The following is a 72,089-nucleotide window of genomic DNA, read 5'->3' on the forward strand; positions in this document are numbered from 1 at the left end:
CCCGGACACTATGGCCATCATCTCTGTCCCATACACACCTGTCTTCATACGGCTGCCATGTAACGCCTACCTTCCAGTAGAACACCATGAGAGGGCTACAGGGATGGAGGAGGAACATGGGATGAGGGAATGGGAGGAAGGTAGTTGTAAGAGCGCATTTGGGACTAGGTTCTGCTTAGTGGTTGTTGTGGTATTTGTCCTACTCTTACTCGTGTACATTATACTGCACAGCATGACCTGCAACTCAGAACGGTTCACCATGATATCCTGTGGCTGAAAGACTTGATGATGATGATGATAATAATAAGGTATTTGGGATCTTTATATCTCACTCCCCAAAATTACAGGACGTTGTCACAATGCCAGCATTCAGGCTTTTTCTTAACCAGGAATAGTACTGCCATACTGAGTAAGGAAATGGTTGTTATACTTTGTATTTCGAATGTGTTCAGATATATTGAAGAATTTGTTGGGTTTTTTTTTCAAATGATTTCTCTTTGTGCAATAGACAGTTAAAAAATTAAACCAATCACCATTATGCTTCTCTGTTGTGATTCACCCAGAAAAGCACAAATCAAATCAAATGTTATTGTCACATACACATTTAGCAGATGTTATTGCGGGTGTGGCGAAAGGCTTACTTGTGTTAATTCATATGAAAAACATAAAACGGACCCATTTTTAGAGGTCTGTGATTTGTATTTGATCAAGTCTTCCTTTTCACCTACAGATGATGCTATTTGATTTTTTAGAGACATTTTAATCTTTAGGTCCCACACAATCAAGGCTCTAAATTAATATTTTTAAGATGGAAGAACTGTCAGAAAAGCTAAAACCTTTTGCCCATCAAGACCTGAATCCAGACAGCTGTCAATACAGGGTTTGCTCTAATCTTTTCATCACTGGTAAGTCAAGTCTGATCGATTTTCAAGTTTAGTTTCACTGTTTTGCTAACCATGTGTTAGCCAAAATGAGCTAGCTGGATAGCTTGTAGTCTAGTCATTAGCATGTGTCGCTTGACGTTCAAGTTTTGGGGAAGCACTTTTTTTTTTTACCATAAAAATGCCCCTTTTATAACATGCCTCTAGCATTGCATTTGCCGACTAATGTAAGCCTACTATTCCTAATGTGATGAATAGATTGGATAGTGATGATTTATGCTATTAATAAGTACGTAGTGGCATAGGCTATATCAGAGACGTTTCTTTTCTTTGCACTGGAAAATTTGGCTTTTGACAAACATTTAATGCAATTATACTACACTTTATAGGACTGGAGAGTGGAGACATTAGCAGAATCTTTTTTAATAATACTCTACTGACACTGATAACAGATCAATAAAAACGACCTCGTCTTGAAAGAAACCATGTAATCTAGGCTGAAAAGGGGTCCTGGCTTAAAGGGATCCAGCTTTTGTCAAATTAATGTAGAAGGATTAGCTAAAATACAACTTAACTTTTTTTCCGAACCTTATTAACCTAATTCTCCTAACCTGCTGTGTAAATTCTCCTAATCTCCCATGAAATGTCAAATATTACGTTCATTTGACAAAAGATGGATCCCTTAAAAAGGGGAGACAAATTGTACAATATGACATCCATATCAAAAATCACATTTTATTTGTCACGTGCCGAATACAACAGGTTGCCTTACAGTGAAATGCTTACTTACAAGCCCTTAACCAACAATGCAGTATTTAAGAAAAATAAGTGTTCAGTTTATTTTAGTAAATACTTTAAGTATTTTTTTTTTTTTATATATATATGAAAGAGCAACAATAAAATAACAGCGAGGCTATATACAGGGGCTACCGGTACAGAGTCAATGTGCGGGGGCACAGGTTAGTCGAAGTAATATGTAGGTAGAGATAAAGTGACTATGCATAGATAAATAGAGAGTAGCAGCAGTGTAAAAATGGGGGGGGGGGGAATGCAAATAGTCCGGGTAGCCATTTGATTATCTGTTCAGGAGTCTTATGGCTTGGGTGTAGAAGCTGTTAAGAAGTCTTTCGGACCTCAATTTGGCACTCCGGTACCGCTTGCCATAACTTGGGTGGCTGGAGTCTTTGGCAATTTTTAGTGCCTTCCTCTGACACCACCTGGTATAGAGGTCCTGGATGGCAGGAAGCTTGGCCCCAGTGATCTACTGGGCCGTATGCACTACCCTCTGTAGTGCCTTGGGGTCGATTTCCTGAAAAAATTGTGACAATCAAAGAAAACTAATTGGAGAGCTTTTGACTGAACAAAAAAGTAATGTTAATTTGAAAATACAACACAGAAACAGACAAATTAGAGAGATTCCCTTCCCCTCTTTATTGCAGGATTGTGATCTGTGATTAATCAACATCAACACTAGTTCATCTTGAATAATAGTTAAGGTTAAACACAACTTCAAAGAATCAACACTATTTCATATAATTTCAAAGTGTACGAGTATGCTAACTAATATGTAGAGGTTAGACATTTTAGTAACAAGTAGGCTATTACTACTAAAGTATAATTTTAGGTGAACAAAAAAAGGTCAATACCAGAGGTGGCCAACCTCACTCCACTGATCCCTGATCTACTGGGTGAGTAGACTTCCATTCCAGCCAAGCAATAGCACACTTGATTATTAACTAATTAGGTTTGATACATTGAATCAGGTGTGTTAATGCTGGGCTGGAACAGAATTGTGCACACCTAGCAGGGTTGGCCTGCTCCAGTTGTAATAGGTTTATACATTTGTGTGAGACTTTTAAACTGTATTTTTTTTGTTTACATATAATCTCTTGGGAAATTCATTGGGACCTCTTCATCTGCAGACAGAGGACAGAAAACATAACAAAGAACAGGCTGCATTATAATAAAATTAGACAGCCCTGAATATTATGTTGCTATAGCTCTCTGTCCTTAGTTTTTCTCGCTAGGGCCTGGAACTGGAGAGTATTTTCATAATGTCCTCCCACAAAGGTACATGCTCTATCCTGAGTAGCCTACCCTCCCTTCTCTGACAGCTGGAACTGCTAGCTAATCCTTTCACCCTCTTCCATGGTTTTTAGCTAGCTAAATACCTAGCTTCAAATGCATTTAGTTAAACGATAAATACATCAAGATGGCTAGCTAATATGAAGTCAGTAAACTGGTGATATTTAATTCACTTAGCTAACTTTACATACTGTATAGCTAGCTAACTACGGTGGCGAATATTACGTGAGCAGCTAATTTGAGTTAGCCTGCAAGCTAGCTGATAATACATTGTTTTTGATCATTTTCAAAATATGTTTACTTACTAGCAAGATGGTGCCAACAGAGATGGTCGCCTCGCTTCACGTCCATAGGAAATTATGCAGTAATTTGTTTGAGATTGTTTCCGTGAATCGTTCTCTGTTTCACGGAAACATGGCTCACTCGGGATATGTTGTCAGAGCCATCGGGTTTCTTAATGCATCGCGCCGACAGAAACAAACATCTCTCTGGTAAGAAGGGCGAGAGTGTATGCCTCATGATTAATGACTCATGGTGTAAGCATTCTAACTCAAGTACTTTTGTTCACCTGACCTAGAAATCCTTACAATCAAATGCCGACCGCATTATCTTCCAAGAAGATTCTCTTCGATTATAGTCACAGCCGTGTATATCCCTCCCCAAGCATATACCTCGACGGCCCTGAAAGAACTTCACTGGACTCTATGTAAACTAGAATCCATATATCCTGAGGGTGCATTTATTGTAGATGGGGATTTTAACAAAGCTAATTTAAGAACAAGGTTACCTAAATTCAACCAGCACATTGATTGTTTTACCCGCTCGAGCAAAACATTGGACCACTGCTACTCTAACTTCTGCGATGCATACAAGGCCCTCCCCCGCCCTCCCTTCGGTAAATCTGACCATGACTCCATCTTGTTGCTCCCCTCCTATAGGCAGAAACTAAAACAGGTTGCGCCCGTGCTTAGGTCTATCCAACGCTGGTCTGACCAATCGGATTCCACGCTTCAAGATTGCTTCGATCACGTGGACTGGGATATGTTCCGGGTAGCCTTAGACAATAACATCGAAGTATACGCTGACTCAGTGAGTGAGTTTATTAGGAAGTGCATTGGAGATGTTGTACCCACTGTGACTACTAAAACCTTTCCTAACCAGAAACTGTGGATTAATGGCAGCATTCGCGCAAAACTAAAAGCACGAACCACTGCATTTAATCATGACAAGGTGACTGGAAACCTGACTGAATACAAACCGTGTAGCTATTCCCTCCACAAGGCAATCAAACAAGTAAAGTGTCAGTATAGAGACAAAGTAGAGTCGCAATTCAACGGCTCAAATGCGAGACGTATGTGGCAGGTTCTACAGACAGTCATGGATTACAAAAAGAAATCAGCCCTGTCGCGGACATCGACGTCTCGCTCCCAGACAAATTAAACAACTTCTTTGCGTGCTTTGAGGACAATACAGTGCCACCGACACGGCCCGCTACCAAAGACTGTGGGTTCTCCTTCAGTGTGCCCGACGTGAGTAAAACATTTAAGCGTGTTAAACCTCGCAAGGTTCCTGGCCCAGACGGCATCCCTAGCCTCAGAGCAGATTAGCTGGCTGGTGTGTTTACGGACATATTCAATCAATCCCTATCCCAGTCTGCTGTCCCCACATGCTTCAAGATGGCCACCATTGTTCCTGTTCCCAAGAAAGCTAAGGTAACGGAACTAAATGACTATCGCCCCATAGCACTCACTTCTGTCATCATGAAGTGCTTTGATAGACTAGTCAAGGATCATATCACTTCCACCCTACCTGATACCCTAGACTCACTCCAATTTGCTTACTGCCCCAATAGGTCCACAGACGATGCAATCGCCATTACACTGCACACTGCCCTATCCCATCTGGACAAGAGGAATATCTATATAAGAATGCTGTTCATTGACTACAGCTCAGTATTCAACACCATAGTACCCTCCAAACTCATCATTAAGCTTGAGACTGGGTCCCGCCCTGTGCAACTGGGTCTTAGACTTTCTGACAGGCCGCCCCCAGGTGGTGAGGGTAGGAAACAACATCTCCACCCCGCTGATCCTCAACACTGGGGCCCCACAAGGGTGCGTTCTCAGCCCTCTCCTGTGCTCCCTGTTAACCCATGATTGCGTGGCCATGCACGCCTCCAACTCAGTCATCAAGTTTGTAGACCAACAATGATGAGACAACCTACAGGGGGGAGGTGAGGGCCCTCAGAGCGTGGTGTCAGGAAAATATCCTCTCACTCAACGTCAAGAAAACATAGGAGATGATCGTGGACTTCAGGAAACAGCAGAGGGAGCACCCTCCTATCCACATCGACGGGACAGTAGTGGAGAAGGTGGAAAGTTTTGGCAGCAACATAGAGAGGTTGCTGCCAACATACAAACTCGAATCACTGGCCACTTTAATAACTAGATTTAATAATGGTATCACTAGTCACTTTGAATAATGCCACTTTAATAATGTTTACATATCCTACATTACTCATCTCATATGTATATACTGTATTTTATGCCATCTATTGCATTTTGACTATGCCACACGGCCATCACGCATCCATATATTTATATGTACATATTCTTATTCCATCTCCTTACATTGTGTGTAATAGGTAGTCGTTGTGAATTTGTTAGATTACTTGTTGGGTATTACTGGACTGTCGGAACTAGAATCACAAGCATTTCGCTGTACTCACATTAACATCTGCTAACCATGTGTATGTGACCAATACAATTTGATTTGATTTGATTTCTCCCACTGCCTCAGTTTTCTGGCTCCTTAGAAAAATAAATAATGAGCAATCTTCCCAAAGTTTCCAGTGGTAGCAGAATGCAGCCAGCCATGTGGATGTTTGGAGGCATCCTACAAACTGACTCTGGTCTTCCAACATGGCGCATGGTGTGGTTGCTAGGTCATTTGTGACGCAACAGCAAGCCCTTTATAGAGAATATTTCCAGATTCTTGATATCGTTTGGTCTGTGTTTATGGACTGTGTTTATGGACCACAGGTTTTCAATGGGGTTCAAGTCCGGAGACAAAATGTCGATTTTTGGGGTAAATTAATTATTTTGATGTGTGTTTGAGGTCATTGTCTTGTTGGAACATCCAGTTTCAGACTCCAGGCAGAGGCAACCAGGTTTTTGGCAAAAATGTCCTTGTACTTGGTAGAGTTCATGGTACCGTTGACCTTAACAAGACCCAAGGACTATTGGAAGCATAACAGCCCCGTAACATCAAAGATCCACCATATTTTACAGTAGGTATGAGGTTATTTCTGCATATCCATCCTCTGACCATAGCACCTGTTTCCAATCCAAGTGCCAATGCCGTTTAGCAAACTCCAGGCGTTTACATTTGTTGGATGCTCTCATCAATGGCTATTTTCTGGAAACCCTTCCAAAGAGCCTAATGGCATGGAGGTGGCGTCTAATTGTAGATTTGGAGACTTGGTGACTCCAAGATGCGATCAAGTTCTGTAATCCTCCACCTGTGGCCCTTCGATTTTCCTTTGCCTCCCGAACTGTCTTTTTCAGTGTGTGTGGGGACAAGGTACACTTGCGTCCTTTACCAGCAAGTGAACCACTGTTTCAGTGGTTTTAAACGTTTTAATTATTGCCCTAATAGTGGTAAATCATATTTATTTAGGTATTATTTTGTGCCCATTGCCTGATTTATGAAGGTCAACAACCATTTTTCTCATTTCGTTTGTGAGTTATTTGCTTTTCCCCATGGTGATAGATGACAAATTAATTTTACATCTGTGATACCCAGTGAAACAAAAAGCCATGGAAGGCCACAATACAGTTCCTTAAGCTGAGATGAACTTAACAAAAAAAAGTACAATGTTAATGCAGATACAATAACTGTTATTTATAAGAATCATTAGTGGGGCCAGTTATTTTGACACCTATTTATATATATATTTTTTAATTATCATACCATATAGCTCAGTATTTGTATTACTTATTTACTTTTTTAATTTTTTAATTTACTTTTTTGCTCATCGTTATGGAAAGATGTAGGCAATGGGGATTGTCTATTTGTTAGATTTTTTTTACAATATTGCGGACATACAGAGAATTAAGTTGGATTACTTCAACGTAACTTTAGGTTACTCCCAAATCATCCTCTTCAACATTGTGACCTTACATTATAGAGCTTTCCTTTGGTGTAGATTTAGGCCTATACATTCATATCAGTTGTGTTCTTCCATTGTATTCACTTTTCCTTATTTCTATTGTGGATTGTGTTTCTGTGCCCCAATGGAAAGTCTACAAAACTATGAGCTATACCAACCTTTGTATTGAATGCTTGGAATTGGATTGTGATGATACAGATGAATTAATCCTGCACACAATGTGCTTATTTTTCATTACATTTTTTCTCAGGAAAAGTTTTTTCTTTGTGAATGAAATTGTTTGGTGAAATATGCATAAATGGAGAGGACTTTCCCATAATTCTGCACCTTTGCATAGTTGTACTTACAATTTTGATCATCATGATTTAGTGACTGGAATAAAAATGTATTGATCGACAGGGATTTTTTTTTTTTACACAGACTAAAATTCAGTTTTGTCTGCATGGACTCAAGATATAAGTATGGTTGCATTAATATTTTTGCAGGCAGTCATGTTCTTTTGATGAATGTATTTTCAATTTTAATGGTACAATGTAGTTTTGATGAATGTATTTAAAGTTTTGAGAAAGCAACTACACTGCTCAACAAAAATAAAGGGAACACTTAAACAACACAATGTAACTCTAAGTCAATCACACTTCTGTGAAATCAAACTGTCCACTTAGGAAGCAACACTGATTGACAATACATTTCACATGCTGTTGTGCAAATGGAATAGACAACAGGTGGAAATTATAGGCAATTAGCAAGACACCCCCAATAAAGGAATGGTTCTGCAGGTGGTGACCACAGACCACAGGTTCAAGAAACCTGTGACTCAGAGTTTTGTTAGGTTGGATATTCTTCCAACTTCATTCATCTCTTTCCTAATTTCTAACAGCCAGTGAACACTTGACAGATTCCATGTAGTTACTCACGGCAGTCGCTGTAGGGACAGTAATTAAAGGAGGCTAAAGTAATTGCATGTAATTGGACTATGGCGCAAATGATGGAGTTTGAGGTATGCGTCATGGGCAGTGTCAGTAGTAGCAGGGGTTACTTTAGTAGCATTGTTGGGATATCAGTTTATGAGGATTCATGCCACATGGCTTGGTAGCTGGTAACTGGGAGACCGATTACCGGAGGCTGTTATTCAAATGTCACAAATGAGTGATTTGGCTATAAAGGGGGAGTCTGTGTTGTCAGGAAATGACCCATGCGTTGCAGTGTGTATATCCTCAAGTTAAAGCAGCACATGAGGAGCAGGAGATAACCGAGGGCATAGGCTGAATTCTGGAGATTGAGTGTACATCAAGATACACTAGGCAGGGATGTTGGGACAGCATTGGTCTGGTCCACACACAGTACTCCTTACAGCACCTGCAGCGGTAAAGATCTTCATGTCTCTCCTCGGTGGGTTCACAGTTCTCACATGAAGTGAGGTCCAGCTGCATAATGAGTGAGTGTAAATTACGTTGACACCATCTGAAATACACTGCTCAAAAAAATAAAGGGAACACTTAAACAACACAATGTAACTCCAAGTCAATCACACTTCTGTGAAATCAAACTGTCCACTTAGGAAGCAACACTGATTGACAATACATTTCACATGCTGTTGTGCAAATGGAATAGACAGGAGGTGGAAATTATAGGCTATTAGCAAGACACCCCCAATAAAGGAGTGGTTCTGCAGGTGGGGACCACAGACCACTTCTCAGTTCCTATGCTTCCTGGCTGATGTTTTGGTCACTTTTGAATGCTGGCGGTGCTTTCACTCTAGTGGTAGCATGAGACGGAGTCTACAACCCACACAAGTGGCTCAGGTAGTGCAGCTCATCCAGGATGGCACATCAATGCGAGCTGTGGCAAGAAGGTTTGCTGTGTCTGTCAGCGTAGTGTCCAGAGCATGGAGGCGCTACCAGGAGACAAGCCAGTACATCAGGAGACGTGGAGAAGGCCGTAGGAGGGAAACAACCCAGCAGCAGGACCTCTACCTCCACCTTTGTGATAGGAGGAGCAGGAGAAGCACTGCCAGAGCCCTGCAAAATGACCTCCAGCAGGTCACAAATGTGCATGTGTCTGCTCAAACGGTCAGAAACAGACTCCATGATGGTGGTATGAGGGCCCGACGTCCACAGGTGTGGGTTGTGCTTACAGCCCAACACCATGCAGGACGTTTGGCTTTTGCCAGAGAACACCAAGATTGGCAAATTCGCCACTGGCGCCCTGTGCTCTTCACAGATGAAAGCAGGTTCACACTGAGCACGTGACAGACGTGACAGAGTCTGGAGATGCCGTGGAGAATGTTATGCTGCCTGCAACATCCTCCAGCATGACCAGTTTGGTGGTGGGTCAGTCATGGTGTAGGGTGGCATTTCTTTGGGGGGCCGCACAGCCCTCCATGTGCTCGCCAGAGGTAGCCTGACTGCCATTAGGTACCGAGATGAGATCTTCAGACCCCTTGTGAGACCATATGCTAGTGCGGTTGGCCCTGGGTTCCTCCTAATGCAAGACAATGCTAGACCTCATGTGGCTGGAGTGTGTCAGCAGTTCCTGCAAGAGGAAGGCATTGATGCTAAGGACTGGCCCGCCGGTTCCCCAGACCTGAATCCAATTGAGCACATCTGGGAAATCATGTCTCGCTCCATCCACCAACGCCACGTTGCACCACAGACTGTCCAGGAGTTGGCGGATGCTTTAGTCCAGGTCTGGGAGGAGATCCCTCAGGAGACCATCCGCCACCTCATCAGGAGCATGCCCAGGAGTTGTAGGGAGGTCATACAGGCATGTGGATGCCACACACACTACTGAGCCTCATTTTGACTTGTTTTAAGGACATTACATCAAAGTTGGATCAGCCTGTAGTGTGGTTTTCCACTTTAATTTTGAGTGTGACTTCAAATCCAGACCTCCATGGGTTGATAAAATGGATTTCCATTGATTATTTTTGTGTGATTTTGTTGTCAGCACATTCAACTATGTAAAGAAAAAAGTATTTAATAAGATTATTTCATTCATTCAGATGTAGGATGTGTTATTTTAGTGTTTCTTCTCTCTCTCCCATTAAATCTTTAATTGTTAGAATGAATACTTCAGAGTCCCATTCAGAAATGTTCTTATAGAATAGATGTTTCGGCGGTTGTCGGTCTTCGCATTCAGTCAACATAAATTCTAGCTGCAGACTAGTAATTAGTATTGAAGATTTGCTCTTATTCTGTCGGTATCGATAGTCTCAGAGTTTAACAACCATTACAACCTTAGCTTATACTGAAGGTACGCATGGTCTCTACTCAAACCTTAGCCCTCTCGGTAATCGAGGTACCCTTGGTATGAAGATGATTTCTCCAGGTGGGGGTTTTATTCGGAACTGTGGAAAAGCTGACCCATGACGACGTCTGTGCTCATGGGGGCGGGCCAATTCTCTCACATTAACGGTTTAAAATCACATTACACAATTTCACAAATAGTTTCATCTTTACTCATTCATTTTATACAATAATTAGATGCATGCCTCAGAACGGAGGCTCATGTATAAACAGAGTTATGGTAATGTGGCTGTATTGTCTTTCCTGAGGTCACAATCATAAAACAAAATGGACCGGTCGTAGCTGGATTCTCCACCTACCGTTTTACACATTCTCCAAAACATGGATATTGTTCAGTTCTCAAGTTCTGTGATGTAGAATAAGTTCCTTTGTTCTACTGTGAACCTCTCTCTCTCTCTATACTGCATGAGGGAGAGAGTCTCCTCCAGGAATTTACGACCTGAGATAACAGAGCCTGTGTGTAGGGGGAAGAGAGAGGTGGTGAGAGAGAGAGAGTTGGTGCTTCCTATATCCAAAGAGGGCCACGTCATGACACTCCTCTGGAACAATGATCACTCTTATGTTCCACGAAACCTAAAAACATAGACTTGAAAAGGAAAGAAAAAAACTACATGTTTAATCATTTCACACCACCCTTGATGTGACTAAAACTGGGGAAAGAACCGTCCATCCGTTACGTTCTATACCCATGAGATGCTGGTCTCCATGCCCTCTCTTTTATTTTCATCCTTGGGTGTTATTGCAAAACACATACTATGAGCTTTGTATGCAATTAATTGTACCGTATCATCCAGCAATCTCTATGTATCAATGCAATTTAACATGAAAATTCTGATGACATGGTAAAACAAAAGAAAATGAAAAAATCTTCGTGGTTGACCCAAGCTATCATCTAGTGAGTTCTCTAACAACCTCCCTGTCGGAGGCCACTTAAGGAAAAGGTTTCTAGAGCCTCCCTAGGCCTAATAAATTTGAGCAATGCCCCCACCGTTTGAAAGCAACTCTCTCTCTCGCTGTATCCAAATCATAACAAAAACATTTGATAAATTATCCAACCCAAATTTAGAATGACAGTCTTTAGTGCTTTACTTTGAGTATGACTCGAATTCAAGTTTCTCAACCTAGCACACATCATCCCGGTTAGAATGTACATTTATAAACAGAACCTTTTATTGCCCGTAATAACTATTTTTTCAGCCCCCCCCCCGTCCCTGTTTTCCTGTCGTGAGTGGCCTGGTAAGATCGGCATACTTAGCCTAAATTGTTCGCAGTGTCCCGGCACTTATCATTCTAGCGTGTCTTCTTCAGATAGTGTTACAATTCATCTTTCCAACGGCACATGTAACTCTTGCCTGTCACATTTGATGGCCCTTGATCATGTCCCGATTTCAATATCCAAATAGATACATCTGTTTTTCCCACGTACACATGTCTCTCACCTGAGCCGCTATCACCCTTCTTTCTGGTCCATTTCTCCCACCAGCACCTCAGGAACATGAGAGAAATTTGTATGTTATCTCTCTCCACGCTCACCCCACATGCGCATTAAGACACCATCTGACGTCACCTTCTATGATAACCTCGAGAGGACAGATCAGAACAACAGTTTAGTTCAAGTCATTTCTGTTTCAGGAAATCCAGACAAGCATTGACTACATGACACATTTTTACATTCCTAATATCTTAATAACCTTATCTCTATGGCAAACGTCAAAGAGCATAACAACATACTGTTACTGTTGAAACTATTTTCAAAATTAGTTCATACTCCCGTATTTTACTGGCAATCTCTCGGAAGAGTTACCTGATCAGGAAGTTAGCACCCTAGCCCATTGAAGAATCCCACACTCCAGTAGGCCCCATCTGGTGAAGTTTGTATCGAAACGAAGACAAAAATTAAATCAGCAATACACATATCACAATCCATTTGGAGTAACTGTCATCCCTTATTAACCTGTTGGGGCTAGGGTTCTGAGTTTGGTGAGGGCCAAACTTGGTGGGTGTCAAATTAGCTAGCCGTGATGGCCGGGCTATCTACTCAGAATATTGCAAAATGTGCTTTCGCCGAAAAGCTATTTTAAAATCTGACACCGCGATTGCATAAAGGAGTTCTGTATCTATAATTCTTAAAATAATTATGTATTTTGTGAACGTTAATCGTGAGTAATTAAGTAAATTCACTGGAAGTTTGCGGTGGGTATGCTAGTTCTGAACATCACATGCCAATGTAAAAAGCTGTTTTTTTTAATATAAATATGAACTTGATTGAACAAAACATGCATGTATTGTATAACATAATGTCCTAGGAGTGTCATCTGATGAAGATCTTCAAAGGTTAGTGCTGCATTTAGCTGTGGTTTTGGTTTTTGTGACATATATGCATGCTTTGAAAATGGCTGTGTGATTATTTTTGGCAGGGTACTCTCCTGACATGATCTAATGTTTTGCTTTCGCTGTAAAGCCTTTTTGAAATCGGACAGTGTGGTTAGATTAACGAGAGTCTTATCTTTAAAATGGTGTAAAATAGTAATATGTTTGAGAAATTAAAGTTATAGCATTTATGAGGTATTTGTATTTCGCGCCACACGATTCCACTGGCTGTTGACTAGGTGGGACGCAAACGTCCCACCTTGCCCAGGGAGGTTAACATATATTTTTCCTTCTATATGCAGACTGACCAAAATACATTTGTATATTTACCCAAAGACAAGGACCCCAGGGAACTGATGATTTTCCCTTCGAACACATGATTCACATCGTGATTTAAAAACAACATGTTAAATAAAAAATAAACATTCGAATAACCAATCAATTTGGAATTGCATCTCTTGATAACCCCATAAGGAAATAATAGTATCTCATAAAGTAATGGTAAAATAGAATAGAAACTGGTGTTTCTCATTCATTTTATAATTAAATCCCACCTGTTTCGATCGTTTCTAGTGAGATTGATCAGGCTTCACCAGAAAGTCAGGATACAGGGCATTCGACACCATTAAATATTTCCTCTCCCTTTTCTTTCCCTGTCTTTCCGAAACCATTTAAAAACATTTGAAACCTTTCCATCATTCTGCATACCCAATTAAAAACTGAATTGAAAAGACCACAGTATCAACACCACTAATGCATATTCATAACCGGTAAGTTGTGTGTGCGTGCTGGTGTGTCCGTGGTAAACCGTAGTTCAAAAACATACATGAACAGGCTTTACTTATCTGGGAACTCCATTTATGGCCTAATCCAGATACTTTTATACTTAAAACTGCCGAATGTCACTAACTGCTCTCCCCAATACCACTGTCTCCGGGAGCATTCCAACGAGAGATAATGACCCCCCCTCCTCTTGGAAAAGAGTGCAATCCAGAAGTATTAATTATAAACCAAACATGATCATGGTAAATCCACTGTCCTTACTCCAATCATTAAACATTTGTTTTAATCCACCACATAATTTATTTATCCTTTATTTAGTATGTACTACCCTTAGACACTGCGGTTTTATCTCGCCACCGAGTCCAACGTTTCACTGGTCTCTTTTCCTCATGACTCTCCATAACCACCGCACCACAATGTTCATGAACTAAAAAAATGAAAAGTTAATTTTAGGTTTAGTAACCCCTTTGCTAATTCCTCGTTACCCCTCCACCCTTTCGTCCATTCTAGAAATCTATTTCAGAATAAGACAACATAAAATGTAAATCTATTTCATAATAAAACCACATAAAATGTCTCATGAGATAAAAAAACAAGGTTTTCTGAGTTTGCAAGGAGTGTTTTGCCAGATAATTTACATTTGTTACCTCTTTAGAATCCATTCCCCTGGCATTTCGCCTAGATTCTTCAGCCCAAAATACCTTTTCCTGTGGCAAATTTAGCCAATTTCTCATCATAAGGAATCCACAATATTTGATCCCTGGCCTCTATTAAAAAGTTGTGCAAGACATGTTCTCATACGTCTTCCTTCACATAGAAACTGTAATCTCTATGAACCACTATTGATCGAACTGAGGCCATACACCGCTATGTCTAAGTTTCCTGTCCCGCTAACGCTTGCATGGCAGCATTTCCTCCGAATGCAGTAGGCTCCATTCCTACTCTACACTCATTCTTCCAATGTCCGACAGTCCCACATCTAAAACAGAGAGCTATCTCCCTGCACTTTGATGTTTTTCTGCTATGTTTCTTTGTCTTACCTTGGCCATTGAAACCACTGTTAGTGACTTTCACATCTGCGAAGTGAGTGGAGTCGTATTCCACTCTCAAAACATCTTGCTCAATTTCATCCACAACTCCGCACAATTGCCGTTTTGATCACAGGTTTCAAACCTGCCATCAAAGCCGAAGTGCAAATTCTATCAATGCACTCCCGTACCGAGTCTTTCTGTGGCTGAGTACTTCAACTAATTCCGAGTTTATCAGTTTGTATTTTTTGTTGATAGAATGCTGACATCAAAACGCTGGTATATTGAGCTTTTGATTCTGTTTTTATGTAATTGTGCCATGTCATAATTGCCTCCCTGAATTCTTTATTTGATTTCAATTCTCCATCAGCGGGGAAATGTTGCCCAATTCTATCCAGTTTGCTAAGTTTTTCCGATATTCAAGCCGAATTGGTAGAATGCTCATGCACTTCTTTCAGCTCATCCATGGCTTTATTAAACTCCTCTACCTCCCCTTTACAGAGAGAACCCGGGACCGTCTGTCGCCATATCAATAGTTATTATTTCTCTCCCGACGGTGTCCAAGGTGTTTAGATTTCCTCACTCCTGTCTCTAATACACACCTTCTATTAACTTCTATAGGCTAGGTGGGACATTAGCACCCCACTCTATTCAACAGCCAGTGGAATCACGTGGCGCGAAATACAAATACCTCAAAAATGCAATAGTTTCAATATTTCAAACATAGGACTATTTTACACTATTTAAAAGATAACACTCTCGTTAATCTAACCACATTGTCCGAATTCAAAAAGGCTTTACAGCAAAAGCAAAACATTAGATTATGTCAGGAGTGTACCCAGCCAAAAATAATCACACAGCCATTTTTCAAGCAAGCATATATGTCACAAAAACCCAAACCACAGCTAAATGCAGCACTAACCTTTTGATGATCTTCATCAGATGACACTCCTAGGACATTATGTTATACAATACATGCATGTTTTGCTCAATCAAGTTCATATTTATATCAAAAAACAGCTTTTTACATTAGCATGTGATGTTCAGAACTAGCATTCCCACCCAAAACTTCCGGTGAATTTACTAAATTACTCATGATAAACGTTGACAAAATACATAACAATTATTTTAAGAATTATAGATACAGAACTCCTTTATGCAATCGCTATGTCAGATTTTAAAATAGCTTTTCGGCGAAAGCACATTTTGCAATATTCTGAGTACATAGCTCGGCCATCACGGCTAGCTAATTTGACACCCGCCAACGTCGGGGCAACCTAAACTCAGAATTACTATTAGAAAAATTGGATTACCTTTGCTGTGTTTCATCAGAATGCACTCCCAGGACTGCTACTTCCACAACAAATGTTGTTTTTGTTCCAAATAATCCCGTTTTGTTCGTGCGTTCAGGTCACTATCCAAAGGGTAACACGTGAGCGCATTTCGAGACAAAAAAATTCAAAATGTTCCATTACCGTACTTAGAAGCATGTCAAACGCTGTTTAAAATCAATTTTTATGGTATTTTTCTCGGAAAATAGCGATAATATTCCAACCGGACAATGCTGTATTCATTCAAAAAGGAAGAGAAAAAATGGCGAGGTCTTGTGAACGCGCATTTCCCATCTCTTAGCCACCAGTCAGTCCACTGGCAAACTGTGCTCCTGTTATCTGCCCGGAGACAGGAAATGCGTCAATACGCTTTCTGAATGCTTTAGAGAGCCAATGGAAGCCTTAGAAAGTGCTACATAACCCCACGGGCACTGTAGTTTCGATAGAGAAGCAAAGGGAGAACTACAAAATCGCAGACAGGCCACTTCCTGCTTGTAATTTTCTCAGGTTTTTGCCTGCCATATAAGTTCTGTTATACTCACAGACACCATTCAAATAGTTTTACAAACTTCAGAGTGTTTTCTATCCAAATCAACTAATAATATGCATATTCTCGTTTCTGGGAAAGAGTAGTAACCAGTTTAAATCGGGTACGTTTTTTATCCGGCCGTGAAAATACTGCCCCCTAGCCCAGACAGGTTAACTATTTCCAAGGTAGAGCTACCCACTTCCCCGGATAATAGTTATGGTATTTGTGCCTATTAATTGGTCACAGCACTTAATACCTTGTATTAGAACCTATAATATAGCGTCTGCACATTTATTACCGGAGAATACGGATGACCTAATGTCTTATTCCACTATTGTGCCTCAAATATCACTGTTGTTGATAACACACATTACCAAAATTATTCACACTTGTCTTCCTTCCTATTTCCGCATAATCTGTCACGGTTCACCACCCCAACAGGGCATACAACCAACCTCTCTTTATTGCTACTGCTAATATACCTAAATCCAACAGCGTTAAAATATCTTATTGCTTTTCTTTTATCCCCGAATGGCAATTGAAAACTTTCATAAATTAGGTGCATTACCGCCACTGACCTTGTTCGTCTTTCAGTCACCCACGTGGGTATAACCAATGAGGAGATGGCACTTGGGTACCTGCTTCAATAAATCAATGAGGAGATGGGAGTGGCAGGTCTTGAAGTGTGATCTGCGTCAGAAATAGAACTGACTTCTATTTTAGCCCTTGGCAACGCAGATGCTCGTTGGTGCAATAATTGAATAACATAGATTTCTGAATCTATTTTGCAACACACGCGACGCAAGTGGTGTAGTCAGCCTGTTACCCTCTACAGGTATCAGCCTGTTCGGGTTTACCTTCCTGGGCTTACACTACCTTCCGGGGCTTACCATAAATCTATGACTGGTCATAACACAATGAGCCTACTGAATAAACTCAGGCTTTTTAGGTCCGTATCCTATAATTATTCAGCCTACAAATCTCCAGTACACTTTAGTCCAGTACTAGACACAAATTATGTCTAGTACTAGACTAAAAAGGATGCCTAATTGAAATATATTTTTAGTCCAGGATAAGGCTGTGTCCAGTAAACAATGATTTATAGATAGATGCTGTAAAGTAAATACAACAACATGCAGCCAGAGTCCATGGCTCTTACAGATGCCTACGATGGCATTGAAAGGATCAAAGTCTCAGTATGTACACAGTGGTGCCTGCTGTGGCATTGAAGTAGAATTGGACACAACCCTGAAGAGAGAGAGAGAGATGACAGGAATTATGATGAGTGTGTTGACCTTTTCCTGTCAAATAGTCCCTGCCAATGCACTGGAGCTCTAGTATCTCATTTTATGCACCGAACAATGTTACTGACTTGAAAACAGAAATTTTGATTTGAGCGTATTTTTAGGGGGTATCTGTTTCTTCCTTATTTGACTAAATCCTTCCCTGGCTGAAAATATATGCTAATTTCATTCACAAAGCCCTCTATCCCTCAGTTTGGCAAGAGCAGACTCATTCAACCATTACCTGATTTTGGCAGTTATGATACTGGACTCCAATTCTGCAGGGATCATCTTTTCCATTGAATAAAAAGAAAACGACATCACTCTTCTAGCTCTGATATAGTCAACATTCACGATCAACAAATGCAAATCACTCTGCCCTTTTTGCTCACCAGTCTTCACATTTCACCACCGCCACAACATTTTCATTCCCTAGCCCAAAGACAGCTGCAGATTTCTTGACTGAATAATGACTCTAGGGAGGGGGGAATAGTATTTGTCAGTACATGTTTATAGATAATATGAATAAGCATGGTCTAAAGTGAATACTAGTAATGCGTACATGTGCTGAGGTGAAGAGGATTAGCCTGGGCAAAGCAGTCATGCCTTTGACCTTCACTTCAGGGAAGAAGTGGTATCTGGCCAGAAGTACACCGTACACATTGGACATGGTCCCTTCTGAGAAAATACATACATATTACAGATGGATATCTCAGAGATTATCTTGATTTTAGAATTGCATTTAACTTCATAACAACAAATCAATATAGTCAATATTAGGACGACAATATGACCAAATTCAATGGAATTAACAAGGATAAATATATCACAGTATACTGTACTGTATGTTTGCCATTGGCTAAATTGTTTGTATTGATAGTAAGGTCAGAATGTAGCTAGCACTGTACCGGCACAGAAAACACAATAACACTTTACTTGACACCCAGTGTCATAACACGGTATGACACGGTCATAAACATGTCATAATGTCATAGCAGCTGACATGACTTGTCATAATATGTTCATAACACTGTCATGACCCATATATTTACACCTATTGTGACATATATTGCATTTTTTTATGGCTGGTTATGAGACCTACATAAGAGTCAACCCACATTTATTCAAATGAGTTTCTTCCCTGCCAAGAAGTTTCCTTTTGTTTGTTTCTTAAATCCTTTGTTGTTGTAATGGATTCTTTATAGTCATGTTTTTTTCATCATGTTTTAAATAACTTATAGAAATAGTAGTGCACTATATAGGGAAAAGGGTGCCTTATGGGACATAGACCTGAGTGCATTTTAACCAATGAATAGGCTATTAGCAATGGCCTTCATCAGCCTCATAATGCAACTTTTGTTGGGCTGGCTTTACCTTTGCTGTTGCTCCAGCTGGTGTTTGGGTATACAGTGCCTTCAGAAAATATTCACAACCCTTGACTTTTTCCAAATTTTGTTGCATTACAGCCTGTATTTAACAGCTTATCTTGAGATTTTGTGTCACTGGCCTACATGCACATTTAAAAAAATTATAATCTCAATTTGAAAAAAGTCAATAAGTATTCCACCAATTTGTTATGGAAAGACTAAATAAGTTAATGAGTAAAAATGTGCTTTACAAGTCACATAGTAAGTTGCATGGACTCACTCTGTGTGCAATAATAGTGTTTAACATGATCGTTGATTGACTACCTTATCTCTGTACCCCACACATACAATTATCTGAAAGGTCCCGCAGTCAAGCAGTGAATTTCAAACACAGATTCAACCACAAAGACCAGGGAGGTTTTCCAATGCCTTGCAAAGAAGGGCACCTATTGGTAGATCAATCTGGTCTCATAGACTACATATAACATAGTAAATGTAAATCCGGGCCACTCAAATTAGTATGTTATGTTTGGTATGGTTACATAAGACAGATTTCAAAACTCAGTCCTCCAGAAAGTGAAGAGCAACACTTAAGCAGTCTTAAGACACGATACATTAAAAAAAAGCTGCATTAGACAGGATTACCAAGATATACTGACCAGCTCAATATACTGCTATATGGCAGACCAATCCAAACTCATCTCTCGGCATGTCCAGCACACTCATTATCTCAGCCAATCATGGCTAGTGGGAAGGTTGCTCCCTTTATCTGTGGCTAAACCAACTAGGCTCGTGATTTAACAATTTTATTTGCATTTACAGATGGCATACAAGTTTGTTATTAAGGCACATGAAAGTTCACATGTTCGAGAAGGCATTTCTGGCAAAAAAAAACACATTTTGATTAAAAACAAAAGTTTACGTTCAAACGGCTCTCCTGTGAAGTAGTGACCCGCGACTTATGCCTAGTTTCCTGAAACGGGTCACATTTAGTGACATATAATACGAATTGTAAGTCATAATATATAATACTTAATGGGTGATGGACATCCACAAATTAATACATACCATACAAAATGTAACATATCAAAATAGAGTGTTTAGGATTAACATACAGAATAATATGAAATGCTCTAAGATCAGGTTGGGTAGATGGGTAAAAATAAAGAAAGCAGACATTGAATATCCCTTTGAGTATGATTAAGTTATTAATTACAATTTGGTTGATCTATCACTACACCTAGTCAATACAAAGATACAGGCGTCCTTCATAACTCAGTTGCCGGAGAGGAAGGAAACCACTCAGGGATTTCACCGTGAGACCATTGGTGACTTTAAACCATTACAGAGTTTAATGGCTGTGATAGGAGAAACCTGAGGATGGATCAACAAAAGTGTAGTTACTCCAAATTACTAACCTAAATGACAGAGTGAAAAGAATGAAGCCTGTAGATCCTGTTTGCAATTCGGTACAAAAAAAAATGTGGCAAAGAAATAACTTTATGTCCTGAATACAAAGTGTTTGAGGCAAATCCAACACAACACATCACTGAGAACCACTCTTCATATTTTCAAGCATGGTGGTGGCTGCATCATGTTATGAATATGCTTGTCATTGGCAAAGACTAGGGATTTTTTTAGGATTCAAAGAAACAAAATAGAGCTAAGCATTCCCATAACATGCCTACAGTAGGAAAACTTGGTTCAGTCTGCTTTCCAACAGACACTGGGAGACAAATGCATCTTTCAGCAGGACAATAACCTTAAACACAAGGCCAAATATACACTGGAGTTGCTTACTAAGACAACATTGTATTTTCCTGGGTGGCCTAGTTCAGTGACGTTTAAGTCAAGGGAGGGCAATTTGTTTTCATGAGCATGGCCTTATTTCTATTACAGCATATTGGATGACTCTCATTCATATTCTTTTCACCCAGTTCAATGTAACTGCGATAGACTTTATATCGGACAAATTCAGGTATGTTTATCCCTGTTTTGTTCCGTTTGCTTCTGTTTAAGAAAGTTTTTCAACAGAATCGGCGGAATGAATACACCCCTGATCATGCATAAACACTTCACTTTCATAGCAGCCACATTTTATTCCTTCTCGCATCTATGCGCTCTCCTCCTCTCACCTCTTCCCTTCACTTGTGGACTTCAATGAACAACACATCAACTGTATGTGTCCAGGCGAAAAAACCTTTCCAAGCCAAACCGCTACACACAGCCTACATAAGCGTGTCATCATATTAGCTAAAGTAGCGTCATAGTTGGCATAGCTAATAGAACTAACGTGTTAGTATACCCGCTACAATCATGCAGTAACGTTACAGTGTACAGTCAGTAAGCAGTTACACCGGTGGGCCCCGGTGGCAATAAATTAGTAATACCAAAAGCTTACCTTAACTTGGAAAAGTTCCAGTGTTGTGTTGGACAATCATAGCCCTCTAGCTAATATAGCATCCCTCTGTCTGAGCAGGGTGTTTCAGTAGGCTAAACTAGCTAGCTGCATTTGCTAGCTAAGTAAGTGAAACTGAAAAAAAATGACAATCTCTCTTTCTATTTCTCTCTTGCTTCATCCTTAATTTTATACACTGCAGTGGTAGCAAGCTGTAGCTTATGCTTCCAGTACTAGATTAATTATCTGATCCTTTGATTGGGTGGACAACATGTCAGTTCATGCTGCAAGTGCTCTTAAAGGCTGGAGGACGTCCTCCGGAAGTTGTCATAATTACTGTGTGTCTATGGAAGGGGTGAGAACCATGAGCCTCCTAGGTTTTGTATTGAAGTCAATGTACCCACCGGAGGATGGAAGCTAGCTGTCCTCCGGCTACACCATGGTGCTACCCTACAGAGTGCTGTTGAGGCTACTGTAGACCTTCTTTGCAAAATAGTGTGTTTTAATACATTATTTGGTGATGTGATTATATTTAGTATAGTTATACTAAAAGGATCACTCTTTCAATGTTTTACAATAAAAAAAAGAAATTCACTGAGGATGGTCCTCCTCTGAGGAGCCTCCACTGGCCTAGTTACAGTTTTGACTTACATCGGCTTGAAAATCTATGGCAAGACTTAAAAATAGTTGTCTATCAATGATCAACAACCAACTGGACAGAGCTTAATTAATGAATTTAAAAAAATTAAGAATGTCCTAATATTGTACAATCTAGCTGTGCAAAGCTCTTAGAGACTTACCAAGAAAGACTCACAGCTGTAATCGCTGCAAAAGGTATTTCTAACATGTATTGGGGTGTGAATACTTATGTAAATTGGATATTTATCTATTTAATTTTCAATAAATTTGCTAACATTTCTAAAAACATGGTTTCACTTTGTCATTATGGGGTATTGTGTGTAGATGGGTGAGAAAAAACCTATATTTAATACATTTTGAATTCAGGCTGTAACACAACAAAACGTGGAATAAGTCAAGGGGTATGAATACTTTCTGAAGGCACTATAGGTGCTATCACTTGTCTGGAGCAGTGATATTGCCAGAGGAGCATCTCTGTTTACTCTCTGCCAAAACCTGCACACCTGGTTTAGAATTTGCTATGATGATTTCTGGAACAAATAAACCCAGTGTACATGATGATCCAATACCAGTATTGACATGTCGAGCACAACTTGTGCTCGTCAGCCCAGGGGTAGTCAGTCTAACTCTATCAGTCTAACAGGCATTTCCTGTTTCCTGTTTCCGGTCACAACTTGCAGACTTGTTTACGCTGCTGTGCGTTTTTGTTGCCGATCTTACTTTGATACCTGACGGTTTTTTACTTTTTCATTACCGTATATTTTTACTTTTTCCCTCACTCAACTTTTTTCATTCAACTTTTTCACCCCGGAGGTTTTATCTGGACATGGTTCGTCAGGACTTCAAACAGCCGAAGCTAAGTAACATTAACATGATGCCTTCTAATTGCAGTCGTTGTACTTATAATATACAGGAGAACGATCGCCTTACGGCAAGGATAGCTGTGCTGCAAGCCCAGCTTCAGACGCGATCGTTAGGCAAGGGTAATTTCAGTGTAGGAAAGGATGAAACAGCGTCTGTGCCACCAGTAAGTACAGATAGTAACGTTAGTATAAACCCCCTCGCACGGTCCCCGCAGCCGGACATCTTTCTCATGGCTTCTGGAGGGAAACGCTGTAGGAATGCTCAACCGGTGTCGCTTATTCAGCCGACAGAAACTTTCAACCGGTTCTCCCCATTAAGCGAGTCGGAGTCGGAGGCCGAGACTTCTCTGGTCTCTACTCCTCGGACTTTTAAACTCGGACAAAACAGAGATGCTTGTTCTAGGTCCCAAGAAACAAAGAGATCTTCTGTTGAATCTGACAATTAATCTGGATGGTTGTACAGTCGTCTCAAATAAAACTGTGAAGGACCTCGGCGTTACTCTGGACCCTGATCTCTCTTTTGAAGAACATATCAAGACTGTTTCAAGGACAGCTTTTTTCCATCTACGTAACATTGCAAAAATCAGAAATGTTCTGTCCAAAAATGACGCAGAAAAATTAATCCATGCTTTTGTTACTTCTAGGCTGGACTACTGCAATGCTCTACTTTCCGGCTACCCGGATAAAGCACTAAATAAACTTCAGTTAGTGCTAAATACGGCTGCTAGAATCCTGACTAGAACCAAAAAATTTGATCATATTACTCCAGTGTTAGCCTCCCTACACTGGCTTCCTGTTAAGGCAAGGGCTGATTTCAAGGTTTTACTGCTAACCTACAAAGCATTACATGGGCTTGCTCCTACGTATCTTTCCGATTTGGTCCTGCCGTACATACCTACACGTACGCTACGGTCACAAGACGCAGGCCTCCTAATTGTCCCTAGAATTTCTAAGCAAACGGCTGGAGGTAGGGCTTTCTCCTATAGAGCTCCATTTTTATGGAATGGTCTGCCTACCAATGTGAGAGACGCAGACTCAGTCTCAACCTTTAAGTCTTTACTGAAGACTTATCTCTTCAGTAGGTCCTATGATTAAGTATAGTCTGGCCCAGGAGTGTGAAGGTGAACGGAAAGGCTGGAGCAACGAACCGCCCTTGCTGTCTCTGCCTTGCCGGTTCCCCTCTTTCCACTGGGATTCTCTGCCTCTAACCCTTTTACAGAGGCTGAGTCACTGGCCTACTGGTGTTCTTCCATGCCGTCCATGGGAGGGGTGCGTCACTTGAGTGGGTTGAGTCACTGACGTGGTCTTCCTGTCTGGGTTGGCGCCCCCCCCCCCTTGGGTTGTGCCATGGCGGAGATCGTTGTGGGCTATACTCGGCCTTGTCTTAGGACGGTAAGTTGGTGGTTGGAGACATCCCTCTAGTGGTGTGGGGGCTGTGCTTTGGCAAAGTGGGTGGGGTTATATCCTGCCTGTTTGGCCCTGTCCGGGGGTATCATCGGATGGGGCCACAGTGTCTTCTGATCCCTCCTGTCTCAGCCTCCAGTATTTATGCTGCAGTAGTTTATGTGTCGGGGGGCTAGGGTCAGTCTGTTACATCTGGAGTATTTCTCTTGTCTTATCCGGTGTCCTGTGTGTATTTAAATATGCTCTCTCTAATTCTCTCTTTCTCTCTTTCTGTCTTTCTCTCGGAGGACCTGAGCCCTAGGACCATGCCTCAGGACTACCTGGTATGATGACTCCTTGCTGTCCCCAGTCCACCTGGCCGTGCTGCTGCTCCAGTTTCAACTGTTCTGCCTGCGGCTATGGAACCCTGACCTGTTCACCGGACGTGCTTGTTGCACCCTCGACAACTACTATGATTATTATTATTTGACCATGCTGGTCATTTATGAACATTTTAACATTTTAACATTTTGACCATGTTCTGTTATAATATCCACCCTGCACAGCCAGAAGAGGACTGGCCACCCCTCATAGCCTGGTTCCTCTCTAGGTTTCTTCCTAGGTTTTTGGCCTTTCTAGGGAGTTTTTCCTAGGGAGTTTTTCCTAGCCACCGTGCTTCTTTCACATGCTTTGCTTGCTGTTTGGGGTTTTAGGCTAGGTTTCTGTACAGCACTTTGAGAATATCAGCTGATGTACGAAGGGCTATATAAAAATAAATTTGATTTGATTTGATGTCTATATTGTCGTGAGGAATTCTTTGAATTTTTACATTTAAATTCATGCAAAGGCCTGTAAAGTAAAGATTGGAGACTGAAGTTTGAAGGAAAGTGTAGTAGTCAAGCGGGAAGTGGGGCGTGAGGGCAGGGTGGGAAGAAGCATAATAGTAATTTATTGTAATCTGCATAATCCCTATATTCATATATTGAAACCATGTAAGCAACAGTAGACTCAGGCCATGTCATCAGGAGCGAAGTTTTGTGTGTTACCCAGTCTGCCCATTTGAAGGATCATAATATAACCAAGGTCCAGGTCAGAGAAATAAGCAGACTGCAAAGAGATGGTGAGACCGGCCTGGAGGGACGGTTGTGTGTGTGCGGTTATACAAAGAAAAGTAATTGGAACACATTAAACCAACTAAGAAGTAGAGTTCCCAACAAGATCATGTTGGATTTGCATTTACTTACCATGTGTATCATGTGAGTTCAAAATGTTGTGCAAATAGATAGATATTCTACAAATAAGTTGTCTTGCTCATCGATATCATAAATGACAAACCTGAAAATATGTGTCCAAAAACATTACATATGCACATATAGTATTTCAAAATATGTAATTATGACACAATTGACATAACCCCATACAGATACATCTAAATAATGGATTTCATGCTCATTTGACTTACCTGGCAGCTGCAAGTAATCCATAATGAGCCCACATATGATTGAGTTCTGGGAGCTATGCCTGTCCTGTATCTGCACATCCATGAGATGCACCTGGCATGGTTCTGTTGATTATATAACCCCCTGGAGGAACTACAATAGGCATGGTGGCGGGTGTATTATGACACAAGGGTTTTCAATCACTAGCCACCCCACCAATTAATTATCGCCGATCTGGTCCTTTGTTGTCCTTTTGTTTGTAATGATTTGGCTCAAAATATGTTTGTGTGTGCTACTCAACCTGCATAGAGTACTATGAAGTGTCAAAAAGAGACTGTTGTGAAGCTTTCCTTTTTTTGGTCTGAGGACACCGTTTAATTATTATATTCAAACTGGCAACTGAGTTCATAGGACAGCAAAAATAATTATTGCTTTGTGATATTACATGTTTAATAAATATAGAGGGGAATTTCTTGATACACATTGTTTTACTCAGACGAATGAATCTGTTACTCTTGGAATGTTGGTAGTCTAGATTCTCACTGAGAAGAGCATTACTTGCATACAAGGCACTACAACATCGTAGCCTATTGTTAAAAGCTGTAAAACTCACTTGGAGATAGGAAGAGCCATTTAGAAAATTAATATACTGTAATATCTAAATACAGTATATGGCTCTGGAGGCTCTGTATGTTTTCTCCACCGAATACATATAAGTCTTATCAGGTCTCTCTCAGAAAAGGAGATTGAAAACCTCAAATGACCTCCATGTAATAATAAAGGTAAGACCAATAAACAATTTGAAAAGCTATTCTTCCACCATTGCTTTTGTGATTTATTACCATTGATGTTGCAGCCATGTACAACTTCTAAGGGCTCTATTAAATCTGTATCGCTGAAGCCGATTCAGCCGACATATGCAGCGTTTACCGTGAATGGAATCTCCGCCTCTTGAACATTGCGTTTAAATTCCAATTGGGCTTTAGTGCTGAACTTCTGAATTACGGATTGAAGTTTGCCTTGTTCATGAGCACACAAAAGAGAAAGGACAGTGCCTTTCTTTCACCAGCTTGTCCGAGCCCAGAACACAGAAACTAACTCCACCCTTGTATCAAAACAAAGCAGAGAGTCACTGACAAAGCATGAATTAGTAAAATATCAGAGGAAAAACAGAAGGATTCTAAGGATTCTAAAAATAGGGATATTTCTATGTACATGAATGGATGGGTGCTGCTGATGGATTATATGAGTCCCCTGAAATGATCAAACTGTGGATGGTTTAGCAGATTCTTGGAAAGTGCACACATCGCCCTGCAGCCATGGCAACTGACTGGAACGATGGAGGGTTTCTGTGTTAACCCTTTAACTGTTTTCTAATCCGGCTGGTAGAGCATGTTTTGACAGTGGATATGAAAAAAATCATCACCTGAAATTGATTGTTCAACTCCCCCAGCCCTCCTGCATCAGTTTACATAATTTATACCTTTTGGATTGAGTGTTGTGTCAATCTAACTTTGCCCACTCAGAGGGCTGTATGAAAACTCAAAATCAGTCACCAAAGATATGGGATAAAAAACAGGAATTCAGTTGGTGAGGGGTAATATTGCACCATTCCTGTTAGTAGAGACCATAAGAGTAGGAATGTGTAAATAAATAGTTAAACATCTGTAAAAAGGCCAAAAAGTACGAATTCTGGATGTGCTGAACCAGGTGGTTGATTAGTCAATATAAGGTACTAACTGTCATTAAAAAAACATTGTCATTAAAATCTCTTTGGTGAAAATTACGATTGAGTGTTTTTGAGGACATTGTACTATACACAAATATTCATGTTAAGACACACCAAATGACCTTTATTTTTCCCTGATTTCAAATCTGCCCTCATTTAACAATGCTTCCCCTCCTATAAAATCCATTAAAGCATATCTATAGTAATTTATGCATTATTGAGAGGAGTACAAATGCTATTCAAATTACCCTAACATGGAATTGCTGGTATGACCCTCTTGACTTCTCAGCCACTTGGTAGGGCTCTGTAATTTCCAAATGTATTTGAGTTGCAAGTAGTAGGATTTGAAGGTGAAATCAAGAAGAGACAGTTACAGAACTATATAATATTTTGCTTTAAGTGAAGCTATCCCTGAAAAATAAAGACTTTTTCCAAAATACGTAAATTTGATGCTGAGTCATATTGAGTGATGCTTTATGTACGTGAAGCCATCCTCTTTATTAGAAACCCACTTAAGGTGGCCTTGGATGACGCCTAGTACATACTGTTACAGTTAGGTAATTCTGCAAACCAACCTGACCTCTACAACAATTGACATAAGACAGAGTAATTCTGATTTATGTTAAAAAATACTGTACTTTTGTGTCTAGCAGTGTTTAGGCCTTGTTGAATGTGACTCTTCTCTTTTCAAATTTCCATACATTCAAGATAATTTGAGGTGATACAATCCTTCTTATGATAGTAATATACCTGTCTCACATCAGAATACCTCGAATGGGATCGAAAGTTGTTACAAAGCTGTCAGCAAACACTGAATGCAGGATTGAAAGAAGATTATATGTAATCTAACCTTGAGCTTCCTGAATTTCAAGTATGACATACTGTCTTATCCCATTCATACCAAGATGAAAACCAGCCATCTTCACAGTAGCATGCAGTCTTCTTTTTTCCCGCCTTTTTATCTGCGAGGTATTGCCGGTAACAAGCCTGTACTTTTATTTTTGCCAGCTGAGGTAGTCATCAATGCAGTATTATGTTTCAAACTCCCATCAATGCTTCAGTATAAAACGTCCCCTTTCATCTTACCGGCTTTGGCACGCATTAAATCATGAATATTATATTGCTGTTCGACATCAAACTTGTCCTTGCTGTTATGAAAAGGTATAAACACAAAAATGTCAGTCTGCATGACATCGCAGCAATTAATATATGGTAATGAGCAGATTCCAAAGACATCAGAAACAACGCGGTATGATGTGGCATTGGCTAGCCAGTAGACAAACACTAGGATCTCCAAGATCTTGCCCATCCATTGTACCCTTCTTCTGACTGTAACCCTCCCACTAGACTGTCAAATGAAGGCCGGTTCATACAAAAATGCGGCTTTAGGTCTTTATAATCCAAATAGTTTCAAGATGAGAACATTGGGGTTTAGAGTGCTTTGGTTTGTTGCTAGCTTGTTAGCTAGCTATCTAGCTAGCCAGCACTTATAATTAACAGAACATACGTAAACAGTCATAAGTTTGGACACACCTACTTATTCAAGGGTTTTTCTTTATCTTTACTATTTTCTACATTGTATAATAATAGTGAAGACATCAAAACTATGAAATAACACATATGGAGTCATGTAGTAACCAAAAAAGTGTTAACCTCTATGGGCTAGGTGGGACGCTAGCGTGCCACCCGGGGTGCACTCCATCAACAGCAGGTGCATTTCAAGAGCGGCAAATTTGAATCCAAATAAATGTCAAAATTCAAATTTTTCTAAAATACAACTATTTTACACCATTTGAAAGATAAACATCTCCTTAATCTAACCACGTTTTACGATTTCAAAAAGGTTTTACGGCGAAAGCATAAATTTAGAGTATGTTAGGACAGTACATTTACAAGAGTTGTGTGTAATGTTTTGTCAAGTCAAAGACAGGGTCACCAAAACCATAAAACCAGCTAAAATGATGCACTAACCTTTTACAATCTCCATCAGATGACACTCCTAGGACATTATGTTAGACAATGCATGCATTTTTAGTTCTATCAAGTTCATATTTATATCCAAAAACAGCGTTTTACTATGGCATTGATGTTGAGGAAATCGTTTCCCTCCAATAACCGGCAGTCAAGTCAGCGTCACAAATTAAATAATTAAAATTAGAAAACATTGGTAAAATATTATATTGTCATTTAAAGAATTATAGATTTACATCTCTTGAACGCAATCAACTTGCCAGATTTAAAAATAACCTTACTGGGAAATCACACTTTGCAATAATCTGAGCACTGCGCCCAGAAAAATACCCGTTGCGATACAGACTAGACGTCATGTTGGGGAGATCTAAAATCAAAAATACTATGTAAATAATCCATTACCTTTGATTCTCTTCATCAGATGTCACTTCCAGGTATCACAGGTCCATAACGAATGTAGTTTTGTTCAAAAAAGCTCATCATTTATGTCCAAAAATCTCCGTCTTGTTAGCACATGATCTAAGCCAGCCGGACTTCTCGTCATGAACGAGGGGAAAAAATATATTTACGTTCGTTCAAACATGTCAAACGTTGTATAGCATAAATCATTAGGGCCTTTTTTAACCAGAACATGAATAATATTCAAGGTGGACGAATGCATACTCTTTTATAACGTATTGGAACGAGGGTACCCAACATGAACTCGCGCGCCAGGTGTCTAATGGGACATCATCGTTCCATGGCTCTTGTTCGGTCAGATCTCCCTCCAGAAGACTCAAAACACTTTGTAAAGGCTGGTGACATCTAGTGGAAGCAATAGGAAGTGCCAAAATATTCCTCAGCCCCTGTGTTTTTCAATGGGATAGGTTTAAAGTCAATACAACACATCAGGTATCCACTTCCTGTCAGAAAATGTCTCAGGGTTTTGCCTGCCAAATGAGTTCTGTTATACTCACAGACACCATTCAAACAGTTTTAGAAACTTTAGAGTGTTTTCTATCCATATATAATAAGTATATGCATATTCTAGTTACTGGGTAGGATTAGTAACCAGATTAAATCGGGTACATTTTTTTTATCCAGACGTGCAAATGCTGCCCCCTAGCCCTAACAGGTTAAACAAATCAAAATATATTTATATTTGAGATTCTTCAAAGTAGCCACCCTTTGCCTTGATGACAGCTTTGCACACTCTTGGCATTCTCTCAACCAGCTTCACCTGGAATGCTTTTCCAACAGTCTTGAAGGAGTTCCCTCATATGCTGAGCACTTGTTGGCTGCTTTTCCTTCACTCTGTGGTCCAATTTATCCCAAACCATCTCAATTGGGTTGAGGTCGGGTAATTGTGGAAGCCAGGTCATCTGATGCAGCACTCCATCACTCTCCTTCTTGGTCAAATAGCCCTTACACGCCTGGAGGTGTGTTTTGCGTCATTGTCCTGTTGAAAAACAAATGATAGTGCCACTAAGCACAAACCAGATGGGATGGCGTATCGCTGCATAATGCTGTGGTAGCCATGCTGGTTAACGGTCCCATGAATTCTAAATAAATCACTGACAGTGTCACCAGCAAAGCACCCCTACACATCACACAACCTCCTCCATGCTTCATGGTGGGACCACACATGCGGAAATGATCTGTTCACCTACTCTGTGTCTCACAAAGACATGGCTGTTGGAACTAAAAATCTCAAATTTGGACTCATCAGACCAAAGGACATATTTCTACCGGTCTAATGTCCATTGCTCATGATTCTTGGCCCAAGCAAGTCTCTTCTTCTTATTGGTGTCCTTTAGTAGTGGTTTCTTTGCAGCAATTCGACCATGAAGGCCTGATTCACGCAGTCTCCTGAACAGTTGATGTTGAGATGTGTCTGTTACTTGAACTCTGTGAATCATTTATTTGGGCTGCAATCTGAGGTGCAGTTAACTCTAATGAATTTATCCAATGCAGCAGAGGTAACCCTGCGTCTTCCTTTCGTGTGGCGGTCCTCATGAGAGCCAGTTTCATCATAGTGCTTGATGGTTTTTGCGATTGCACTTGAAGAAACGTTCAAAGTTCTTGAAAATGTCCGGATTGACAGACCTTCATGTCTTAAAGTAATGATGGACTGTCGTTTCTCTTTGCTTATTTGAGCTGTTCTTGCCATAATATGGACTTGGTCTTTTACCAAATAGGGCTATCTTCTGTATACCACACCTACCTTGTCACAACACAACTGATTGGCTCAAACACATTAAGAAGGAAAGAAATTCCACAAATGAACTTTTAACAAGGCACACCTGTTGATTGAAATGCATTCCAGGTGACTACCTCATGAAGCTGGTGGAGAGAATGCCAAGAGTTTGCAAAGCTGTCATCTGGCGGGTAGGATTGTTGGGCCAGTAACCGAAAGGTCGCTGGATTGAATCCTGAGCCGACAAGGAAAACAATCTGTCGTTCTGCCCCTAAGCAAGGCAGTTAACCCCCAACAACTGCTCCCCGGATGTCGATTAATGCAGCACTCCGCACCTCTCTGATTCAGAGGGGTTGGGTTAAATGCAAAGGACACAATTCAGTTGGATGCAGTTAGATTATTACTATGAATCTCAATTGTTTCTCCTGTTCCTCAGATTTAGCTATTGAGGATATTATAATAAGATATAATTTAATAATCTACACATCTCAAATGTACACTCAATCTAAGATCATATGTCTCAAACAATAGCTTCTCTTTTACATCGTTGTATTTCTCCGAAGGGGCCTTTACGATAAATAAGTCAGGCATGAAGGAGCACTACAGAATTCAAAATTGAGAAGATCCAATTAATCTCAGGAGGTCAGAAAAACTCCTTATTAAGCAACAAGTTTTTCCTATGGGTACCACCGTTGTGTCGTCAGTAAACTTAATGATGGTGTTGGAGTCATGCGTGACCACGCAGTCGTGGGTGAACAGAGAGTGAATCATATTAACATTGCCCAATTATATTTTTTACAGGCAACATATTGTGAATCTTGTGTGAATTAGGTACTGTATATATCAGATCAGCACCAAACACTCTCACACCTCCTTTTTTTGGAATGAGGAAGAAAGATTGCAGTGTGATATTGTTCTTGCCAAATAAAGTTGGATCTTTAAAGGGCAATTCCGCAACTTTTCACCCTCATATTCATTATCTCCAGAACCAAACCATTGTCTACATGTGTTAAAACAGTGTGCTTCTTCGATCTGTGGTTAGAAAGATAAGAAGAAAGATCCTAAAAATTGGGTAGGATCTGGACACACCTACTCATTCAAGGGTTTTTCCTTATCTTTACTATTTAAAAAAATTGTAGAATAGTGAAGACATCAAAACTATAAAATAACACATATTATCTTTAAAAGTGTTAAACAAATCAAAATATATTTTATATTTGAAATTCTTCAATGCCGCCACCCTTTGCCTTGATGACAGCTTTGTACACTCTTGGCATTCTCTCAACCAGCTTGGCATTCTCTTTCCTTCTTAATGCGTTTGAGCCAATCAGTTGTGTTGTGACAAGGTAGTGGTGGTATACAGAAGATAGCCCTAGATGAGCGGTCCAACTCATCCTCGTTCCAAACGGACGTGAGACAACTAGAGACGTTCCGTAAAGACCTGGTTGGATCCAGACCCAGTCCGATCCGAGTGAGGGAAGCAGCAGAAAAGTACTTTTTTAAGCTACTTTTTAACCAGAGCTGATAAAGCGCGAGATGGAGACAGAGGTGCCGCTCTAGCAGGTGGGGAGGGGCCATACTGTGAGCGAGTAACCCGGGGAGCAGGGACGGAGAGACAGCAACCAACGTCTTGGTTGTTGTACCCTATTCTTCTCCTTTAACTTAATTCCGTAATTTTAATTCCATCTTCCATTGATTAGATACTTTATCTCCTAACTTTTGCCACACCCGTGTGTATGCATGTGTGCGTGTGTCCATGCTTGTGTATGTGTCAGACATCAAGGGGTGTAATCGATAGGCCAAAGAGCCAGCCCAAAGCGCTGGCTGAGTCAGAGGTGTGATTCATCTTAGGACAGATGGGGAGGCTGCATAACAATGTGATATATTCAACAACTGGGGATTAATAAGTAGGTTACAAGAGCATTTCCAGTAAAGCTGATTGCTTGAAACATAGTGGCAGTTAGAATACAGTTCCTAAATGTTATTGATACATTTAAATCACCACTGTGAATGCTTTTTAAACACCTTAAAATCAAGACTCACATTGCTGACATTGTTAAAACCATCAATTAGATTGATTAATTTGACACATGCTACAAGGACAACCTGTATGTGCTGTGAGGTAAGGTGCAGCAGGGCAGGGCTAGTCATACCTCTCTCCATGTCAGACCAAGAACATCCTCCAGATATGATGCCCACCCTTGTAAACACCCCCTCATTGGCTGAGAGACAGGGAAGAGCAAGGGATGAGAGTGCTGAGGGGTGTCTGGAGGAAAAGTGAGAATGATTCTGCTAAGTGAAGATCTGGCTGTCTGTGTGTGCTTTAATACCTATTCTTTCAGTTAGTGTCTCAAACTCTCTGGACTCACTCACAGACACACACACTCCATTATTCGCTTTCCATGTATCCCTCAAACTCTCTGCCTCCCTCTCTCTCTCTACCTTTCTCCTTCTCTCTCCATCCTCTCACTCTCGCTTACCCCTCTCCCTCTCTCTCTCTTTCTCTACCCTGCTCTCTTCTCCTCTCTCTCTTTCTCAGATACCTCTCTGGCTGAAGCTGTGGTAAATAGATGGCAGCGTGAGTCCAGAGGATGATGAGGCTTTCCTGCCAGTGGAGTCTGAGGTAGATGCAAACGGCCACCTGCGGTCACGGATCGGACTGCCTCCGAATGTCTCAGACTATATACTTCACTGTCCAGTGTCTGCCTGGCACTCGAAGCTGAAGCTCTTTAATGTAGTAGCTCCTCGTTAGGCACAGAAACTCTTTGGACATATTAAGGGAATAATGAAGTGTGCTGAAGAGTACTGACTGAAGAGACCCTACAAAAACAATGAATGTCACGCACCAGCATCACCATGGATCATTCCACCTACGGAACCACAGCTCTGGAGCTCTGCCTTTCAGCAATCAGCAGCCCCAGGCTATGGCGGAGAGAATACGTGGTTTGCCTGGGTGTTACGAGCAGCTGCTCATCTCCACTGAGGTTTTCCTCACGCTGGGCATCATCAGCCTGCTGGAGAACATCCTGGTTATTGCCGCCATCATCAAGAACAAGAATCTGCACTCTCCCATGTACTTCTTTATCTGTTCCCTGGCCGTGGCTGACATGCTGGTCAGCGTCTCCAATGCCACTGAGACCATTGTCATGGCGATGATCACTGATGGCAACTTGGGGATCGGCGGTGGCAAGATCAAGAGCATGGACAACGTGTTTGACTCTATGATCTGTAGTTCCCTACTGGCGTCTATCTGGAACCTGCTGGCCATCGCTGTTGACCGTTACGTGACTATCTTCTACGCGCTACGCTACCACAACATTATGACCGTGCGCCGGGCTGCCGCCATCATCACCAGCATCTGGACCTTCTGCACTGTGTCAGGCGTACTCTTCATCGTCTACTCGGAGAGCACTACCGTCCTCATCTGCCTCATCATCATGTTCTTCAGCATGCTGGTGCTCATGGCCTCGCTGTATGTCCACATGTTCATGCTGGCGCGTCTGCACATGAAGAGGATTGCCGCTCTGCCGGGCAACGGCCCCATCTGGCAGGCAGCCAACATGAAGGGGGCCATCACCCTCACCATCCTCCTGGGGGTGTTCATAGTGTGCTGGGCGCCCTTCTTCCTCCATCTGATCCTCATGATCTCCTGCCCCAGGAACCCCTACTGTATGTGCTTCATGTCTCACTTCAACATGTACCTCATTCTCATCATGTGTAACTCTGTCATCGATCCGCTAATCTACGCCTTCAGGAGCCAGGAGATGAGGAAGACCTTCAAGGAGATCTTCTGCTGCTGGTATGATATTGCCTCTCTGTGTGTCTCTGTGTGAAATTCCCAGCAGATACTGAACCTTATGGAGATACTGCATGTGAACTGTTAAGGGACAGTTTCAAAGAAACAGTATTCTAATATCTGTAAATAAGGACAACTTTTCATTTTTGCCTGCAAATAACAATTGCAAAATAGTTGAACATGACTAATGTAACTACATGTTGATAGATTTATCTCACTACCACACAAACTATTGAGTCAACACATGTAATGGCTATCATTGCATAGAGAGGTTTGTGAATAGTTTTTTGCCTGTCTTTATCAAGGATTCCAATCATTTGGATTCCTATCTTTTTGAGAAAAACATTTATTACTTGTTAAAAAAAATGTTTTCTCAATATTGATAAAGATGAGCAAAAAATTATAAATAAATGAAAAATAATATAAACGCAGCAAAAAACAAACGTCCTCTCACTGTCAACTGCATTTATTTTCAGCAAACTTAACATGTGTAAATATTTGTATGAACATAACAAGATTCAACAACTGAGACATAAACTGAACAAGTTCCACAGACATGTGACTAACAGAAATGGAGTAATGTGTCCCTGAACAAAAGGGGGGTCAAAATCAAAAGTAACAGTCAGTATCTGGTGTGGCCACCAGCTGCATTAAGTACTGCAGTGCATCTCCTCCTTATGGACTGCACCAGATTTGCCAGTTATTTTTGTGAGATGTTTCCCCACCCTTCCACAAAGACACCTGCAAGTTCCCGGACATTTCTGGGGGGAATGGCCCTAGCCCTCACCCTCTGATCCAACAGGTCCCAGACGTGCTCAATAGGATTGAGATCCGGGCTCTTTGCTGGCCATAGCAGAACACTGACATTCCTGTCTTGCAGGAAATCAAGCACAGAACGAGCGGTATGGCTGGTGGCATTGTCATGCTGGAGGGTCATGTCAGGATTAGCCTGCAGGAAGGGTACCACATGAGGGAGGATGATGTCTTCCCTGTAACGCACAGCATTGAGATTGTCTGCAATGACAACAAGCTCAGTCTGATGGTCCTGTGACACACTGCCCCAGACCATGATGGACCCTCCACCTCCAAATCAATCCCACTCCGGAGTACAGGCCTCGGTGTAACGCTCATTCCTTCCACGATAAATGCGAATCCGACTATCACCCCTGGTGAGACAAAACCGCGACTCGTCAGAGAAGAGCACTTTTTGCCAGTCCTGTCTGGTCCAGCGACGGTGGGTTTGTGCCCATAGGTGAGGACCTGCCTTACAACAGGCCTACAAGCCCTCAGTCCAGCTTCTCTCAGCCTATTGTGGACAGTCTGAGCACTGATGGAGGGATAGTGTGTTTCTGGTGTAACTCAGGCAGTTGTTGCCATCCTGAACCTGTCCCGCAGGTGTGATGTTTGGATGTACAAATCCTGTGCAGGTATTGTTACACGTGGTCTGCCACTGCGAGGACAATCAGCTGTCCGTCCTGTCTCCCTGTAGCGCTGTCTTAGGCGTCTCCCAGTACGGACATTGCAATTTATTGCCCTGGCCACATCTGCAGTCCTCATGCCTCCTTGCAGCATCCCTAAGGCACGTTCACACAGATGAGCAGGAACCCTGGGCATCTTTCTTTTGGTGTTTTTCAGAGTCAGTAGAAAGGCCTCTTTAGTGTCCTAAGTTTTTATAACTGTGACCTTAATTGCCTACCGTCTGTAAGCTGTTAGTGTCTTAACGACCGTTCCAAAGGTGCATGTTCATTAATTGTTAATGGTTCATTGAACAAGCAAGGAAACAGTGTTTAAACCCTTTACAATGAAGTTCTGTGAAGTTATTTGGATTTTTACGAATTATCTTTGAAAGACAGGGTCCTTTTTTTGCTGAGTTTAAATAGTAAGCTTTATTGTATGCAAAAAAAAACCTGAAAAGTATATGTTTTTACACTAAAACAATGACAAACAATAAGAGATTTTGTTTAACAATTAATAAATGTTTAGGGGTCAAAATTATTGCCACCCCTGTTTGCAGTACCTTTCAATACCTCACCTTACGAGGATAATGGCACTGAGCCTTTTTCTATAATGCTTTATGAGATTGGAGAACGCTTTGGGAGGATATTAGACCATTCCTCCATACAGAATCCTTTCAGATCATTGATATCCTTCGCCTGTGCCCTCTTCAGTTCAAACCGCAGGGTTATTGTCTTGCTGGAAGATCCACTTATAGCCAAATTTTTGCCTCCTGTCAGATGAAACCAGGTTTTTGGATTTCTTTTTCTGGTACTGGGTAAAGTTCATGATGCTCTTGACCTTATCAAGGGCCCCATAACCACCACAACATTTTAGAGTAGGTATGGGGTTATTTTCTGCATATGATTCCTAATTTCGATGCCAAACCCACCACTGATGTGCGTGGCCAAAGAGCTCTATTTTCATGTCATTCAACAAATGTAAAATCCTGGAGTTAATTGGCATTGACGCTTTGATTGGAACCAGGGCTATGGTCAGATGACAGGAAAATAGAGCTCTTTGGCCACACTAGTGGCGGGTTTGGCGTAAAAAAGAGGAATCATATATAGAAAAGAACCCCATACCTACTGTAAAATATGGTGGTTGGTCTTTGATGTTATGGGGCTATTTTGACTCGTATCTTTTTGAGAAAAACATTTATTACTTGTTAAGCATATAATTTCCCAATGTTTTTCTATACAGTATAGCTCAGTATTTCTATTATTTATTTTATACAGTCTGTTTTGCTTGTCTTTATCAAGGGTGCCAATAATTTGTATTCTTATCTTTTTCAGAAAAACATGTATTAATTGTTAAAGATGCACTATGCAAAAATTGCTCCGCCATTTCCCCCTTGTTAAAATTTGAATAGTTCACCTAATTTCAGTTTATGTGACAAAACAAGCAAGTATAGTGTAGAGAATCATTGTAGCATCTAAACCGCTGTGAAATATATTATCCATAACCAAAAATATTGTATTTTCAGCTGTTTGAAGCTGGTGTACAAAACCGAAAGTTTAAAGAAGCAAAAACAAAACTTAAAAACGGGAAGCATAGAAATAGCCTACATAGAACAGATCTACCGCTTCTTAGATTTGCTTTCAACGAGAATGACAGATCTAAAACTCAAATTTCTATCTGAATTTTGTCAGGTTGCCTGAAAAGTTACATATCGCAGCTTTAAACCAAATATTTATATATTTTTTCAATTGTATTAGCATTAAAGCATTTAATTTTCAAAATAATTGGGCATACAATATAGCTATTTTTTGCTCGTCTTTATCAAGGGTGACAATTTTGGGCTTGACTGTATATGTGATGAAAAAAGGAACTAATCCTACTGCTATACAGAGCCAAGGAAGTGAATGAAAAAATGTAATACTTGGCTGTAGGCAATCTGCTAAAAGACAAGAGGAGAGCTATACAATATTGTTTCATTGATATGTGCAAGTAAAATGCATCAGTGTGCTTTCAATTAAGTACCCTTTGCATGTTATTCAGGATAAACATTTTCCAGATATTTCATTTCTAGATGTGGTTTCCTTGTTTTTAGTGATGTGACAGGAATAATATGTAGATATGTGATTTAACTTATTCATGAGGCATCTTCTGAGGATTTATTTTGGTGATGATGATTAGCCTATTCATTCCTTGTGGAACATTCTGCCTTCAATGTTTACTGTGACTCTGGGCTAAGAGTGCCAAACATGACTAAACGCTGCCAGTGGATGTGATTACGTTTCACTTTTTTCTTCCTATTTTAGTGTGAAATGAAATGAAACTATGTGTTTTGAGGTTTTGAACGTTTTTAGGTTGCAATTGAAATCTTCTGAACGTTTTGAGGTTGCAAGTGAAATCTAACCAAGATTTCTACTTGTTCCCCAGTTTTAACTTGCTTGCTAGTGGCATAGCATGGTTGCCAGGGAAACTAACACTTGATAGAAACATACAATTCACAATATTTTTTGTATATTTAATTTCGCTTGATGGAATGGATTTAAAACTGGAACTGCAGAGCATTATTCTAGTAGGCTAGTTCCTAATGTCAAACAACAGTTAGCTCTACTGGGAATGATACAGCAAGGGATAAAAAATGACATGCTGATCTGTTCTTATTGATTTTGGTTATTTAGTTGGTTCCTTGTATTGACAATAGCATACTTTACTGAAAGCTACTAGGGAGCCAGGCAGCCAGATCTGTTCTAGTTATCAGCCAGGATAAATGAACAGGTGGATCTTGACACAATTCTCTTAGGAGCAGGAGCTGAAAGTTACAGTGTCTATTGATGATGTGGAGATAAGCACTGGAAGACAAAGTTGCCCATCCTCTGTCTCTTATTAACAGAAGAGTATATGATAGGATTTTCCATCAATCCATTAGCATGTTTTAATTAAATTATTATGCAGTATTTTATTACATTTGTCACCTCCATATACAAATATCTGAGTCTGAAATAAGCAAAACAAAAAAAGTGACCTTGGCTATAATTAGGCTTCTATTAGTGCACTAATGTGATGCCACTTCATTTTTATTTTCAGTTTTAACAACAGCTGCCAGACTGCAAAACATAAAATGGGAGAAGGTGGGTGTCAGTAAGAAATGTTTTCAAAGGCAGAGAACAATGATGCTCTCTCTCTTTGATGTCACCTACTATACCCAGCAGCCTTCAGGTTTATTAGAAACAGTTACATAACTTTAATGCTTGAAGGTCGCTGACTCCTCTCTGTAGGTTGTCACAGGGCCTGCTTCCACATTTACAATTTCTAGCTCACCTTGGATCTCACAATCCATGTTTGCACTTAAAGAGGCAATCTGCAGTTGAAACAACAACAAAGCCGTCACCTGCCACGGTTTTTGGTAAACAGCTATGGGATGGGGCTGAAGAAATTGAACCACTCTCAAATTCATAGACAGCACTATGGATGCCAGGACTGACCATCCATGAGTGTATAGTTTTAACCATGTTTTGAGGCTATATAGTGTTTTTTTAATCCATTGTTTACAAACAATGGATTTTGGTTTCTGATGGGTTGCAACAGTTAAACTAAGCTTATGAGGCATTTTAAGTTATATTCCTCAAGAATCAATGGGTTCTTAATGTTTTGTACACTGTGTTTTTGGTAAATCTTGTAGGATTTTGTCACCCCAATCAAAATCTTATTCAAACTTTTTTTCTTTATTGAACCCAATAAATTCTAGTTTTTTTCATAAGTTCCAGTACAGTACAATAACATTAATTACAACATTTTCATTGATTGGAAATAACAGTTCTATATTAATTTCTGCATTATTCACCTGTAAGAAAGCCTGTCCCTTTAAGAGTGACTTGACTGATGATATCACATCTAGCACGAACTCCCAAGTTCAGGTCAGCACCTGTGGCTGTGCAGAGAATCTCTGGTTTTCTAACTGTTTTATTCTAACTGTTTTATTCTTCACTGTGAATGCGAGAATTGTGGGTACAGTATTTGTTTCCTTATGTTTCGTCATATTTTTGTCATGTTGCAGCATTTTAGGCACTTGTTTGTATGCTAGCTAAGAAATTACTGTTAGCCACATTTTGCCTGTTAACTGACTAGCTAGATATGTTGTAGCCATTTGTATCTCTTTTTTTGTCACTGTATTGTTGTAGCAGATGAGAAATGTTAATATTCTTTGTTATTGCTAAATATATTGTATGTGCCTTATTATAGGCAGGTCAAACCCGTTTCCATGATTTCTGGTAGATCATCAAAATAAATCAATAACGTCATCATGTTTTTGGACTCATTCAACAGTTTTTACCTAATTAAGTTGAATACTTATGGAAATTAAAACTTCTACAGGATCGGTGTCCCTCTGCGGGACTGTTGAGCTAACGTAGGTTAAGGTAATTAGCATGAGGTTGTAAGTAACAAGACAATTTCCCAGGACATAGACATATCTGACATTGGCAGAAAGCTTAAATAATTTTTAATCTAACTGCACTGTCCAATTTACAGTAGCTATTACAGTGAAGTAATACCATGCTATTGTTGGGGAGAGTGAACAGTTATGAACTTGAAAATGTATTAATAAACCATTTTTATGCTAACTAAGTAACTGCTGTTAGACACATTTTGCCTGTCATCTGACTAGCTAGCTAGCTACGTTTTAGCCATTTGTAAGTCATTTTTGAGTCACTGTATTGTTATAGCAGATGAGAAATGTTTATCTTGCCTGTTATTGCTAAATATATGTGCCTTATTATAGGCAAGTCAAACCTGTTTTCATGATTTCTGGTGGATCATCAAAATAAATAAATCACCTCACATTTTTTTGTCATTTTATTTTACCCCCCTTTTTCTCCCCAGTTTCGATCTTGTCTCATTGTTGCAACTTCTCAACGGGCTCGGGAGAGGCGAAGGTGGAGTCATGCTTTCTCCGAAACATAACCCGCCTAACAGTGCTCCGGAACACCCGCCAGCTTTAACCTGGAAGACAACCGCACCAATGTGTTGGAGGAAACACTGTTTAACTGGCAACCGGGGTCAGCCTGGAGGCACCCGGACTGCCACAATGAGTCGCTAGAGTGCGATGAGCCAAGTAAAGCCCCCCGGCCAAACCCTCCCCTTACCTGGACGATGCTGGGCCAATTGTGCACCGTCCTATGGGACTCCCAGCCACAGCCGGTTGTGATACAGCCCAGGAATGTACCGGGGCCTGTAGTAACACCTCTAGCGCTGCGATGCAGTGCCTTAGACTTCAGCGCCACTCGGGAGGCCCATCCGTTTTTTTACCAGTTAAGTAGATCTAGGCTGTATCACATCCGGGCTCTGATTGGGAGTCCCATAGGGCAGCGCACAATTGGCCCAGCGTCGTCCAGGTTTGGCCGGGGTAGGCCGTCATTTTAAATAAGAATTTGTTCTTAATGTGGATGGCGAAGCCTTCCTGATCCCATCCATGGCAGCTAAGACATGCCGGTCAGAGGGAAGGGAAGGTGTCAAGATCCAACAGCCTTGGTTGGGGCATCAGTAATCTGAGCACACAGGTCCTTCTCAATGCTCGGTCCAACACCATCATTTACAATGCACAGGAAGGACCTGGGATACAGCTCGGCATACAGAATACAGGTCTGAGTCCCGTGGAAGGAGGAATCAAGGTTGTCTGTGATGGACACAGGAAGGATTAGGATTGAAATGGTGGGGAATGAGAATGATTCCCTCGGTGTGTAGGTTCATTGCAATGAATGAAGTTGTTGAAGTGGTCTTGAATAAGACTGCACACAAAGAATACCATGGTCAGAATCATATAGAGTATATACGGCTCTGACCATGCTATAGCAGCTTTCATACGACTAAGTTGTGTCTATAAGTCTATGGTACAAACCTGTTCCATAATTCACATTGAGTCATCATATAGCAGATATTGTGTACTGAATTTTATTGATGTGTGGAATAGGCTACATCATGCTGTGGTATAAATTCATATTTAAATGGTGAGCCGCAATCAAAAAAAATCAGCATTATGTTTTGAGGAGCATCAATGTCCGCTTAATTGGAGATATCGTATGCATGAAGATATTGTATGCAAAGCCATGAAGATTCTAATTGGACAATTTGTCATGGGTGTAAACAAAAATGCATTCGTTTTGTTCAAAAGAACATGGTGAATATCGAAACAGGAGACAAAACAACCCCAATGAGAGTCTATTATACCCATGGAAAAAGTAATAGATTTCCCGACAGCAACTATAGCCTACTCTAAAGGGCATCCCATCTTTCCTTGGAAGACGTTCAAAATGGGAACAATATTATGGAGAGCATCTGTAAGAATTGCATAAGTATAACATTACAATGAAGTATCATATGTTCATGTACAAGCATGAATAGGTATTCTTGTATACTCAAAATGACAGTGCAGTAGTTGGGACAAATTGTACTCTGCATTGACAACCAAGGCATTGAAGTTGTGGCATAACATGCAATAGTTTTGACTGACTTAGAGACAAATCTATTCATAAAGTTGTAAAAACATTGAGATGAAGATGTCAAAGCACATCACAGAGTTGCTAACGAACTGGCCATGGGAGCAAACAAACTGGAGTGGGTGTGGTAGGATAGGTTCTAATCACAATCATTTGCTGTTTTGAAGTACAAAAACCTAATACAAATATTAAAAGTGGTCAGCTAAGGTCATAAGTGCTTCCTCAGATTTGATTAAAGTGATACATTATATTAGCGAAAGGATTTGTGAGTAATGAGCAAAAGGAGATTTATGGGCACAAAAAACATCTTTATTTCATGAATAATTCCTACAGTTGAGCATTTGTCAGTGTCATCACTGTATTTGGTCTAGAAATGGCCCCATTGTCATCGAACTTTCACTTTGTGAATTCTGCTTGCATCCAATATTGTCAGGACTGGGCAAGAAATTGGCAAACAATCAATTATACACATATGATGAAAACTGACATCGATGACTGAGCTAAGCACATAAAGAAAATTAAGTCCTCATTAAATTGTACAGTATCTGATTAGACAACAATAATGTCAGGTAAACATATTTTCGATACACCTGCTTACCTGAGTAAAACTTAGACAGTGGAGCAGGTAGACATGCTATCTTGATTTCCAACCATTCAACTCATACTTTAAAGCCTTTCAAATAACCTAGTACCTGCGTGTCACCACAGGTACATTTGCAAATAAGAAATACCATCTTCAAGCTGAATCCCCTGACACCAGTGGATGATTTATGGGTCTAAGTCAGAGTTACACTACAGATGCATCTCAAATTACGATGTTCCTGTCATCACAGTGATTTGTATCATGATGCCTTGGGCAGATTGTCCTCTGGTGTCGTTTCATAGGACTGTATGTTATTTATAATGAGGGATACCTGGAGAAAAACCGGACCTCTCTGAAATGAAAATTGATGGCCCTCCCTTCAGTAAAACATATTTTACCCGACCCTCCCCTATACCCGAAATAATAATTAAAACAAAGTGGATAGCAGAGAACATGCCTACCATTTACCTTCAATCCTAGGACAGACCAGAGCCTTAGATATGCAGTTTTTGTTAGCATTACATGGCAAAGTAGACACAAAGTTGTGGATTCGCAGGCCACCGTGGACAAGGGTAGGCGTGAAAAGATACCCATTATAATAACAGCACTGCATTAATCTATCATCTTATTTGCGGCCAGAGAAAATATAACCTTTTATAAAAGCATTTCATGCATTTCGACGTCGTTTTACATGACTGGAGACAAGCAGAATCTTTTTTAATACCACAACAGAGCATGACAACGAATGAGGGCATGCTGCAGCAGCGGAGACGTTTTGATTTCTATACAGGATATGGTTAAAAAAGAGGATAGACTATGTTTGGAACAGAGCTAAAGTTATCTATCAACTGTAAAAATGTAGCGTAACAGAACCAGTTCCAACTGAAGTATCTGATCGTCAATGAATTCGAGCAGCCGCATATCATATCAGGCTTTATGCCCTTGTAACTTTTTTCATTTGGGAAACTATCATTTTCTAATTTATTATATTTTATTCCATGATATTGTTGTTACAAAATAGATGTGTGTTGACTGTGATTAGGGCATGGGAATATAAGACCATTTGCTAAGCTAAATTAACAAACCAGGCATGCATAGCTCACTGCATGATCCTCAAACCAAGGACTGGCCAAACACGTGTTTCTAAAAGGAAGATAAGGAATACCTATGATAGGATAAAGTAATCCTTCTAACCACCCCCCCCCCCTTAAAAGATTTAGATGCACTATTGTAAAGTGGTTGTTCCACTGAATATCATAAGGTGAATGCACCAATTTGTAAGTCGCTCTGGATAAGAGCGTCTGCTAAATGACTTAAATGTAATGTAATGTAAAAAGGGAATTCGAAAGCACTTTAGAATGACTGTATACAGTGCCTTTAGAAAGCTTTCACACACCTTGACTTTTTCCACATTTTGTTGTGTTACAGCCTGAATTTCAAGTTGAGCTTTTTTTGTCACTGGCCTACACATAATACCCCATGATGTCAAAGTGAAATTATGTTCTAGACATTTTTACAAATTAATAAAAAATGAAAAGCTGAAATGTCTTGGGTCAATAAGTAAACAACCCTTTTGTTATGGCAAGCCTAAATAAGTTCAGGAGTAAAAATCTGCTTAAGAAGTCATATACAGTGGGGGAAAAAAGTATTTGATCCCCTGCTGATTTTGTACGTTTGCCCACTGACAAAGAAATGATCAGTCTATAATTTTAATGGTGGGTTTATTTGAACAGTGAGAGACAGAATAACAACAAAATAATCCAGAAAAACGCATGTAAAAAATGTTAGAAAATGATTTGCATTTTGTTGAGGGAAATAAGTATTTGACCCCTCTGCAAAACACGACTTAGTGATTGCCTTGCTGGCAATCACAGAGGTCAGACGTTTCTTGTAGTTGGCCACCAGGTTTGCACACATCTCAGGAGGGATTTTGTCCCACTCCTCTTTGCAGATCTTCTCCAAGTCATTAAGGTTTCGAGGCTGACGTTTGGCAACTCAGACCTTCAGCTCCCTCCACAGATTTTCTATGGGATTAAGGTCTGAAAACTGGCTAGGCCACTCCAGGACCTTAATGTGCTTCTTCTTGAGCCACTCCTTTGTTGCCTTGGCCGTGTGTTTTGGGCCATTGTCATGCTGGAATACCCATCCACGACCCATTTTCAATGCCCTGGCTGAGGGAAGGATGTTCTCACCCAAGATTTGACGGTACATGGCCCCGTCCATCGTCCCTTTGATGTGGTGAAGTTGTCCTGTCCCCTTAGCAGAAAAACACCCCCAAAGCATAATGTTTCCACCTCCATGTTTGACGGTGGAGATGGTGTTCTTGGGGTCATAGGCAGCATTCCTCTTCCTCCAAACACGGCGAGTTGAGTTGATGCCAAAGAGCTCTATTTTGGTCTCATCTGACCACAACACTTTCACCAGTTGTCCTCTGAGTCATTCAGATTTTCATTGGCAAACTTCAGACGGGCATGTATATGTATTCTTGAGCAGGGGGACCTTGCGGGCGCTGCAGGATTTCAGTCCTTCACGGCGTAGTGTGTTATCAATTGTTTTCTTGGTGACTATGATCCCAGCTGCCTTGAGATCATTGACAAGATCCTCCCGTGTAGTTCTGGGCTGATTCCTCACCGTTCTCATGATCATTGCAACCCCACGAGGTGAGATCTTGCATGGAGCCCCAGGCCAAGGGATATTGACAGTTCTTTTGTGTTTCTTCCATTTGCGAATAATCGCACCAAATGTTGTCACCTTCTCACCAGGCTGCTTGGCGATGGTCTTATAGCCCATTCCAGCCTTGTGTAGGTCTACAATCTAGTCTCTGACATCCTTGGAGAGCTCTTTGGTCTTTTCCATGGTGGAGAGTTTGGAATCTGATTGATTGATTGCTTCTGTGGACAGGTGTCTTTTTTTACAGGTATCAAGCTGCGGTTAGGAGCACTCCCTTTAAGAGTGTGCTCCTAATCTCAGCTCGTTACCTGTATAAAAGACACCTGGGAGCCAGAAATCTTTCTGATTGAGAGGGGGTCAAATACTTATTTCCCTCATTAAAATGCAAAACATTTTACAACATTTTTGACATGCGTTTTTCTAGATATTTTTGTTGTTATTCTGTCTCTCACTGTTCAAATAAACCTACCATTAAAATTATAGACTGATCCTTTCTTTATCAGTGGGCAAACGTGCAAAATCAGCAGGGGATCAAATACTTTTTCCCCCCACTGTAATAAGTTGCATGGCCTCTGTGTGCAATAATGGTGTTCAACATTATTTTTTAATGACTACCCCATCTCTGTACCCCACACATACAATTATCTGTAAAGTCCCACACCCGAGCAGTGAATTTCAAACACAGATTCAACCACAAAGACCAGGCAGATTTTCCAATGCGTTACAAAGAAGGGCACCTATTGGTCGATGGGTAAATAAAAATATAAAAGCAGACATTGAATATCCCTTTGAGCATGGTGAAATTATTAATTACACTTTGGATGGTGTATCAATACACCCAGTCACTACAAAGTCACAGGCATCCTTCTTAGCTCAGTTGAAAATAACAATGGGCAAATGTTGCACAATCCAAAAGTGGAAAGCTCTTAGAGACTCACCCATAAAGACTCACAGCTGTAATTGCTGCCAAAGGTGCTTCAACAAAGTATTGACTCTGGTGTGTGAATACTTATGTAAATTAGATATTTCTATATTTAATTTTCAATAAATTCGCAAACATTTCTAAAAACACATTTTCACTTTCTCATTATGGGCTTTTGTGTGTAGATGGGTGAGGGGAAAAAACGATTGAATTAATTTTGAATACAGGCTGTAACAACAAAATGTGGAACAAGTCCAGGGGTATGAATACTTTCTGAAGGCACTATAGCCTAATAAGGCATTTTTCCCCCATTATTATTTAGTTCTAAGTAATTATATATTTTTTATTTCATTTTATACAGCCTAAATGCGAAATGTATAGGCATGTTGTTGAGGTGCTGTTGTTGATGTGGTGCTGAGCGCTCATGCCAGTGTGTAGCGTGTCACCAATGCTTCACAATGTATTTCTTAAATGGCAGGTTATAGTCTTGAAATAATAATAATATAGCCTAAATAATTCATTTTTCGTTCCTTCTTAGGCTACCCCCTTAATAGCAGAGCACAAGGTCTCTTGTGCTAGAACAAACTGTGTCTATAGGTGTGAAGACAATTTTTTTCACAGTCACATCTTTGAGATATGCCTAAAGCTTCTGTCTTGCTCTCTACATTTTACAAAAATAAAATTGAAGGCTATCAACAACAACTAAAAAATGTTTTCTACATGTCCAGTGCTACAACGTGTCCCATGTTCTTCGATTAAGTAAGATGTCTGTTTTCCAGGGAGGGTGAGTGACGCTGACCAGTGCTTGAAAAAGTATCAAAATGTCATACTTGAGTATGTAAAGTAAAGATACCTTAATAGAAAATAAGTAAAAGTCACCCAGTAAAATACTGCTTGAGTAAAAGTCTTTGGTTTTACATATACTTAACTATCAAAAGTAAATGTAATTAATAAAATACACTTAAGTATCAAAAGTCAAAGTCAATCATTTCAAATTCCTTATATTTAGCAAGCCAGATGTCACCATTTCCTTGTTTTTGTTTTGTTTATGGATTGCCAAGGGCACAATCCAATACTCAGACATAATTTACAAATGAAGCATGTGTGTTTAGTGAGTCCGCCAGATCAGAGGAAGTAGGGATGACCAGAGATGTTCTCTTGATAAGTGCATGAATTGGACCATTTTGGGTGTCAGAGAAAATGTAATTTTCTTTCGGAATGTAGTTAAGTAAAAGTTGTCGAAAATATAAATAGTAAAGTACAGATACCCCCCAAAACAACTTAAGTAGTACGGTAAAGTATTGTTACACAACTGGCACTGACATACTTGGAGACGGTGATAAGGGTGGGCTGGGTCAGCACCTCCAGAATGAGCTCCACCGCCAGGACCAGTCTCTCAATCTCCTCCTCACTGCTAATGTGGCGGGGCAGCTCCGAGTAATCACAGGTCAGCCCCGCCTAGTGCACCTTAATCATCACCACCACCATCACAGAGGGAGACACAATCACAGGTCAGACCCTGCTGTTGCACATTCATCATCATCATCAACATCCTCATCATCACCCCTATTAGAGCGGGAGAAGCACCAGGAAGGGATAGAATAGTATGAGCCATCCACATAATGAAAGCCATCGTTTTATCAGCATTGTGCCTTTAAAGTAAAAGGTTGAAAAGAAGCAGCAAAATCAAATCCTTTTAGCAGTTAATGACAGGCTATATTTAGAGATTGACCTTTTCATCATTAGTGCAACATTATGATTATTCCTCATACCATTTTCCTTCCCTTCCCTGGAAATAAATTGAATTAGCAATGTAGCAAGAAAAATATACCAATGGTGATCGGTGAAAAAGCAGTCATTTTACAAGTTCGTAGTCCCAGGCCACGTTATGATTGTGCAAATATTTGATTAGAAAACAAATATGAGATATATTTCCAACATGAACATCACCTCCCCAACCAGGAGGCACCCTACAGTACCATGCCTGTATCGTGTTAGCTACAATGATAGCCTTATGACAACCAAATCTAATTCAGACAGTGAGCAGCCAGGTCACCCATGATACAGGTCAGTACTCGATGTCCATCCATGTCGGAGGACGCCAGAAGATGACGTGTAAACCGGCCACTCGAGGCAACAGTAAGCTCTGTTACCTTCAAGTTGGTTTCGGGTTTGCTAGGGTGTTGTGGACAGAGATGGTGGATGGGCATAAGCATCTGCCTCTTGCCTCTGATCCAAAGGTTGTAAGTTCCAATTCACCTATAGAAAGTCGTTTTGTATATTTTTGTTTTAAGCCTATCCCAAACCTTAACCCTTACCGTAACCATTTGGAGATAATGCCTGAACTTAACCTTAAACATGGATGAACGTCTAATTCTGACATGAGACTATGACAACTGGTAGCAACGAGGGGCAGACAACAGAGAGGTGATCAACCCCCAAGAAAAACCTGATTACACACAAAATGTATAATATCTGTTCATGGGAGGAATAGCATAGATATTGATGTATGAGGGAAAAAAATCACCAGACGTAGATCTCAATCTAACCTCTCCCCAGTTCTAATATTGTGCTGGTTTTATATGACTGAACAGTGCTGAGAGAAGGGTTCTTAAGAAAAAAGGGTTCTGACTGAAGATTAGGCCTAGTTGGGGTGATGCAGCAGTTTCTGCCTGGCAGCTAGAGCAGATATATCCAGGGTTGGCACAGAGTTACTGTAAGGCAGGTAGAGATTTACCCTACCCAGGGTTGGCAGCCCAGCACCTGACAATCTCCTTACTATCATCCTCCACCAGGTCTGCAAATGCTGTCTCCAGATCCTCCAGCTGCTGGATATGTCTCTTCACACACTCTGTCAATTCATTACATTTACATTTACATTTAAGTCATTTAGCAGACGCTCTTATCCAGAGCGACTTACAAATTGGAAACCAAACAGACTTGTGAAAGGTAAGTTGAATCCTTTCAAGCGATGTTGAAAAATAGACCTGAAACTTGACCCTTTTCTTTCATAGGCATTTTCCAATATTCCTTCAACACATTGTACAGGTTTAAAAATGACAATTGATCACTTGGACTGTATATTTTGCAAAATGTACTTAACAGCAGACAAAAAAACCCTAAAAAATACACATATCATTTTGCATATTATGAGACCTGTTCAAGTCCCTCAACCTATGGTAGATTTAATACATGTCCCAAATGGCACCCTATAGTGCACTAGTTTGTTTAGTGTAGTGCACTATAAGAGGAATAGGGTGCCATTTGGGACAAATCCTGAATGAGTAGAACCCCCCCATTGTTTCACACATGGGACAAACACACATTCTCCAAAACATGACTACAAGCAGTTTATAGTCCATCCAAAATACGAATATAAACAAGACATTTGTGAATTGGTGGCATGAAATCCAGCTTGCGATCATGAAAAGGATAAGACCATGGCTACGAGCAGATCGATCACAAAATACAAAAAAAAAAACAAGCGGAACAATTATTTAATAATAAAAAAATAAAAGTTGCTGCTCTTCAACTGTGTTTCTGTCCTCAGAGGGAGAGGAGACTCAGAGGGGTCCATACACCTTTAAGAGAAGCCTCCGAGAGGAAGGAACCGCCGAGGGGTCCATACACCTTTAAGAGAAGCCTCCGAGAAGAAGGAACCGCAGAGGGGTCCATACACCTTTAAGAGAAGCCTCCGAGAGGAAGGAACCGCCGAGGGGTCCATACACCTTTAAGAGAAGCCTCCGAGAGGAAGGAACCGCCGAGGGGTCCATACACCTTTAAGAGAAGCCTCCGAGGGGAAGGACCCTCCTCCGGTCTGTTGTTGAAATACATCAATGGTATCCTCGTCTTCCATCTCAAGCTGTGCAGGTGTGTCGGTCTCGTTGATTGGCTGTCCGTCAAATCTAAACCGTATCTGTCTAATTGACAAACCCTGTCTTTCGCAGTACGCCTTCATCAGCTTGCTCAGCGGAGTATGCCGTTTAATTTTGAACTGGACTACTGACCCATCTTGACCCGCAACCTTTAGGTTGATGTGGTCGTTTTCAGTCTTCACTCCTTCCTTTGGCTTTTCTTCAGACATTGTGTAGCTAGTTAATGCTCTGAGATTTACTAATTAACAGACAGATTGCTAAATGTTTGCGCTTTTTTTCCCCCCCAACTCTCTCGGTCTTCTGAACACAACACAACATGACACTTCTGATACAAAGGCACCTTCTGAAACACATAGCACTTTTGGAAAAGACACCGTATTTTCTATTATCTCATCTGGGTCTTCACTAGGTTTAATGAAGCTGTATAGATAGCGCCTGTAGAATGGTATACAGAGGAGGGGGAGTAAAACTGATGGGGTCAAATCATAACATGATTTCCAAAGAAAAAGCAACACGTCTTAACATCTTACAACACTTTTGCTGATACTAAGTAAGTAATCTGCTACATTACATTTAAAATTTTAGTCATTTAGCAGACGCTCTTATCCAGAGCGACTTACAGTAGTGAGTGCATACATCTCATACATTTTGTTCTCCGTACTGTTGAGATGTAGGGTACTGCAGTATATGTTTCCTTGAGAAGACTAAGCCTCTCGTTTCCAACAGTTACAGATCATTGCCTTTACCTGTGTAGACATCTCCTAGAAGGGATTCTCACAAGAGAAAAAAATCAAGATCAATGTCAAGTAAGTATGGATCAGTTTGCTTAATAACTGAGAGAAGGCTGTTCACAGTGTAGGTCGTTGAGACATCAATGTCAGTCTTTGAACAAGCCTGTTTGCATGGCTCCTTATCCTCTTCCAGGGGAGGAAGGTAGCCTAGCGGTTAGAGAGTTGGGCCAGTAACCGAAAGGTTGCTAGATTGAATCCCCGAGTTGACAAGGTAAAAAACTGTTGTTCTGCCCCTGAGCAAGGCAGTTAACCCACTGTTCCTAGGGTGTCATTGTAAATAAGAATTTGTTATTAACTGACTTGCCTAGTTAAATGATGGTAAAATTATTTGTTGTTGCCATTCCTGCTGCAGCTGCTCCCTGAGGTTCTACTGCCACCTGGTGGCTGAACTCGGTCAGTACAGCTACTAGATCTGCTTTCAGGCTTGGAAGCTGAAGCAGAGCAGGGTTGAGCATCATTCACATCCAAAGCTCCCTTGTTCTCCGTCCTGGGTCTCTTCCTAATGTTACACTCCCTGTCTTTCCTCTGGCAACACTCCACAGGGTTCACTCGGACAATACTCAGTCCCAGAGGTTTAGGATTCGCCAGCTGATCCTGATGAACATATAGGCCAGGCCGACACTTAAAAAGTAATCGTCCTTGCTTGTAACTCTGAAACAAAAGAAAAGAAAGGAGAATAAGAAATGTCTTTCGGTCAAACCACACCTTTCTGTATAAGGCATCCAGAAAGACAGGAAGTGGTTTGCAAAGAAAACCAGTATTGAGTCAGGTGGGTTAATGACCTGATGGTGGTTGTCTTTTCCCACAGATCTGCTGTGCACAGTAGGGATGGAGCTATGCCATGTGAGACACATGCCCAGCATATACCATGGACATGATCCAATTCTTAATGCTCAGCTCACTGCAAACAGAGAACAATATACATGATCAGTGAGTGAATGCATGTAATGAAAATCAGTGGTGATCGGTGCCGTTTAAGATGCGGAGGATGATTATTTTTTTTCATTAATATTCCATTCACCCAGCTTAATGTAACATCAATAGGTTTAAGCTACTACATGCAACTCGAGTTTTCCCTGTACCCATCATGAGGTTGCTACAACCTAGCCTATGAATGAAAGTTTACAATGTAGGTGCACAGGTTGAGCATGATCACTTTGCTCGTTGTATATATAATTCCTTCTCGCAACTTTCTACGGGCTCTCCTCCTCTCACCTTTTCTCTTCACTTGTGGACTTCAGTGCACAACACATCAGATGTCTGTCACCAGGTGAAAAACCTTTCCCAGCCAAACCTTCATACCATGACAGTTACACACAGCCAACATCGTTGTCATGTTATAGTCAACTAGAACCACTAGAACTAATGTGTTAGTAAACCCGCTACAATCATGCAGTATAGTGTACAGTCATAAAGCAGTTTAGCATTTAAAAAGCTTAACTTGACTTGGAATAGTTCCAGTGTTGGATAGCCATAGCCAGCTAGCTAACATAGCATCCCTCTCTGTTTGAGCTGGGTGTTTGAGTAGGCTTAACTAGCTAGATGCATTTGCTAGCTAAGTGAAAGTTAAAAGACATACAACCAAATATAGCTAGCTAGCTAGCTCTCTCTCTCTCTCTCTCTCTCTCTCTCTTGCTGTTGTGCCCTTGATCAAACCCCCACAAAGTAGAACTGCACTGTTAGTCACATGTTGTTAAAATGTGGTCAACCCTCCATCTGGAGAGCTCCTGGGTGTGCAGGCTTGGCTTTTTATCCAGCCCTGAAACACCCAAGTCTGCTTATCAAATCAAATCACATTTTATTGGTCATATACACATATTTAGCAGATGTTATTGCGGGTGTAGTGAAATGCTTGTGTTTCTACTTCAACAGTGCAGTAGTATCTAACAATTGCCAACGATACACACACATCTAAAAGTAAAAGAACGGAATTAAGAAATATACAAATATTAGGACGAGCAATATTGGGGTGGCATTGACTAAAATACAGTAGAATAGAACACAATATATGCATATGAAATGAGTAAAGCAGTATGTAAACAGTATTAAAGTGACTAGTGTTCCATTATTAAAGTGATCCCATGTTTATGTACAGTATATAGAGCAGCAGCCTCTAAAGTGCAGGGTTGAGTAACTGGGTGGTAGCCGGCTAGTGATGGCTATTTAACAGTCTGATGGCCTTGAGATAGAAGCTGTTTTTCAGTTTCGGTCTCAGCTTTGATGCACCTGTACTGACTTCACCTTCTGGATGGTAGCGGGGTGAACAGGACGTGGCTCGGGTGGTTGATGTCCGTGATGATCTTTTTGGCCTTCCTGTGACATCGGGTGCTGTAGGTGTCCTGTAGGGCAGGCAGTGTGCCCCCGGTGATGCGTTGGGCAGACTGTACCACCCTCTGGAGTGCCCTGCGGTTGCGGGTGGTGCAGTTGCCGTAGCAGGCGGTAATACAGCCGACAGGATGCTCTCAATTGTGCATCTGTAAACGTTTGTGAAGCTCTTAGGGGCCAAGCCAAATGTCTTCAGCCTCCTGAGGTTGAAGAGGTGCTGTTGCGCCTTCTTTACCACACTGTCTGTGTGCGTGGACCATTTTAGATTTTCAGTGACGTGTGCACTGAGGAACTTGAAGCTCCACCTTCTCCATTGCGGGCACGTCAATGTGGATAGGGGCGTGCTCCCTCTGCTGTTCCCTGAAGTCCACAATCAGGTTATTTTCCTGGCACCACTCCACCAGGGTCCTCACCTCCTCCCTTTAGGCTGTCTCGTCATTGTTGGTAATCAGGCCTACTACTGTTGTGTCGTCTGCAAACTTGATGATTGAGTTGGAGGCGTGCCTGGCCACGCAGTCATGGGTGAACAGGGAGTACAGGTGGGGGCTGATCATGCACCCTTGTGGGGCCTCTGTGTTGAGGATCAGCAAAGTGGAGATGTTGTTTCCTACCTTCACCACCTGGGGCGGCCCGTCAGGAAGTCCAGGACCCAGTTGCACAGGGTAGGGTTCAGACCCAGGGCCCCGAGCTTAATGATGAGCTGTCAGGTAAGGTAGAGGTGATATGTTCCTTAACCTGATATGGATAGGGGGCAGTATTTTCCTGACCGGATGAAAAAACATACCCGATTTAAACTGGTTACTACTCTTGCCCAGAAACGAGAATATGTATATTATTAGTAGATTTGGATAGAAAACACTCTGAAGTTTCTAAAACTGTTTGAATGGTGTCTGTGAGTATAACATAACTCATATGGCAGGCAAAAACCTGAGAAAAATTCAACCAGGAAGTGTAGGATCTGAGAAATGTAGTTCTTCTTTCTAGTCCCTTTCGAAACTACAGTATCTGTGCTGTTATGTTGCACTTTCTAAGGCTTCCATTGGCTGTCTAATGCCTTCAGAAAGTGGATTGAGCCTTCTCCTGTCTCTGGGCAGAGTATAGGAGCTCACTTACTGAGTGGTCTGCCTGAGGACAAAGAGATTGGATATGCGCGTTCCCGCGAGCATGCTGTTTTTTATTTTCCTCCTTGAATGAATACACTATTGTCCGGTTGGAATATTATCGCAATTTTACGTTAAAAATACCATAAAAATGTATTTTAAACAGCGTTTGACATGCTTCTAAGTACGGTAATGGAACATTTTGACTTTTTGTGTCTCGAATTGCGCTTGTGTGTTACCCTTTGGATAGTGACCTGAACGCACGAACAAAACGGAGGTATTTGGACATAACTATGGATTATTTCCAACAAAAACATTTCTTGTGGAAGTAGCAGTCCTGGGAGTGCATTCTGACAAAGATCAGCAAAGGTAATACAATATTTCTAATACAAATTCTGAGTTTAGTTTGCCCCGAACTTGGCGGGTGTCTGAATAGCTCGCCGTGATGGCGAGCTATGTACTCAGAATATTGAAAAATGTGCTTTCGCCGAAAAGCTATTTTAAAATCTGACACAGCGATTGCATAAAGGAGTTCTGTATCTATAATTCTTAAAATAATTGTTATGTATTTTGTCAACATTTATGATGAGTATTTTTGTAAATTCACCGGAAGTTTTTGGTGGGAATACATTTTCTGAACATCATGCGTCAATGTAAAAAGCTGTTTTGGGATATAAATATGAACTTGATTGAACAAAACATACATGTATTGTATAACATAATGTCCTAGAGGTGTCATCTGATGAAAATCATCAAAGGTTAGTGCTTCATTTAGCTGTGTTTTGGGTTTTATTGACATATATGCTTGCTTGGAAAATGGCTGTGTGGTTATTTTGGTCTCCTAACATAATCTAATGTTTTGCTTTCGCTGTAAAGCCTTTTTGAAATCGGACAACGTAGTTGGATTCAGGAGAGGATTATCTTTCAAATGGTGTAAAATAGTCGTATGTTTGAAAATTGTAAATTATTTGATTTTTGAGGTATTTGTATTTCGCGCCATGCGATCCCATTGGCTGCTGGCTAGGGGTTCCGCTGGCGGAACGGGGTTCCGCTAGCGGAACGCCTAGATGTTAAAGGTTTAACCTCTCAAAGCACTTAATGATGACAGAAGTGAGTGCTACGGGGTGATAGTTATTTAGTTCAGTTACCTTTGCTTTCTTGAGTACAGGAACAATAGTGGACATCTTGAAGCAAGTGGGGACAGCAGACTGGGATAGGGAGAGATTGAATATGTCCATAAACACTCCAGCCAGCTGGTCTGCGCATGCTCTGATGACGCGGCTAGGGATGCTGTCTGGGCCGGCAGCCTTGCGAGGGTTAACACGCTTAAATGTCTTACTCACGTCAGCCACCGAGAAGGAGAGCCCACAGTCCTTGGGAGCAGGCCGCGTCGGTGGCACTGGGTTATCCTCAAAGCGGGTGAAGAAGGTGTGTAGCTTGTCCGGGAGCAAGACGTCGGTGTCCGCGACGTGGCTGGTTTTCCCTTTGTAATTCGTGATTGTCTGTTGACCCTGTCACATATCCGTCTCGTGTCTGAGCTGTTGAATCGTTGTGTCTGTACTGACGTTTTGCCTGTTTGATTGCCTTATGGAGGGAATAACTACACTGTTTGTATTCAACCATATTCCCAGTCACCTTGCATTGGTTAAATGCGGTGGTTCGTCACTTTCAGTTTTGCACAAATGCTGCCATCTATCAACGATTTCTGGTTTGGGTAGGTTTTAATAGTCACTGTGGGAACAACATCCCCTATACACTTCCTGATGAACTCGGTCAATGTGTCCGTGTATACGTCAATGCTATTCTCAGAGGCTACTTGGAACATATTCCAGTCCGCGTGACCAAAACAATTTTGAAGCATGGATTCAGATTGGTCAGACAAGTGTTGAATAGACCTTAGCACAGGTACTTCCTGTTTGAGTTTCTGCCTATAAGAAGGGAGGAGCAAATGGAGTTGTGATCTGATTTGCCGAAGAGAGGGTGGGGGTGGGCCTTTTAGGCATCCTAGAAGGGAGAGTCACAGTGGTCGAGCGCTTTAGCAGCGTGAGTACTAGTCAATGTGTTGATAAAACTTTGATAGCGTTTTCCTCAAATTTGCTTTAATAAAATCCCCAGCTACAATAAATGCGGCCTCAGGATATGTGGTTTACAGTTTGCACAAAGTCTAGTGTAGTTCCTTGAGGGCCGTCGTGGTATTGGCTTGAGGGAGAATATGCATGGCTGTAACTTTAACTGAAGAGAATTCTCTTGGGAGGTAATACGGTCGTTATTTGATTGTGAGGTATTCTAGGTCAGGTGAACAAAAGGACTTGAGTTTCTGTACGTTATCACAATCACACCATGAGTAGTTAATCATGAAACATACACCACGCCTTTCTTCTTCCCAGAGAATTCTTTATTCCTGTCTGTGCAATGTACTGAGAACCCAGATGGCTGTATGGACGGGACAGTATATCCGGAGAGAGCCATGATTCCGTGAAACAGAGTATGCTACAGTCCCCGATGTCTCTCTGGAAGGAGATCCTCGCCCTGAGCTCATCTACTTTATTGTACAGAGAATGAACATTAACGAGTAATATACTCGGAAGCGGTGGATGGTGTGCATGCGTCCTGAGTCGGACTAGAAGGCCACTCCGTATACTTCTCCAGCGGCGGCGTCTTGAAGCAGCCTCTGGGATAAGATAAATTGCCCTTGGGTTAAGAACAAAGGCTTCAATTAGGGAAAGTTGTATTCCTGGTCGTAATGCTGGTGAGTTACCGCTGCTCTGATATCCAAAAGTTCTTTCCGGCTGTATGTAATAACACAGAAAACCTTCTGGGCTAATAATGTAAGAAATAACACACAAAAAAACTAAACACTGCAAAGTTGCTTAGGAGCTAGAAACAGAGCTGCCATGTCTGTCAGCGCCATCTTATCATGGCCCTGCTGAGCAGCTGATATTTAGGCTACATTGTGGTTAGACCAGGGCTTTAACAAAAGCCTGCAAACCCATGCAGTAGCTATCCTGGAGGATGGTTGCCACCCTTGATATAAAATATTGTAACATTACAACCAAATTCTTTTGTCTTTATTAAATTATTCCCTCATTCAATGAATCAGGGATCAAATGGGTAAGGTAAGCTACTTCTGTGGTAAATATTTTAATCAATAATGAGGAGAGACAAGGTCAATCACCAATCAGGATATTAACTTTATCAAAATAACTTATCGATAAGGGAGATGGTCACAGTACTTACACAAATGTGAATATAGTGACAGTCCACTGAGTGGAGTGAGCCTCTTGGTTATATACCATTGCAAGATAGGTGCAACCTCAGAGATGACGTACAATGGTTCCAAACACCAACCCCACACATCCTGTGCTAGCACTCTGCCTCCAGTACAAAGAACTTGTTGTTTTGTTCAGTACTAAAAACACAAAAGGACATCTTTTGTTACTTTGTCTCCACCTTGCTAAAAAGGGAACCAGGGGAGAGGACAATCTCCCCCAAGACCCAAAGAGTGACGCAGAGACATTGTTTCCATAGGTGAATGTGTATCTAATATGAACCATGTGAAGGGATGGTGTGAGTAATGGGGAACCAATCACTTGTCTCCACAATGTTCCCTTCTCACCTCCTTTGCCCTATTCTCTTTCTGACATTCTGCATAGCAACAGGGACATGTGATAGACAAGCCTGACTTCTCCCTTCTCTGGGCCCCAGGTGACTGAAGCCCATATGAGGGAGGAAGTGCAACACCAGACACCAGAGTCTGAAGGGAGACATTCTAATAACAAGAGTTCAATAGTTCAATCATATAAACATATTCTGCAGATAAGACATCTTAATTATCTTTGTTACTTAGCTAATTCTGATTCTCCCACAACACTTCAAAGCAAAGTACAGTATCTAACTAGACATGTTTATATCTACTGAACAAAATTATATATGCAGCATGCAACAATTTTTTTTAAACTGATTTACAGTTCATATGAGGAAATCAGTAAATATAAATTCATTCATTAGGCCCTAATCTATGGATTTCACATGACTGGGAATACAGATATGCATCTGTTGGTCATAGATACCTTAAAAATATGGGCCTCAGGATTTTGTCACAATTGTTTTCGTTGTCCGTAGCTTATGCCTGCCCATACCATAACCCCACCACCACTATGGGGCACTCTGTTCACAACGTTGACATCAGCAAACCGCTTGCCCACATGACCTTATACACATGGTCTGCCATTGTGAGGCCGGTTGGACGTACTGCCAAATTCTCTAAAACGACATTATGGTAGAGAAATTAACATTAAATTCTCTGGCAACAGCTCTCTTGGACATTCCTGCAGTTAGCATGTTAATTACACACTCCCTCAAAACTTGAGACATCTGTGGCATTGTGTGTGTGACACAACTTCACATTTTAGACTAGCCTTTTATTTTCACCAGCACAAGGTGCACCTGTGTAATGATCATGCTGTTTAATTAGCTTTTTGAAATGCCACACCTGTCAGGTGGATGGATTACCGGCAAAGAAGAAATGCTCACTAACAGGTTTTGTCCAACAGTCATACTCTGCCACAGTCATACTCTGGACCTAGTTTTGTCCCGTGGAATAAATGTTGTGGATCTTAATGTTTTTCTTCATAATCCTGGACTATCGGACCACCATTTTATTATGTTTGCAATCGCAACAAATAATCTGCTCAGACCCCAACCAAGGATCATCAAAAGTCGTGTTATAAATTCTCAGACAACCCAAAGATTCCAAGACTCCCTTCGCCTACCCAAGGACGTCAGAGTACAAAATTCAGTTAACCACCTAACTGAGGAACTCAGTTTAACCTTGAGCAATACCCTAGATGCAGTCGCATCCCTAAAAACAAAAAACATTTGTCATAAGAAACTAGCTCCCTGGTATACAGAAAATATCCGAGCTCTGAAGCAAGCTTCCAGAAAATTGGAACGGAAATGGCACCACACCAAACTGGAAGTCTTCCGACTAGCTTGGAAAGAGTACCGTGCAGTATCGAAGAGCCCTCACTGCTGCTCGATCATCCTATTTTTCCAACTTAATTGAGGAAAATAAGAACAATCCAAAATGTATTTTTGATACTGTCGCAAAGCTAACTAAAAAGCAGCATTCGCCAAGAGAGGATGGCTTTCACTTTAGCAGTGATAAATTCATGAACTTCTTTGAGGAAAAGATCATGATCATGACCTCTTTAAATCGGCGTATTCCTCCAAAGCTCAGTTGTCCTGAGTCTGCACCACTCTGCCAGGACCTAGGATCAAGGGAGACACTCAAGTTTTTTAGTACTATATCTCTTGACACAATGATGAAAATAATCATGGCCTCTAAACCTTCAAGCTGCATACTGGACCCTATTCCAACTAAACTACTGAAAGTGCTCCTTCCTGTGCTTGGCCCTCCTATTTTGAACATAATAAACGGCTCTCTATCCACCAAATGTGTACCAAACTCACAAAAAGTGGCAGTAATAAAACCTCTCTTGAAAAAGCCAAACCTTGACCCAGAAAATATAAAAAACTATCGGCCTATATCAAATCTCCCATTCCTCAAAAATAAAATTGAAAAAGCTGTTGCGCAGCAACTCACTGCATTCCTGAAGTCAAACAATGTATACGAAATGCTTCAGTCTGGTTTTAGACCCCATCATAGCACTGAGACTGCACTTGTGAAGGTGGTAAATTACCTTTTAATGGCGTCAAACCGAGGCTGCATCTGTCCTCGTGCTCCTAGACCTTAGTGCTGCTTTTGATACCATTGATCACCACATTCTTTTGGAGAGATTGGAAACCCAAATTGGTCTACACGGACAAGTTCTGGCCTGGTTTAGATCTTATCTGTCGGAAAGATATCAGTTTGTCTCTGTGGATGGTTTGTCCTCCTTTGTCCTCTGACAAAACCATCCACAGAGGTCCAAAACCATCCATGGTTTATCCTCTGACCCCTCCTGTCTCAGCCTCCAGTATTTATGCTGCAGTAGTTTGTGTCGGGGGGCTAGGGTCAGTCTTTTATATCTGGAGTATTTCTTCTGTCTTATCTGGTGTCCTGTGTGAATTAAAGTATGCTCTCTCTAATTATCTTTCTTTCTTTCTTTCTCTCTTAGAGGACCTGAGCCCTAGGACCATGCCTCAGGACTACCTGGCCTGATGACTCCTTGCTGTCCCCAGTCCACCTGGCCATGCTGCTGCTCCAGTTTCAACTGTTCTGCCTGCGGCTATGGAACCCTGACCTGTTCACCGGACGTGCTACCTGTCCCAGACCTGCTGTTTTCAACTCTCTAGAAACAGCAGGAGCGGTAGAGATACTCTGAATGATCGGCTATAAAAAGCCAACTGACATTTACTCCTGAGGTGCTGACTTGTTGCACCCTCGACAACCACTGTGATTATTATTATTTGACCCTGCTGGTCATCTATGAACATTTGAACATCTTGGCCATGTTCTGTTATGATCTCCACCCGGCACAGCCAGAAGAGGACTGGCCACCCCTCATAGCCTGGTTCCTCTCTAGGTTTCTTTCTAGGTTCTGGCCTTTCTAGGGAGTTTTTCCTAGCCACCGTGCTTCTACACCTGCATTGCTTGCTGTTTGGGGTTTTAGGGTGGGTTTCTGTACACTTTTACATCTAGTGCTCAGCTGAGATATCAGCTGATGTATGAAGGGCTTTATAAATAAATGACATTGAACAAGAATGGAAACAAATTTGTGCACAAATGTTTTGATAAATATGTTTTTTTTTTGTGTGTATGGAACATTTCTGGGATCTTTTATTTCAGCTCATGAAACATGGGGCCAACACTTTTACATGTTGCATTTATATTTTTGTTCAGTGTATAAGGCTAAAATATTTATGTTTCAGCGGAGATCTATGCACAGCAAGTTATTTGTCATTTAGACTATTCTTAGAATATATTTTGTGTTGTTGCAATTACATGGCTACTGTTTAATAGAGGAGAATCCCAGCTTTCCAATGGTGCAGATTAATTTAGGCTCTACAGTGCCGTTGGAAAGGCGACAACGACGTTAATGCTTAGATAGCTAGAGTTAACTAGCGAGATAACTGCTACTAGTTTGTCTGTTGTCTGCCATTATGTTATACCTGCTGCTCAAATGTCCTGCTCTTTCTCCTCGGGCAATGGCCCACTCGCACTGGTATAAACCGAGCACACACAGACAACCTGGTAATAATTGCTGGTATGTAGATATTTAAGAGTGTGCCTTCATGAATTACATTAAACAAAAATAATTCAACTAATTTACATGACTTTTCATGACCTTACAAACCCTAATTTGACAACTTGGAACATTGCATCATGTGCATTCAAACTGGTGCGTTTTCAATCTGCGCAATCTAGAACAGTCTACTGTCGCACACAGACTAGTGGAATTTTTTGGGGAACAATGCGAAATAAGTAAATTAATTCCCAGTCTCTATTGCTATTCAATGCAGATCCCGCCTTCATTCCTATTTGATCAACCTTTGTTGCCTCGGTGTGTGAATCTGAGCGGCGATAGGCTACTTTGTCACAGTTTTTAAACCCAGACGCGTAACATTGCAAGACTTCCTGGAACGCCTGCGAAACAGACCAAGCAGTGCAGGCCAGGCTTGTGGTTTGAGAAGTCAATGAGAGAGCTGAAAAAGTCTTCCTTCGTTGTTCATTTTCTCAAAATCTAAAGGCACAACACTGGCACATATGAATATATTTAGTATAGTTTTATCTAAAAAGGATAGCTTTTTTAATGTTTCACTAATTAGATTTTTATGAATTTCACTAAGGAGGATGTCCCTCCCCTTCCTCCTCTGAGGAGCCTCCACTTCTGCAAATACTGGTCATGTCCTATTTATTCAATGAAATGTAATGACTTTTTGTCTGCTCTAGGATACCTAAATAGGTAATTTAGCAAACATAGACTGCAAGGATATATAAAATGTGGAAGGATGGCATGTCCATGTCCCTATTTTTGCCAGTACAGTACACTATAGGCTAGTCACCCCCTTTTCATCAGTAACCCCACCTGAGCAAGGCATCCTTGTCAAACAGTGTCTGCAGGCATATTGACAGGTATGGGGAGGTCTGGGTGGGAATCCAGATGGACCATCTTGATGTTCTTCAGTGGCATGTGCCTTGATGCTATAGTCCGATAAATAGAAATAGGAATAGGAAACACAATGCTACACGTAAAATATATAGACACTAGAGCTGGGACGATAAACAGAAAATTATCGACACCGACCATACCGGTCACTTATTGTAGGCATTTTGCTGATATCGTTCATTACAATAAGTAGCCTATACTAGAGAAATGTGAAGTTTTAAATGAAATATGTTTGCTAATATGGGTGATTGTTAATGGGACATTTGATGGCTACAACCATCAAACTAATTGTACTAGTTTAAAGGATGATCAAAATAAAAACTGTTGTGCACAATGTTATAAACTATTTTTCTTGCATCAATTCAGGGTTCTCGCAATATGGATATTTGTCCATATGTGTCACGTCCTGACCAGTATAGGGGTTATTTGTTATTGTAGTTTGGTCAGGACCTGGCAGGGGGTATTTGGTTTATGTGGTTTGGGGTGTGTGTCTATGTAGAGGGGTGTTTGATTTATGTATTCCGGGGTTTTTGGGCACTGTTCTATGTTAGTGTATTTCTATGTTCTGTCTAGTCTAGTCTATTTCTATGTTTAGTTTATTGGGGTTGGACCTTCAATTGGAAGCAGCTGGTTATCGTTGCTTCTGATTGAAGGTCGTATAATTAGGAGTTTGTTTTCATGGGTTTTTTGTGGGAGATTGTGCTGTGTATAGCTTTGTGCCTTACTGGCATGTTACTAGTCGTTGTGGTTATTTTTTTGGGGTGTACGTTTTGGTTTACCTTCTTTGTCCATTTAATAAAAGAAGATAAGTGCACATATTCCTTCTGCGTTTTGGTCTCAACCCTACGACAACTGTAACAATATGGCCCAGCTCTAATAGATGAGCCTACATTCTCAAAATGTATTGTTTTCTATGTCCAGCAAGACTGGGGGGTGGGTGTTACCCATCTATATATAGCTCAGGGTCCTGGAGAGCTGCTGTACTGGGTGAATGCTTTTGTTCCAGCCCCAGCACTAAACTAACTAAAATCATGATCTCCAGTCTGGATAACAAAGTATTGAATCTGAAATGTTGGTGCTGGGCTGGAACAAAAGCCAGGTTGATCACAACCAGAAAGGAGGCCTGATTTAGTCACAATATATAGTTAGATTAAGCATGCATGAAGCCTTAGTAAAGTAACTAGCTGGCTAGCTACAGATTTTAACACCAGATAATGTGATTTAACCAAAACATTTTGGTATCCATTATATAGGGAGCTACAGGTTAGGTACTGTTTGGTGTAGCAAATCATCCTTCATTTGTGGAAACAGGAGTCCCAAAAAATATCCGTGTCCAATTGCAGGGGCTCCGTTTGAATTTAGAAAATGCTCTGTTATTAAAATAAATATGAAATAATACAACGTGTACTACTTCTTCTTCTTTGATATAATGGGGGTCTGAAATAACAAACATTAAAGGTGCATGCCGCCACCTAGTGTACTGGAGTGTGTGGTCAATCACGGTTTACAACATTAGCTCCACATTCAACAATGTGTACGCCGCCATCTTGTCTATTTCAAGTCTCCTCTCATTGGTTGAGCCAAGTGGGTCCACCCCAAAGTGCCACATGTCATGATGACAGACACCTGTCTCAATCAATGAGAGAAGACTTGAAATAGAAACGTTTTATTTATTTTCTAAATTCAAAAGGACCCCTTGCAACCTGTCACGGACATTTTATGACACTCCCTTTTCGACGAATCGAGGACAAAGACGCTATCGCTAAGGTTGGTCTAAAATAATTTTTGCTACACTAAACAATATAATGGATGCCAAAATGTTTTGGTTAAATCACATTATCTGGGCTAGCCGAGTTTCTCAACTCCACAATTAGCTACATCATTCACTTACATATTGTGGAGTTTTTTTATTTATTTTATTTCACCTTTATTTAACTAGGTAGGCTAGTTGGGAACAAGTTCTCATTTGCAACTGCGACCTTGCCAAGATAAAGCAAAGCAGTTCGACACATACAACAACACAGAGTTACACATGGAATAAACAAACATATAATCAATAACACAGTGGAAAAATCTGTAAACAGCATGTGCAAATGGGGTATGATAAGAGAGGTAAGGCAATAAATAGGCCATGGTGGCGAAGTAATTACAATATAGCAATTAAACACTGGAATGGTAGGGTGTGCAGAAGATGAATGTGCAAGTAGAGATACTGGGGTGCAAAGGAGCAAGATAAATAAATAAATACAGTATGGGGATGAGGTAGATTGGATGGGCTATTTACAGATGAGCTATGTACAGGTGCAGTGATCTGGCACTGTGATAGACTGCATCCAATTTGTTGAGTAGAGTGTTGGAGGCTATTTTGTAAATGACATAGTCGAAGTCGAGGATGGGTAGGATGATCAGTTTTACGACCCCGTACCCTCCATATTCACCCTACCTTCCATGTGTCTAGGATCAAGTTCGTTTCTCACTGTCCTTTGTCTTCTGTTTCCAGGCCCATCCCTCCCCCCTGGGTCATCAATGGCCAGACAGCGTATACGGTGAGACGCCTCCTGAGGGTTTGACCACGGGGCAGGGGTTTCCAGTACCTGGTTGACTGGGAGGGTTATGGCCCATAGGAGAGGTGCTGGGTCCCTGCTAAAGACAGCCAGATATGCGCCCAGGTAGGATGCCAGGTGGCGCCCCTTGGGGGGGTACTGTCACACCCTGATCTGTTTCACCTGTCCTTGTTATTGTCTCCACCCCCTCCAGGTGTCGCTTGTTTTCCCCAGTACTTATCCCCTGTATTTATCCCTGTGTTTCCTGTCTCTCTGCAAGTTCGTCTTGTATCGTTCACGTCAACCAGTGGTTTTTCCCGTACTCTTGCTTTTTCTATTCTCCTTTTGCTAGTCCTCCTGGTTTTGACCCTTGTGTGACGACCCTCCTACTCTGTCTGCCAAATTCTTTCTCTTTGCTCTTGTTTTCCTTAATAGGATGTCGGTGGGCGGAGCAGGGAGGGTCGTCAGAGAAATGGGACACACTTGGGCTCGGGCGTGTCCCAGGATAAATGCACCTCTTCCCCATTCATTGGGGAGACTCTCCATGCAGACACCTTTATAGATTTTGTTGTGGTATTTTTGTGGCCTTTTGGTTGTTTGCTTTGGCACCTTTCAACACCCCACATTATCACATGTACGCATGCCTAACACTCACTTACACTACTGATTACACACACCATTGTTAATTGTATTTAGTTTACTTTATTTAAGAAATATATTTTGTTATTCCTTGTCTCCACGTTGTCTCCCTTTTGTTACGAACTTCGAGCCGTTTCGTGACACTTGACTGTTTCTGGACTCTTTACCCACCTGCCTGACCATTCTGCCTGCCTTGACCTCGAGCCTGTCTGCATTCTATACCTCCTGGACTCTGAACTGGTTTTGACCTTTTGCCTGTCCATGACAATTCTCTTGCCTACTCCTTTTTGGATTATTAAACATCTTAAACTCCAACCATCTGCGTCCTGTGTCTGCATCTGGGTCTCGCCTTGTGTCATGATAGTCATGCCTTCATCCATCTGCTATTTGGTTTACTAGACCTACTTGATACCGCTGTTTTGTTCGGTTCACATTCTTTCGCATTTGCAGTTGTCGGTATTCTAAGCCAAACATTTTGGTTGGCATGCATGAATAACTGGGCTACTACTTTCAGCATTTAATTTGCATTATTTTGGTAAGACAGTGTGTACGGCTGCATTCACATAGTCTGTATGTAATAGGTGATTTACCCTATTCATCTTTTAGCCCATTACCAAAACAGCCTTGCTTTAGTGGGTAAGGCGCTGTCCATTGCGCTGATACAGAGCAGCGGAGATGGGTTGGTGCAGAATCTGTAGCCTGTCACTTCATAAGCACTCAATGGTCCCGGAGTCTCGGCATTTGAACTTTGTTTGTGGTATAGCGTGATATAAGAAAAATTCAATATAATTCCAATGCTAGAACCCCCCCCCCCCCCAAATTGTTCCCCCTCAACGATTTCAACTGCCCCCTTAGGCACTTTATCCTGCCACCGAGTGTTTTTATAGATAAGGCTCCTTGCACGCAGATTAGCTGTCAAAGTGCTTTATATGCAGATACATATATGATCCAGGGGGTGAGCTCTATTCCTGGCAGGCTGATCAGATTTAATAGCAGCCTACAAGGCAGCATCCTGACATCAGTCTATGAGGCTGCTATTGAATCTGATCAGCCTGTCAGGAATGGAGCTCATCCACTCTGTAAATTTAAATATTATCCATAAAACATTGTGTCCTTTAGCTTGCACAACTGATATGTGTATAATTCTAAGGGACACAAAGTTTTATGGATAATATTTAATACAGAGTGGTTGAGCTCAATTTCTGACAGGCTGATCAGATAGAATTTCAGCCTCAGAGCTTGATCAGATTCAATAGCAGCTTCAGAGGCTGATAAATTCTGCCTTGTAGGCTGCTTCATAGGTAAAGTTCCTTGCAGGCAGATTAGCAGTCAGTGGGTGGGTGATGCAGAATTGTGGTACGCCACTGATACGGCCACTTACGGGGACAGCTTCACGCACTGGAAAACTAGGCCCACTAACAAAAAATGGTACCATGTGCGACCGCCCTGTAGCACCCCCATATGTCTGACTTTCTATTGGATGGTATTTGAAAGCCAGCTTGTAATTGGTGAGATTGTGTCCACCATCTCTTTCATACTGACTGGAAATACACGGTTGAATAGTTGGACCACATGTCATGGATTAAAAAAAGATGTGAGATTTTACTCTCGACTTATAACTAGTTAAAAAGGGTTGCAGGAGCCTACGCGTCAGCCTACAGTATTAGTAGGCTACGATCAGAAAGATTGAAATATTGTTGGTGCAATTCTGCCCTCTACACAGAAAGTGAATACACAGAAATATTTGCAGCAGATCCTCAAAACAATGTTATCTGCATCATTTTTTGAGATAAGAGAGACAGCAGCCCTGCCCACTCTGGGTTTGATGCCTGTTCAAAGCAAAGCAAAATAATTTATATTTGATGAATTATTGACTTGGCCGCATGTTGTTCAGTTGAGTCTAAAACAAAGATTTCACTTCAAACCTATTCCCACGTACATTTCGATAAAGAATGCTGTAATTTCACAGATCTTTACTCCTCTTGGCTTTGAAACAACTGGGTTCTCCTCTGGTCTGATCAATACTGCCTTATCAATAGCTTACTTTAAAAAGACAATAAGAATCCCAATGGCCGCAAACATCAGTTCAACGTCTAGTTTTGAGTTGTCAAATAACACGAATCCAATGTGAAAATCAACAAAATGTCACCATGTCATTGGATTTAGGTTAAAGTTGGGTAAAAAATACAAAATGCTCTTACGTTGATTACTTTTTGCAAATCCAGTGAGTTTTCAATGTTGATTCAACGTCATTGCATAGATGTTTTTGGTTGAAATTATGTGGAAACATTGATTAAACCAGTTTTTGCCCAGAGGCATGGTTTTAGAACAGCAGAAACACTCATTCCATGGAGGGCCGAGTGTATGTCGATTTGTTTTATTTTTTTATTTGCCTGTTCTGAAAACTAACATTTTTAGGCTGCAGGGAGGTTCTGAGAACATTTTACTATGGTTCCCTGAATGTTTTATTAACGTTATGAGAAAATAATTTCTAGGTTATTAGAAGGGAAATTAAATGACATTCGAAGAACATGTTTCAATAAGACTTTTAATAACACTGCTAGCTTAGATTAACTGTTCTGAACTCCAAGCACAGATAGGACACATGGTAATTAATGCAAACACATTATTCTTTTTTTAAATTATGGCTTATTGTCAGTGAGATTTGAAACAATGATCTTTCATCCTCTATCCTTTGTCATTTATCCATGGAATTAGTCCACTGCACCACCAGGATGGCTCTACAAACATATGTTTTTTACTCATAGAAATTACTTTTAAATAGAACCATGAGGAAACCTGTAGAAAATGTTGTGCTTAAGTACTGACATTCCCACCTAAGAAACATATGGTCCTTAGAACGTTATGTGCTAGCTGGGTATCCTTAGTTTCTTATTTTTAACACATTTGCAAAAACTTCTAAAAACCTGTTTTTCTCTTTGACATTATGAGCTATTATGTGTAGATTGATGAGGATTCAAAAAAAGGGCTCTGAATACTTTCCGAATGCACTGTATACTGGGTGTATTGTATATATTATATATGTCATATGTATTATATATGTAGTATATCTTTTTTCACTGCAACCACAGAAAGACTCAGGAGCCCACTTGTAGACAGCCTGCTGCTGCCTGCTGCCTCTGCTAATCATCAGAGGAGGTAGGGAGCCCACGTGGGTAACTGGGGGGCCCTGACTTGATTGGGGAACTGATAAATAAAAAATGTAACATTAACTGCATAATAAATAGATAAATGTGACTGGTCAATTGTGATTTCTTAATCCGGCCATGGTTCTTACTGCCTCATCTCATATCAGTGACGCATTCATTATCACCCTCCTTTTGTTTTTTTTCCTCTCTCTCAACGTTCTACTCAGCAACTCAGCCAGTGATGTGTATGGTTCATATGGCTCATCATCCCACACAGCCAGTTCATCTGCCCTGGGCCTTTTGGCAGACTGATTGGGGGTGGCAGGGTAGCCTAGTGGTTTGAGTGTTGGACTAGTAACCACAAGGTTGTGAGTTCAAATCCCTGAGCTGACAAGGTACAAATCTGTTGTTCTGCTCCTGAACAGGCAGTTAACCCACTGTTCCTAGGCAGTCATTGAAAGTAAGATTTTGTTCTTAACTGACTTGCCTAGTTAAATAAAGGTACATAATGGCTTCAAATGTGAGTGGGTGGCTGGGTAAGTGGAGGCTCCCTGCTTCTCTAATGTGGAGAATGAGGAAGTGGTGGGGGTAGACTAACTTAACAAGAAGGACTGATTTGATTTGCCTGAAATTCTCTCCAGTCCCATCAGTGCCTCCTGGTTCTCTTCTTTATTTCTTTATGTCAACTGACCTGTAAGATTTACCTTATATTTTATTCTCTTGTTTGCCATGATGCTCTGTGAGTGCTCAATCAGATCCGGTTAGAAAATATACTGAACAAATATATAAACACAATGTGTAAAGTATTGGTCCCATGTTTCATGAGCTGAAATAAAAGATCCCAGAAGCACAAAAATGTGCACAAATGTTTTACATCCCTGTCAGTGAGCATTTCTCATTTGCAGACAATTCATCCACCTGACAGGTGTGGCATATCAAGAAGCTGATTAAACCGCATGATCATTACACGGGCGCACCTTGTGCTGGGAACAATAAAATGACACTCTAAAATGTGCAGTTTCTTCACACAACACAATGCCACAGATTTCTCACGTTTTGAGAGAGCGTACAATTGGCATGCTGACTACAGGAATGTCCACCAGAGCTGTTGCCAGAGAATTTCTTTACCATAAGTGTCATTTTAGAGAATTTGGCAGTATGTCCAACTGGCCTCACAACCGCAGAACCATGTGTAACCACGCCAGCCCAGGACCTTCACATCCGGCATCTTCACCTGCAGGATCGTCTGAGACCAGCCACCCAGACAGCAGATGAAAGTGTGGGTTTGCTCAGAAGAATTTCTGCACAAACTGTCAGAAACCGTCTCAGGGAAGTTCATCTGAGTGCTTCTCGTCCTCACCAGGGTCTTGACCTGGCTGCAGTTCGGCGTCGTAACGGACTTCAGCGGGCAAATACTCACCTTTGTTGGCCACTGGCATACTGGAGTAGGGTGCTCTTCACTGATGTATCCCGGTTACAACTGTACTGGGCAGATGGCAGACAGCGTGTGGGCGAGCGGTTTGCTGATATCAACGTTGTGAACAGAGTGCCCCATGGTGGCGGTGGGGTTATGGTATGGGCAGGTATAAGCTAACGACAAGGAACACTATTGCACACAGAGATACCGTGACGAGATACTGAGGCTCATTGTTGTGCCATTCATCCACCACCATCACCTCATATTTCAGCATGATAATGTACTGCCCCATGTCGATCAACTCTATGCGAAGGAGATGTGTCGCGCTGCATGAGTCAAATGGTGGTCACACCAGATAGTGACTGTTTTTTTTATCCCCACCCCTAGTGTTTTTTTAGAGGTATCTGTGACCAACAGATGTATAGCTGTATACCCAGTCATGTGAAATCTATAGAATAGAGCCAAATTAATTTATTTCAATTGACCTTATATGA

At 41.0% G+C, this 72,089-nt stretch overlaps 3 protein-coding genes and 1 long non-coding RNA gene across 6 annotated transcripts in view; 3 read left to right on the top strand and 1 right to left on the bottom strand.

The window, feature by feature from the left end:
• The window catches only part of LOC106599351 (E3 ubiquitin-protein ligase RNF152), a 17,648-nt gene extending 16,947 nt beyond the window's left edge, over positions 1–701 (top strand). For all 3 annotated transcript variants that reach the window (XM_045714679.2, XM_045714678.2, XM_082973386.1), the window contains one exon: positions 1–701. This exon is cut by the window's left edge and continues 455 nt beyond it. In XM_045714679.2, the coding sequence (XP_045570635.1) occupies positions 1–277 (277 nt within the window). In that variant the 3' untranslated portion in view covers positions 278–701.
• A 15,884-nt stretch (positions 702–16,585) lies between these two features.
• On the top strand, positions 16,586–25,217 carry LOC145877556 (uncharacterized). Its single transcript, XR_014391867.1, has 2 exons — positions 16,586–23,200; positions 24,728–25,217. It is a non-coding gene; the product is annotated as an uncharacterized LOC145877556 (long non-coding RNA).
• Positions 25,218–34,565: 9,348 nt separating this feature from the next.
• On the top strand, positions 34,566–35,567 carry mc4r (melanocortin 4 receptor). Its single transcript, XM_014190362.2, has one exon. It carries the CDS (start codon positions 34,566–34,568, stop codon positions 35,565–35,567), a length of 1,002 nt encoding a protein of 333 aa, XP_014045837.1.
• A 15,354-nt stretch (positions 35,568–50,921) lies between these two features.
• On the bottom strand, positions 50,922–51,777 carry LOC106599236 (small ubiquitin-related modifier 3-like). The gene is made up of 2 exons (XM_082973387.1): positions 51,423–51,777; positions 50,922–51,226 (listed from the first exon to the last, which is right to left on the bottom strand). Exons 1-2 carry the CDS (start codon positions 51,727–51,729, stop codon positions 51,192–51,194), a joined length of 342 nt encoding a protein of 113 aa, XP_082829513.1. The 5' UTR covers positions 51,730–51,777; the 3' UTR covers positions 50,922–51,191.
• Between the last annotated feature and the right edge of the window lie 20,312 nt (positions 51,778–72,089).

This window comes from Salmo salar, chromosome 03 (genome assembly GCF_965601325.2).
Source record: "Salmo salar chromosome 03, fSalSal1, whole genome shotgun sequence".
Lineage (NCBI taxonomy): Eukaryota > Metazoa > Chordata > Actinopteri > Salmoniformes > Salmonidae > Salmo > Salmo salar.

Excerpts from the sequence above, each read along its gene's own strand:
- mc4r (XM_014190362.2), top strand. The coding sequence starts at position 34,566 with ATGAATGTCACGCACCAGCATCACCATGGATCATTCCACCTACGGAAC.
- LOC106599236 (XM_082973387.1), bottom strand. The coding sequence starts at position 51,729 with ATGTCTGAAGAAAAGCCAAAGGAAGGAGTGAAGACTGAAAACGACCAC. Across the intron at positions 51,227-51,422 it reads CTCGGAGGCTTCTCTTAAAG|GTGTATGGACCCCTCTGAGT; the intron begins GTGTATGGACCC and ends CTTCTCTTAAAG.